Source organism: Phoca vitulina, unplaced genomic scaffold (genome assembly GCF_004348235.1).
Source record: "Phoca vitulina isolate PV1807 unplaced genomic scaffold, GSC_HSeal_1.0 scaffold25, whole genome shotgun sequence".
Taxonomy (NCBI): Eukaryota; Metazoa; Chordata; class Mammalia; order Carnivora; family Phocidae; genus Phoca; species Phoca vitulina.
Window position 1 is genome coordinate 41621861 of NW_022589728.1, and position 72089 is coordinate 41693949.

The 72089-nt window shown below is 41.9% G+C and overlaps 2 protein-coding genes and 1 non-coding gene across 5 annotated transcripts; all 3 read right to left on the bottom strand.

Moving 5' to 3' along the window:
- Positions 1-19260: 19260 nt before the first annotated feature.
- Positions 19261-45765, bottom strand: CUNH8orf37 (chromosome unknown C8orf37 homolog). Of its 3 annotated transcripts, none has more exons than XM_032421801.1 (6): positions 40906-41015; positions 39983-40070; positions 36925-36989; positions 36314-36379; positions 26515-26610; positions 19261-22969 (listed from the first exon to the last, which is right to left on the bottom strand). In XM_032421801.1, the coding sequence occupies exons 1-6, from the start codon at positions 40956-40958 to the stop codon at positions 22816-22818; spliced, it is 522 nt and encodes a 173-aa protein (XP_032277692.1). In that variant the 5' UTR covers positions 40959-41015; the 3' UTR covers positions 19261-22815. The 3 variants fall into 3 exon arrangements, with proteins under 3 accessions (XP_032277692.1, XP_032277691.1, XP_032277690.1); XM_032421799.1 differs by lacking the exon at positions 40906-41015 and adding an exon at positions 45548-45763 and having other exon boundaries at positions 19268-22969; XM_032421800.1 differs by lacking the exons at positions 26515-26610; positions 40906-41015 and adding an exon at positions 45548-45765 and having other exon boundaries at positions 19263-22969.
- A 435-nt stretch (positions 45766-46200) lies between these two features.
- Positions 46201-46282, bottom strand: TRNAS-AGA. Its single transcript has one exon. It is a non-coding gene; the product is annotated as a tRNA-Ser (tRNA).
- Positions 46283-54697: 8415 nt separating this feature from the next.
- Positions 54698-55100, bottom strand: LOC116643172 (barrier-to-autointegration factor-like). Its single transcript, XM_032421963.1, has one exon. It carries the CDS (start codon positions 55021-55023, stop codon positions 54754-54756), a length of 270 nt encoding a protein of 89 aa, XP_032277854.1. The 5' UTR covers positions 55024-55100; the 3' UTR covers positions 54698-54753.
- Between the last annotated feature and the right edge of the window lie 16989 nt (positions 55101-72089).

Below are 72089 nucleotides of genomic sequence, written 5' to 3' on the forward strand. Positions count from 1 at the left end.
GCACCACATGGATGGGGTTAGGTTCTTTTTTTCTCCCCTGAAGCAGATTGATGGTTCCAACATCAGTCATTGTGGAAAGATGCTAATCCTGGGGCAGGAAGGCAGGCAGGCTTGGCCTGGGGTCAGGGTGTGGAGATGCTAGGGACATTCCTGGTGATGGTGGTGGTGGTCTTGGTGTTGGCAGCAGTGTGGGCCCTGTGAGCTAGCCCCGACCTGGGCGGGCTTGGCCTGCTAAGGGAGTAGGGTATAGCTGGGTTCTGTTGGTTTTCAGAGAAACCACTTCTCATCTAGGTCATGCCTCATTTGCTTGTTGCACATTTGCTCTTTTCAATGCAGACATGAGTGCCCTTGCTGGCGGGTACTGGCCCCAGTGGGTCAGGGCTGGTGTCATGGCTGTTGGAGGGCCCCAGGCATGGCTGAGCCCAGGGGGCCCACAGTGAGCAGAACGGGGAGGGGGAAACCATGGATACCATGTGGCAGCAGAGGTCTAGTTCATGAAGTAAGTTCATGTAGGTACCCCCCCCCCACACACCCCCACCCAGGGGATTTCCCTGGGATGTGTGTGAGAGGCGCTGGAGTTTCCTAGGAGCAGGAGGAGATCCAGGCAGAGAAAGATCATCCTGGGTGACTCACTGTCATGCTATTTTCCACACCAGGCTCCTGTTGTCTGGGAAATGTGCCTTCTCCTAGTTGGCTGACTCCTGGTCTCTCCCTCCAAGCTAGCTTTCCCTCCTGATATCCATACCTCCTGGGCATCTTCTGATATTCAAGATTGCAAGCCCAACACGTCCCCACAGTGAGCTCTTCTTCCCCTGCCAACCTCTCTCCCTCCTCTCAGCCTCCAGAACAATACCATCACCCAGCCAGCTGCTGGCCAGAACCCTGCAGTGAAACTTGACTCCCTCTTTCCTTTTGTCTGTCACACCCACTTAATCATCTGGCTCAATGTGCCACCTCCCAAACACCTCTTGATTCCTTTTTTCCATCCTTGCTGCCCAGGCAGAGTTCTGGGGTGACCCCTTGCAGGTTACCCTCCCATCCTCTTCACCCCCACAGCTCCCAGAGTGGCCTTCCTGGTGCTATCACCATCCTGCTCACCAGTCTTCAGTGGCTCCCCATCACCTTCAGGAAGAAAGCCCCCCCCGCTGCACAGCATGGAGACCTTGAGTGTGGCTGGTGTGTGCCCACCCGTTCAGCCTTAGGCACCCCGCTCTGTAGCACTTCCTGGGGCAGCCACTCCGAGCGCTGTGGGGCTGGGGTGGGCTGGGGTGGGCTGGGGTGGGGGGCAGTTATTCCCAAGGTCTTCTGTTTCTTTAGACTGGAAGGAATTTCAGACTCCCCAGGGGGAAGAGTATAGAGGAAAAAGCTCCTCCCTCTGCTCCCCTGGGGCTGGGGTGGGCTATTTGTTGACTTGGGAGAAAAAACCAGCACTTTCAGCCAGGTATCTTCCTCTTCCTGTCCTGCAGAAAGATGCATATGGGCCTGTTTTCCAATGTTTGTTGACTGGGGTGGGCTTTGCTCTGGGAAGGGAGAGGTCTGTGGTTTTGGGTGAGAGGAATTCAATTTATGGGGGACTCTTCGAAAGCCCACTCCCTCCAGAGTGCTATTTATTATTCCCCTAAAACTCTTGCAAAACGGGGCCTCTTTCAAACCCTCATGCTTCAGCTTCTGCTCTTTCATCCCTGAAAGGTCGTAGCCATTGTAGTGAATTTCTTTCTTGTGTCCAATCTCAGGTTCTGCATGAGCTGTGGTGGTCACACCAACCCCTTTCTCCAGGCCGACTCCTGGGCTCCTTCCTCGTGTCTCCACCATACTTTGTTAATCCTTCCATCTTTCCAAGTCCCTAATTCTACTGCAATGTCAGTATGTTTAATGCAGGGTTTTTTTGTTTGTTTTGTTTTCTTTGTTACCTGTTTTTCATCTTTGTAGCTCTTGTTCTTAACACCAGGTCTGACACATAGTATTTTGCTTGGTAAAAGTCTGCTGAATAATTTAGTTCAGCATAGTGTATTCAGCATAGATTACGTACTGGGCACTCTAAGCACTGAGATACAAGAATGAATAAGATGGGGACCCCTGGATGTGTATGGTCTAGTGGAAAAGGCATGCACAGTTGCAATTAAATAATTATCAAATAATATGCTAAATTCTACAACTAGATCTACGAAAGATGCAGCTCTTAGGTGGTTAAGTCCTGGATCTGGAGTTAGGACCCAGGTGTAAATCCTAGCTCCGCAACCCACTGGCCTCATTTTCACAGCTGTGAAATGGGAGGAGCAGTACCTGTCTCAATAGGTTAAGGATAAAAGGAGATGAAGTATGCAAAAGCATCTGGCGTGGTTACTGGGCACATAATATATGCCTGATTCAAGTTTGCAGAACTGTCTGTGCTGCATCGTGTGGGAGCCTAGGGCCTTTGATTTTTGCCTGGGGCAGTTGGGCAGATTACATGGAGGAGGGACACTAGCTCGAGATTCAGAGACAGGGGCTCTAAATGGCATTTCTGGAGAGAAGTCTCTCTGTGGGGGGTCTGTAACCCTGTGATGCCTCAGGCAAGGCAGCATCCAGGGGAGAAGTGAGCTCACAGGAACAGCAATGAGATCTAGGGTAATGTGTCCCCAACCTGCCTCTGAAGCTGCTGAGTCAGACCGAGGCCCAAAAGGCTCTGTTTTGTTCCGAAGGAGCTTGTGGCTGAAGGACAGGCCTGGACAGGGCCTGGGTGCTGGAACTTTGTGCCCAGTTATTTCATGGGAGCAGCTCAAAGCCCTGCCCTGCTGGGCCCCTCCCATTTCCTCCACCCCTGCAGGCAGGCCCCAGGAGCCTCAGCCCAGATTCCTGAAGTGGGTTCCAGCCTGGATTTACAGAGGGGATGTTTTTGGCTTGGGGCTTTGTTCTAGATGCAGCCCCCAAAGCAAAGAATTCCTGCCTCAAGAGGCAAGTTTCAGCCTGGGGTGAAATCCCAGCTCTTGGAGTCCGTAGCCTTGAGCAAAGTGGTCTCACTTCCTTAAACCTAGACCGTTCGTTCGTCTGTAAAATGGACAGAGCATCACCAAGCTCCCGCGATTGTTACCAGAATGAAGTAGGAAAAGGTGTGTTTTCTTTCTTTGCATCAAGACCTTCATACCTAATGTGTATTATTCTCAGGGGTCGTGCGGGAGAGGGAAAGAAATGAACTAGAGACTCACCTCTGATTTAATCAGTCTTGGAGTTGCCCGGAAATCAGTGCTTCCCAAACGTTTGCATTGCCCAGGGATCTGCAGGATAGATTCTGACCCAGCAGGCCTGGGGTGGTGGCTGCGAGTCCGCATTCCCTACAAACCCCGAGCTGAGCTGACGCCTGCACCATCCTGTTACCACCACACATGGGCCGCGCGGCTGCAGGTGCTTCTCCTCCTCGCCTCCCTCAGGGTTCCCCGCCCTGAGGGGAAAAGTTTCTCGGGTGGGAAAAGTCTTAGCAGGTGCCTGGAATCGCCGGCCGACTGGCAGTGAGGAGCACCTGCTCTGGGAAGGAGGCCAGATGAAAGGCCCAGAGCCAATCCTTTTTGCCCCCTCTCTGCTCAGCTCCAGTGTCTGGGGGGAAGAGGGGAAGGCTTGGTTTAGTCTGTCAGCCTTTTAGGAACATATGCACAGGGATTCACACACAATTTTGGGAGGGAGCCATAGAAAATGCAACTTCTTCAGGGTCACATGTATGGGAAGGTGGAGAAAACAGATCCCTGTGCATATGTTCAATTCCTTCTTGAAAGAGCTGGTGGCCATCTCCCTCATGTGCTTGGAGATACTCTGGAGAAAAGGGGAAAGTGGGCAGACGGGTGCTGGGGGATAGGGTAGGTGTCCCAGTTGAGTGGCTCCCAGCATCGCCAGGGGCTGGACCCCACACGAATCTTCCCCTCAGTGGAGAAGACTTCCCTCGTTCTCTGACAGCCGTAGTGTCCGCCAACAAGAATCGTGCTGTCTTCACGTGGTTCTAATGTCAAGAAATAGAAAATTGAGATTTAGTAAATTGGACAAGACTGAAGGAGTTGCTGTTTGTGCGCCTGGGGGAGTCTGGAGTTGTAGCCAAAGATTCTGCCCCCAGGGGTTGGAGGGGTTGATCTGTAAGGTCAGATTCTAAGAGCAGATCCGGAGAAACGCAATTTTCTAGCTGACGAATGAGAAAATGCAGTTGGCAATTATGGTACATAAGCCGCATTCAGGACATTGGGGCCCCCTTGAGGCTTTATGCACGTTTTTGGTCTCCTTGCATACAAGAGATGATTGGCGTGAGCCTGGCGGGTGTGTTAGCTAAACACAGATGGGCGCTTGCAGCTGCAGCTAGACTTGTCCGGCCGGCAGGAAGAAATTGTGTGCTGTGCAGGGGTGAGCGACGGACCGAACAGGGGAAGCTGGCCGCCCACCACTATGATGGCCTAGACATACGTTAAGGAAATGCTTTCAAACATGGGAGGGCCCAGAGTTAATCTAGCAAATTACTTGAAACCTATGGTGACTCTGTGGAATTAAAAAAAAAAAAACAACACTTTCCCAATATTCTTCTTTCATTTATTTATTAATCTACTTCCAGAGCCTGGGTGGCTCAGTTGTTAAGCGTCTGCCTTCGGCTCGGGTCACGGTCCCAGGGTCCTGGGATCGAGCCCCGAATCAGGCTCCCTGCTCAGCGGGAAGCCTGCTTCTCCCTCTCCCGCTCCCCCTGCTTGTGTTCCCTCTCTCTCTGTCAAATAAATAAATAAAATCTTAAAAAAAAAAAACTACTTCCAGAAAGTAATGGAGGCAACTTACAATTAAAAACACATATATAAACTGGGCAGCTTAGATATAAGTCAGAAAGGTCAAAAGCCGGAGAGGAAGCAGGGAGAAAATTCTGCCCAGAACTTAAGGTAAGAGGTATTAGGCATTAAATGTAATCCTGACCCTCCCTTGTCTTGTTTTCTCCACCTTCCCGTACATGTGACCCTGAAGAAGTTGCATTTTCTATGGCTCCCTCCCGAAAGAAGTTAACGAAAAATTTCTCAAGGAGTTCAAAGCTGGAGTCTGGATCAGCTCTCAGCAGCTTTCAGAGCCCGGGAACCACCCTTTTTGAGCCTGTGGCCCCCTGCTATGTGCTCCTTGCCCTGAGAGGTCACTGCTCAGCCCCCATGTTTGTTCTTGACCCCAGACCCTGTGAAAGCCTCTGTCCTGGCCTCAGCTCACAAGGTGGGTGTCCAGTGGATAGACAGCTGTGGTGAGTACGGGGAGGCCAGGTGCTGCCCCCACAGCAGGGGCCGAGGTCTTTGGCTGGTGTCAGCACATGGACCCATTCCCCTCCGAATGCTCATCTGAGTGGGGGGTGTGGCACCAGCAGTGCAGGGACAAGCCAAGGGTGGGAGAGACAGGAGGCTGGAGAGTGGACAGGGCTCTGAAGGCCATGTTGAAACTGGGACTCTGTGTTTTAAGCAGGGAAGGGACCTGGTCAGATTTGATCCTCGTCCTCACCTAGCGCTCAGTCCCCAGCTACTGTGGCAGGTGATACTCAACACTCCCTTGGTCTCTGCCATTCCTCAGGCCTGCTCTCTGAGCTCCAGTCACACTGCAGATCTTTAAGTTCCTCCAAAGGGCTGGTTCTCTCCCGTCTCTGGGCCTTCCCGTGAGTTTTCCCTTCTAGGATTATGAACCCACAACCTCCACTTGGCTGATGCCTGCTCCTTCCTTAGGGAGCACGTCCCTGCTGCCTCCCCCTGGGGCAGGTGACTGATGGCCCCTTGTAGTTCCCCTTTGAAATATTCTCCTTACTTGTAATTACATGGATGGGGCGGATAGTCCCTATTTTTGTGGCCTAGGAGCCTATTTTGTATGTATAGCTACTGTACCTATGTTTTATTTGGGGTACAACCCCTCCTTCACTCTCAACCTATGTGCTGTGGGTAAAGTTGACCCCTATCCTGGAGGAGCATGTGACCTAGTCTACACTAATCACTAGAGTCTATCTCCCTTGGCTTCAGTAATTGGCTCAGGAATGGGCAGGTGGTCTAAATAAGCCAATCAGGGCTAAGGGCACTCAATCTGTGAATATTTGTTTGAGTTTTTGGGATCATTGACTCACTCACTTTTAATGGCCTAAGTTGGTAATGATATGAACTGCAGGCTGCCTGGGTCACCATGACTTGCCTGAAAATTGAACCAAGAGGGAGCAAAGGAAGAGATGGTTCCTAGTGACAGCATTTGAGCTTTGAATCAAGCTGTTCCTAAAGCCAACTCTATCCTTGCAGGCTGCAGTTATAGGAGCCAGTCAATTCTCTTTTTATTTTTTATTTATTTAAAGACTTTATTTATTATTTGATGGGGGGGGGCATGCACAAGCAGGGGGAGCTGCCCGATTCCAGACTCCATCCCAGGACCCTGGGATCTTGACCTGAGCTGAAGGCAGACGCTCAACTGACTGAGCCACCCAGGCACCCTCAATTCTCTTTTTTAAAAAAATTTTTTATTGTTATGTTAATCACCATACATTACATCATTAGTTTTTGATGTAGTGTTCCATGATTCATTGTTTGTGCATTCAATTCTCTTTTTACACATAGACCTGTTTGGGTTGGATTTGCTGTCAGTTGCAGTTGCAATAATATAAATGATAACCTTGGTCTATGTTGTCTTCCTTTTGCCATGAAGGCAGGGACTATGTCTGTGTCCCCAGAGCCTGGTTCAGTGCCTGGCCCATAGGAGTGTTTAACAAATGAATCAAGACATGAAGAAAGGGGTCTCAGAGCTTCTCCAATCCCACCCCTTCGTCCTTTCAGACTTGAAAATGAAGCAGTGGGTTGCAGTTCTTTGTGGGTGATGATCTTGTTACAGAGTCCCATTGGAACTAATTTTCATTAGAGCAGGGAACCCAGACTACAAGAAACCAGCCCCTTACAAGTCATTGCCAAAAGGGGCTCTGGGAAAGACCTGTTGCCCAGTGAGATTTTTAGAGTGCCTGAGTTCTACTGTCAAGATTTCTTGGGTGCCTGGGTGGCTCAGTTGGTTAAGCGACTGCCTTTGGCTCAGGTCATGATCCTGGAGTCCCGGGGTCAAGTCCCGCATTGGGCTCCCTGCTCAGTGGGGAGTCTGCTTCTCCCTCTGACCCTACCACCTCTTGTGCTCCCTCTCTCAAATAAATAAAAAAATTTTTTTTTAAAAAAAGATTTCTTTGGCTTACAGTTCTGAGAACTCTTAAGAATTCTCTGTGAATATATATATCTGTATCTGCTTATGTGAGTATAAAGAAACTCTAAAAAGATAGACAAGAAACTAATAAAAATGATTACCTGTGGAGTTGGGATGGGGATTGGTTCAATGAAAGGCAGGTGGAGGAATGAGGATTTTTATATTGTTTGAATTTTGAGCCATATGAATTGAGCCTTTTCAAAAATTAAGTTAAAAAAAGAATATCCATGAGTGCAGAACCACTAGGAACCATTATCAGCTTTTAACAGCTGGGGTGGGGGAGGATTATTTATCAGCTTGTTTTTCAACTTGGGGAGCTGGTTTCAGTGGGGGAGTCCATGAGAGTGTGGACAGGAGTGGTTTGTCTTGGTTGAGGGAGGGGAGGTGGAAAGAGGGGACCATCTGGAGAGTTCCGGCCTGGGCAGGTCACACATCTGACAAGGTGAGAGTTAAGAGAATTAGGCCAAAGGCAGGGGTAGGGCATGGAAGATACTCTTTCGATGTATCTTCGAAGTATCTTTGATGCTCTTTCGATGTATCATCGAAGTATCTTCGATGCTCTTTCCTAGGGGCCCATCTGCCTCTGGCTGGACTTGATAATTTCCAAGACTCCTCTCATCTAAAAAAGTTCCTGAAACCATTATCTGTGTGTCTGTAGGCATGTCAACTTTCTGAGCCTGTTGACTTATCTATAAAATGAAGGGGCTGGATTAATGATCTTGTCTGACGTTCTTTCCAATTCGGATGCTCTCATTTTAAGATGCTGTCTTCTCTCCTTGCAACCTGTCCTAAAGCCCTGCCCCTGTCCAGAAAAGACACAGGTTATAATAACCAGGGAACAATACATGTACCTTCAGGACATTAACCACTGAAGAGAGCTTGGGATTTAGAGTATCTAGCAAGGACAGTCACAGGTCCTTCCTGTGTGTCGCTGTTGCTCATGGAGGTTAAGTGGACGAGCCAGCACGTGACGATTTAGCTAACTGTGCTGTGACATGCTTCCTGCCACGCTCACTCTGCACTTCTGGGGCTCCCTGGCAGACCCTCTCATGCCCTCCCGATGCAGCAGAGTCCTTCATGGCCGGTGGACACCTGCAGAGCTGAAAACCTGTGCTGGTGACCATGACCCTAGGGAGGCTGCAGTCCTTCACCTCTGAGAGAACAGGGAAGGCCCTCACCTTAGAAGCATAGTCGTGGTAGTTTCTGTGGTTATGTCAGTGGCCAGGGGCAGCAAAGGGGGTACAGGTAGCATTTGGGGATGACTGGAAGAACCTAGGCTAATGTGTGGGGCTGGATGATGGACGTGGACCCTTGGGCACAGGGTCTGCTAAGGAATGGGAAGACAGGAAGCCCGGGGGAACATTCACCAAGGGCTCAGGTTTAGATTTTGATATTATAGCAATAAATATAGGCACAGGGATACAGGGACAGGACTGAAAGGCGCCCTGTCCCTTAAAACTGGCAGCTCCTGGCCTGCAGTTCTTATGGTAGGTCAAAAACAGCGGCAGCAGCTCACAGGTAGAACAGCACGGGGCTGAAGATGCTCTTCAAGCCCTGTAGAACCTACTGCTTTTAATGCCCTGTTTAAAAAAATATATATACATATGTATGTATATATATATACATACAATTTATAGAACCTACAGTGCTTATAATACACTGTAAAAATATACACATATATACATACAATATATATATTACACATTACATATATGTATTACATATCATATGTATGTAATTAAATTCTGTAATCTCATGTGGCTTATACTTTTCTGTTCATATAGTAATTTGCTCAATGTAATAGTTTAAATGCTATGAGAATTTTGGTGATCATGTTTTGAGCGTTCATTTTCTGACTCACTGTGAGGCACAGCCCATGGGGATGGAGGCCGGGCTGGCTCTTCTTTGCCAGCAGGCCCTGTGAGGAGATCGCTGGCCCCTCGGAGCCCTCCTCTGCAGATGCTGGGCTTGAGGTTGCCCAGGCAGCCGGCAGGACTCCATCTTTTTCTTTGTTAAGAAAAAAAAAAAATTCAGTAAATGTCTCATTCACCCATCCCGAAGGGTGGGCGCCAAATGAACAGTGTTTGCCTCTTGGGATAGTGGAAGGACTTCTGCCTTTTTATAGATCGTGGTGTTTCAATGCACAAAAAAATGAGAGTTATGAAATGATTTTTTTCTTTTGTGTCTTTCTGCACCTTTAAATAAACAAAATTAAAAATAAAACCCAATCACTGTATTCTGGGAATATTTGTGCTGACTAATCATGCTCGAAGGTCATGGAGATACGGTTTCCCGGTCTCAGAAAGCCTGTCAGCACAAACTCACTCACCCCTGTGGCTTCCCCAATTGCCTCTGCCAAGCCCGGCACCCTGATTTCCCATCTTTTGTAGGAGGTGAGGAGTCCTTTCATGGCTTTAGGTCCACTTAGATTCCCTGAAGTACTTGAGGAGTCAATTTTTGGAAGGGAGTTATTGAACTTGCTCCGATTTTCTTCCAGAGGCGGGGCCACAAGCTCCAGATGACAAGGGCCTCCGTGTGGAGAGGGTTGTTCCGCATCCCTGGTAAACCGGATCTAGTGCTTGGTGCCTCTCCTTTTCTCCTAAAAACAGACAGATGGTTTAGACTACGGAGGGTTTCTATTTTTGGCCGGAGAAGAAACACGGAATTCCACCACTGCAGGATGTCGTTAACAACAGGAGGCGGACTGACGGAAAATGGAAACGGATGATGTTTTACAACAGTGTTATGCGTGCTGTTCCCAGACCACAGCCCAACAAAGACATTTTATCCGGTCCTCAGTGCGGGTCTGCCCCCTATGGGCCAGATTCTCAATTTATTAGTTTCATCAAGTCTGGTAGGGCTCAGAATGATGGTCTTTTTTTTGTTTATTTTTATTTTATTTTAGTTAGTTAGTTTATTTATTTATTTTTGAAAATGGGCCTTTTTAAATCCCTAAGTCCTCAGGGCAATTCTTCTCCACTCTAATTAGCTGTAGCTCTGTGAAGAGTTCTTCAGGCCTCAGGGATGGTGGAGTTGGGCTCAGAATGACTCAACAGCTGACCTGAAATTACAGTAAGAATTTTTAAACTGTAAAAGGGGAAGTTAAGGCAAAATCCTTTCCTGACTCTCTGTCTGGGAGAAGTATGTTTCTAGCGCAAGTACCGACACATAAGATGAGCAGTTTCCATTTTGGTCACGTTATAACCAAAGATGAGCAAATGCAGGGTGTCCTGTGTTGAATTTCACTGGGTTGTGAAGAGCCTAAATGTACTGATTCTGCCTGTAGATGTCTGTATTTTGACGTTTGGTATTCACCAGAGTCAGACACGTCATGTAAAAGACTGATTATTATTATAGTTCCTTAAGAAATAACCCACGTTTTATCAACTCTACTCCTGTGTGATGACCAGCGACTCTGCGCCTGCTGGCCACACACAGAGCAAGGCCAGGCAGGCACTTTAAGTGAAATACACCTGAGATTTGAAGCGCCCTTTAAATGGCTCATTTTGGGTCTGCATATAACATGAAGCTTAGTGGTGGTGAAATACGTTTACGGCAAAACAGGAAGAATGCCAAAGGAGAAAACCAATCTAGGATTGTGGCAGGAAGTTGTCTTTAAGGTATGCACTTTTATATTGACAGAACTTAGCAGAGAATTCACACTTCCTAAGTAGGTACTATGAGCCAGGTATCATGCTAAATGCTTTCCACGGATTATTTCATTCGTTTCCTCCCACCAATTCTGTGAAGTAGGCGTTCTTACAATCTCTGTTCCACTGGTGGGCGAGAAGAGGCTCAGGTAAGAGAAGTGACCTGTGGAACATCACGTGCCCTCAAGTTGTAGGGTCAGGATTCAAATCCAGGCAGTCTGACTCCAGGTCTGTGCTCCTAACCTCACCTACGATAGCAGCTTATTTAGGGCTCAATCTTGCTGATCATCAGGGGCAAAAGCAATGAGGGGCTTGGGGCTCCTTCCCTGAGGACACGGTGCTGAGCTTCATTAGTGTACACATCTATGCCTTTGCAGGTGGGGTCATGAAAATCCCTTCCTTCTTAGTCCCTGGGTTTATCACTAGAGCTGGTAATTTGATTAAATATCCAATGTTCTTCCATAAAAGCTGAGTGCAGAGAAGCCCCAGTAGTCTTGAGTGCATAGTATGCAGCGGAAGGAAACCTAGGCCAGATAGAAGGGACTTGGAAGGTGTTGCTGGGTCCTTCCAGGCACCAGATGTTGAGGGGGAAGACGATTGTAATATGATATGCCTCAATCTGCTGGGGAAAAATCTTGTTTAATCTCCCATCCCTCAATAAAAAATGTAAAAAAAAAAAAAAGCATTAAATTCTTTGAGAGTAAATCTTTTATAATTTTCCCTACACATCTTGTGGATGTCAATTAAAAACAATCTTTGTGGTGCCTAGGGGGCTCAGTCGGTTAAGCGTCTGACTCTTGGTTTTGGCGCAGGTCATGATCTCATGGGTTGTGAGATTGAGCGCCACGTCAAGCTCCCCGCTCAGAGGGGCATCTGCTTGAAGATTCTCTCCCTCTGCTGCCCCCCCTTAAATAAATAAATCTTTAGAAAAATCTTTAATATAAGAACTTACAATGGCTCCTAAGTAATGTACAATATCTCTATTGACTTAAAATTGTTTTCAATCTACTTTCTGGAGTCCTGATTTCTACTTGATATTATTAGTAAGTGCTTCTCTTTGCAGTGGAAGATGGTGCCAGTACTTTGTGGAGAGCCACATGCTCTGAGATGCTTCTCCTAGTGGGAAGGATTTGCATCGTTTACATTTGGAGGTTGCAATTCTTTCCCATGTAAGGTGAGTAGGTTATGATGGGACTCAAACCTTAACACCAGCATCGACACTAAGAGAAACACTAATGATGATATATTCTGAACCCTAAATGAAATACTCATTTTAGAATGATTACATCATGAAAAAGACTCATGAAAGTGTTTAATCCTAGAAGGGACATTAAACATCACCAATTGTAAGCTCATATTTTTATACTGGCAGTAAGAGCTTTTAACAAATAACTATTTCTTTTTTGAAACAGATGAGGACAATAAGCCCAAAGAGGAATGTGATGTGCCCAAGATCCTATTGCTACTAGTAGATATCGATCCTGACTGCACACTGGAATAACTGAGGTTTTTTTTGTTTTGTTTTATTTTTTATTTTTTTAATTTTATTATGTTATGTTAGTAACCATACAATACATCATTAGTTTTTGATATAGTGTTCCATGATTCATTGTTTTCCTATAACACCCAGTGCTCCATGCAGTACGTGCCCTCCTTAATACCCATCACCAGGCTAACCCATCCCCCCTCCCCTCTAAAATCCTGTTTGTTTGGAATAACTGAGTTTTTAAAAAATATTGATGCTCGGGCCACATCGCAGACGGACTAATCAGAATTTCTGGCCTTGGGCCTGGGTACTAGCACTTTTTAAAGCTCCCAGGTAACTCGCTCTGAAGCCAGAGTTGAGAACCACTGAGTTAGATATCTTGTCTTGGGTCATCAAATCCACCGTAGTCTCTCATTCCTCATCCCTGAGCCCATGGCAGACTTGACTAGTAGATTATGGAATGCTTTCCTGTTGTGCCTAACCTGGCCTCCTCCTCATATTGTTCCTGGAAGCTACCACCTGTCCATCAGCATTGGGTGACAACCTGAAACTTAGCTATACCTGGGCACTCACTGTACCTTGCTTCCTCTAAACAAAATTATAGAAAATATCTGTAAGTATTATTCTGGTAAAACTGGGATCATACATTCTCATAGTCTGGGGTTTTCATCTCTTAGTCCATTAGGGCTCTACTGGGGAATACTGGGGTGAAAGCCCTGGATTACTCAACTGAGGTTCTGCTCTAGCTCATCCTGCGGAAAGCAACTTCTCCTTTCCCTCTACACAGATGCAGTTGGGCTGATCTAAGTTTGCATCCTAATCTGCTATTTACAACCTATGTGACTTTGGACAAGTTCTTTGTGCCTCAGTTTCCTTAGCCGTAAGTAAGAATAATGATGAAACTATCTCATGTGTTCATTCTTCTTGCCTTTCTTCTGGTATTGATCTCTAGCAAACTGAAGCCTTCTTTATCCGAATCCTCTTGGCTCTCTGATAACAACTTGTTCTAATGAACAAATTCTTTTTTTTTTTCTTTTTTAAAGATTTTATTTGACACAGAGAGAGAACATGTGCACAAGCAGGGGGAAAGGCAGGCAGAGGGAGAGGGAGAGGCAGGCTCCCCGCTGAGCAGGGAGCCCCATGCAGGGCTCGATCCCAGAACCCTGGGATCATGACCTGAGCCAAACGCAGACGCCCAACCAACTGAGCCACCCAGGTGCCCTAATGAACAAATTCTTTTTTTTTTTTTTTTTAAAGATTTTATTTATTTATTCGAGAGAGAGAGAATGAGAGAGAGCACATGAGAGGGGGGAGGGTCAGAGGGAGAAGCAGACTCCCCGCCGAGCAGGGAGCCTGATGCGGGACTCGATCCAGGGACTCCAGGATCATGACCTGAGCCGAAGGCAGTCGCTTAACCAACTGAGCCACCCAGGCGCCCCATGAACAAATTCTTGATAGAAAGGGTTGGTCCTTAGGTCTTACTCACTAGTATTCAGAGGGCCTATAATGGCCTTCTGAAGACAATGACTACATTTCAACACATTTTTTTCTTGGGTACTTTGTACTTCCCTAGCCAGAGATAAGCTTTGAAGTTTCCTAACAATCTGGATTTTATTAGAATCAATTCTATTCAAAACTGAGAGCAAAGGGTGTAGACTGCTGACCCAGATGCAGCAAAGAGTCCAACAGCCTGGGTCACCACTCAGGGCCATGAGACTATGTCATGCATGGAAACCACCTTGTTTCTAGTTGGAACCAGAGTTTCAGTTAGATCCAATCCCCCAGAGCTCTGATCCCTATTGTTTTTTGGTTGAAATGTAAGTTCCTTCCAAGCTCTCATCTCAATACTGCTCCATTCTTCTTAGCCATCTCTTGCCATCTCCTGCTTCCCCATCTTCTCTCTTGGCCAACTTTGTTCACCATGCCTTCTGGAATACCTGTTCTATGGTGAACTCCACATGCCCTCCCTCTGCCTTAACTGAACATGGCTTTCTTGGGAATGCCTCCTTGAGGTCCTTTCATTCTCAGAGTGTGGGATGTCATTCTTAATCCCCTGAGTTCAACAGGTGAGGATATTCGGTCCTCCTGGAGGTAGGAGAAAGTAATTGTGAACAGTAGCACCACACACATTCATGTCACTCAGAGAAAGTGTTTGTCAGTCTTCTCTCTCAACTGCTTCTTCCTGTTTGCTCAATTTCTATTCTAAGGGATATATGGGACGGGTTTCCTAATTCAACCCTACTTGCCTGGGCATCCTCATATCTTACCACTCCATTCCTCCACATTCACTATAGAAAAGCAAGCCCCATCAATTTACTTGTCATTCTTCTAAAACATTAAGACAACTTAAGAATCATCTTCTACAAGGAGGAAGAACCCTCTTCTCTCCCAACCTGATTTAGATGCCTGTCCCCTGTAAGGACCTTGTTTACTTCTGAGAGCACTCATGGTCGCAGTAGTAAGTGTTTCACTTCTTTCCCCCACTGACTGAAAGCTCTAAGAGGATGCAGATGTTGTCTTTTTGAAACCCAGGTCTCTCTGACCCCAAAATCTGGGCTCTTCCCCATGACAAGTACCTTACCTCTCAGTGTATGGATGTACAACACTGGGTCCACAAGTTCTTTTAAGAGGAACAGTATTCAATACCATTTCTGGGGCGCTTGGGTGGCTCAGTTGTTAAGTGTCTGCCTTCGGCTCAGGTCATGGTCCCAGGGTCCTGGGATCAAGCCCCACACTGAGCCCCACATCGGGCTCCCTGCTCAGTGGGAAGCCTGCTTCTCCCTCTTCCTCTGCTTGTGTTCCCTCTCTTGCTGTGTCTATGTCAAATAAATGATAAAATCTTAAAAAAAAAATACCATATCCTAGTTAGAGGGAAACATGTGATTAAATCCAACTCTCATTTTATACATGGGCCCAAAGACACAGTGGCTTACCCATAGTGCCTGAGGAAGTTAGTGGCACAGCTGTCCCAGACAGTTCCCCCTAAACCACTGAGAGATCAGTCAAGACTTTAGAGCTTGAAATCTAAGCTTCAAGATGAATATACTAAACACACAAATAATTGTAATACAAGGTATTCTATGAGAAGTAGAAAGTTTGAAATCAGATGAAAGGGGGAAAATCACATCTTCAGGCCAGGGTGGCATGTGTGTAGGGAAGGTACCAAGGATTTGCATAACAGTTCTCGACCTTTGTGGTCTCAAGACCCTTTTACACTCTTAAAAATTATGTGAACCCCAAAGAGCTTGGTTTTTGCAGTTCTATCTATTGATATTTATCATATTAGAAATTAAAACAGAGAACATTATTTAAGACTATTAAAAATAATAAACCCATTACATGTTGTCACATTTTTATAAAAATGATTATTTTCCAAAACAAAGGTAGTGGGAAGAGTGGCATTTTATGGTTCTGCCAATCTCTTTAATCTCTGACTTAACAGAAGATATCTAGATTCTTATACTACTGCTGTATTCGCTCTTCAGATCTTGTTTTGGGTGAAGCCTTAGAAGAAAATTCAGCCTCATGCAGACATGTAGTTGGGAAAGGGAAGAGTATTTTAATAGTCTTTGCAGATACCTGTGGCTCTTCTTCAATACTACATCAAAACTTGGAAAGTGCTAGTTTCTTAAAAGTTAGTTGCACTGTGGAAACTGAAATCATATCAATGAACATTAGTATTCTGTTTCATTAAAATCCATTGGTCTATCTTGCATTTTAAATGCATAGTTTTGTAATATCATGCATTGGTCATTTAGCAATGCTGATCTGTTGAATTATACAGATCTTCCAAATATTTTCACATTTCATTATATAATAGAATGGAAAAAAAATCACTGGTTCATATCACCACTAGTCTCGTCAGGGAAGTCTTTTAAGTACTGGGGAGGATGTCATACTCAAAGTGGTTGATACATTTTCCAGAATTCTTATTTTTGCTTGAAGACTTGAATTTTTATCATTGGCAAAAACACTGTCAGTTATTTTCCTGGATGTGACTCACTTAATTTTCGAGAAAATGGATGCCAAATATTCAAGTCTGAATATGTATAGTTTGTTCTTCTTTCATGCAAAAATGAATTCCATGAAAAAAGTGGTTTGTTCAGCTCACAACTCCATTGCACAAGTGCTTTTTGTGTAGTCCCCATTTAGTCACACAGCATACGAGAAAGATATGTTCTTGAAGGCCCTGATTAATAGTAATTTTTACTATCTTTTTCAAGGATATTCTTAAGTAAAAGTGGCTTTTTCTACTGCCAAGTGCCCGTGCCACTACTTTGAATCAAGTTCAGTAAGGTGCCAGCAGGTGGATCCACATTTGCACTGTCAGAATCAATGTCAACACAGTGAAAAAGGAAGTTGATGTCTTAGCGTTATGCAAATAGGTTTGACCATGTGGACCCTCTTTTGTGGGGACTCCCCTGAGAGTGGACAATGCTCTGACAACTATCCAAGGTACAGGCTTTGAAAAATGAGTCAGATTTTGATAGGCTAAGATGAGGGAGAGTAGGAACATCAAGAAGGCAGTAAAACGTGAGGCGTATCTAAGGAACAATGGGTAGGATATACATCTGGTTGGAAGAGGAGGGAAGCAGAGGCAGATAAGCTGAGAAGATACCTGGAAAGGCCCAGATGCCGTCATGACCATCAATTAGGTTTAAACCAGACAGGAAGAGGAAGCTAGGGTGAGTGGTTTTTTGTCTTGTTTTCAGTTTTTGAAAGCTTTAGTTTCAAGTTATAAAAAATAAAGCTGGCCATGTTTACATTTACTAGTTATAAAATAAAAATGAGAGCATAGCTGCTTTCCTCATAAGTAATGTTTAGGGAATGAAAAAATAAACACGTTGTCAAATGCTTTGTTGTACCAAATATGCTGCACTATTTGATTTAGACAGTATTATTTTCAGAAGGAAGAAGAATGAGAACATTTATTAAGCACTTATTGTGAACTAAACACTATGATAGTCACTTTTCATATAATGTAATGCTTACACAAGCTTATAAAAGAGATATCACCATTCATACAAATGAGGCAAATGAAGCCCAAAAAGTTAAGTAACTTTCCAAGGGACGTGACTGAACTCTGATTTGGTAACATTTCATATTGTCACCTATTATCTCAAGGCATTTGGGGGGAAGTCTGAAAACAAATTTAATTATCAACCGCATATATATCTATATATCCATATATCCTAGCAACCTTTTAAAATAGGGCACAAAATATTGCCACAAACCCAAATAAATATATCAAATCTCTAAAAAGAGACTGCATATTTTGATTTGTTTCCTTCAAGGACTATTTTAAACAATATGTAAAGCTGATTACTAGTAGTAAGTTGACTGACAGAATTTTGTTAAAATATAACAACTGAAGGATGCCTGGCTGGCTCAGTTGGTAGAGCATGCGACTCTTGATCTCTGGGTTGTGAGTTTGAGCTCCACGTTGGATGCAGAGATTACTTAAAAATAAAATCTTAAAAAAAAAAAAATGTAACAACTGAGAAAAGTCAGCATTTGAATGTTACTGCTAAGCTCATTGCAGTACTTATTGGATATAAACACCTTTTTACTGCATATTTTAAAATACCAGATCATGAAGAAAAGGAGGGAAAGCAATTCAAAATCATAGTCTGATGGCATCTTCTCTGACCCAAGAGAAACAAGGTGCCAAGTTTACTGACATCAATATACAGGGTCTGGATGTAAACCGCCATATCTCCAGGGCTCATTCTTCCTGCACTTGGACTTGCTCCTTTGAACAGCAATGCTCCAGAAGCTCCCCGCACAGTGTGCTTGTGTTTGCAGGCTGCGTGAGGAGGCACTTTGGAACTAGTCCCCTGGTAAGCCGCACGCAGAAACCTGGAACCAGTGGAGCCCACTCATAACCCGGAGCCCAGAAGCTGAGAAGACGGTACCATTGCCTCGGTGGCAGACTGCTGCCTATGAATGTCTTTCCTCCCTCATTTGAAGCCCTCTCCCACGGGAATCCCAGCACTCCCATCAGGGATCTGACCCCCATGGTTTCCTGACTCGCCTCCACCTGTGCCTGTAGGGGCCTCAGCGACTCCTGTACCAAGGAGCATTACGGCTGCCGCTCCACCCGTCTTAGCAGCCACTGTGTCTATGGTTGGAAAGCATCTGGGAACAAGAAAGAATCATCCAGCCTTAAAGACTAAGGAAAATGATGAAAATTGTTGTCCTAACACTACTTTTGTCGGTGACATTTCTGAGAAAGCTTCAGACATGCTTATAAGATAACTCCTTGCTAAATGTGGCTTGGTTTTGAGCTGGAAGAGTACAAGGTGCATCTGGAAAACTTCAAGCCTTCGGATTCTATGGGTACAAGGAGCCTGAATTTACCCCTGTGCACTCAGGTTATGGCACGACCTGAAGATTGGAGAGCAGAAGCTACTTGTTAAAGTTGATGCAAGGACAAAGGCACAACTGGGTGAATTTGGAAAGAAAAGAAGAAAGCTTCTAATGGGAATGCCAGGCCAGGAACTGTCACTAATGATAAGAAGCCTCAGAAGAAGAAACAAAAGAGATCAGATGATCAAAGGAGCCTTTGAAATTTTAATACATGAATACTCCAGTGGACTCAATGCCCCCCTCACAAGAATCTGACTCTCACCCCAGGAAGAAGGAGAAAAGAAGGAGGACAGTTTCCACACACTTCTAGTGGCTCCACTGATCAATTATCCACTTACCACTAAGGAGGATATAATGGCTATAGAAATGGAAGAACACAAAAGAGACCTGATATCCCGAGAAATCAGGAAATTCAGAGACACACACAAGAAACTGGGAGAAAGGCAACAAGGAAATGGAAAAAGAGACAGGATATTGATTAAGGACAGAGAGGAAGAGAGAAGGGATGGAAATGGGAACAAGAAAGGTGAGAATGGGAATGGGAAAGGGAGAGAACATGAACCAAAGAAGGAATGGGAGCAAGAAGGGCAATGGGACAGGGATCATGACTGCTATTGGGAAAGGAGCTCAAATCGGAATAAGGATGGCAGTTGATTGAGAGGAAAGAGCAGAGATCATGAAAGGGAATGAGGACAAGAAAGAATGTGAATGGGGGGCAGAGAAGACAAGAAGCAGGACTATGAAGAGGATGAAGAAGATACAGATGAACAAAGAAAACCTGAACGAAAACTCTGAGAGAAAGAAGCTTCTTACCAAGAGTGCCTTCAGAACTGGGAAAGCAGAGACCAGAAGAAAACTTGGGAGTATGAGAAAGAGGCTGAAAGAGAAGAGAGAAGAGAAATGGCAAAAGAAGCTAAATGACTAAAATAATTCTTAGATTATGAAGACATAGATGACCCCAAATATCACAGAGGAAGTGTTCTTCAGCAAAGGGGGCATGATAGGGAAAAGGAAATGGAAGCAGATGAATGGGACTGAGGAGAGAGAAGGAAGAACTAGAGATCAGGTAGCACTTCTGGATCCAGATGCAGAGCTCCAGAGGCTGGAACAAGAGGCTGAGAGGATGCAGACAAGTACATGTAAAGCAAGAACCAGAACCAGAGGATGAGGAAGAAGAAAAGCAAGAAAAATGAGAGGAACCCATGGAAGAGGAAGAGCCAGAGCGAAGGCCTGTCTCAAACCAACTCTGAGGCCATCGGCTCTGCCCCATCCGTGTCCTCTGCCGGTGGCAATGCAACCCCCAACGCTCTTGGGGAAGAGTCTCCCTGTGGTATTATTATTCCTCATGAAAATTCTCCAGACCAACAACAACCTGAAGCACAGATACCAAAAATAGCACTAAGTCTTAAATGGGGTGCTTCCAACAGTCCTGGTCAGCCTCATTCTGTGAAGGGAAAGAAACTTCCGGTAGATAGTGTTTTTAACAAATGTGAGGATGAAGCAGTGATGATACACCATGAAAGAGGAAACTGATTCCCCTGGATTACTGTGAGGATGATAAAAACGCTGCCAAAGGCACTGTAAACACTGAAGAGAAGCATAAACACGTTAAGAGTCTCATTGAGAAAATCCCTACAGCCAAACCCAAGCTCTTTGCTTATCTCTTGCATTGGTCTATTGACAGAATGATGGACTAGAACATGGATTAATAAGAAAATCAGAGAATACACAGGTGAAAAAGGAGGTACATTCATTCATTTCATGTGTTCTAAGGTTATGGCTCACAGTTCACTTCAAATAATTTTAGATGATGTTGCCATGGTACTTGATAAAGAAGCAGAAGTTCTTATAGTCAAAATGTGGAGATTATTGACATATGAAACAGAAGAAAATTGGTCTTGTGAAATAAAACTCTTTATACATTTGGAAAAAAACACCAATGCTCTTTTATACATGCATGTACACGCACATTTAAACTTACGGCATGTTTCTCCTCTCCAATGTAAATAAATAAATTCTCTGTTCAACTGGATGGTCTGAAACTCTTTTGTTGACATTTTAAAAGAAATTACCAAAATTATTTCAAACTAATCCCCATAAGAATATTTTACTATAAAAATAAAAAAGTAACTAAATACAGAATAAAGCTATTTATTACTTATTCATTTCTAGGCAGGATAAGGGTCTGAGAGTATAATACAGTTCAAAGAAAGTAGCTACCTGGCTTGACAAAAAATAGATAATTGCTAAAGTAGAAAATTATTATAAATATTAAAAACAAATAGGCAAAACCTCTTGAAAGTTTTATAGACTTTACATTTTAAAATTATAGTTCATCAGAAACTATGATTTTCTTCTGCATTGTTACTAAAATAGTTTCATTTTGGCTTAAATTTCCACTGGTAATAATTTATCCATTTGTATATAAACATAATATTCTTTCTACATTTTAGATTAAAAATTATACAATATTAAAAAGCTTATAAAGTAAATTGCTAACAAAAATGTGAACTCATATGTACATTTCTGACACTGGGGAATTATGTTATGGAATGCCAAACATGAGCAATGTATCCAAGATATAGGATAGTAATGAAATAATAAAAGAGAAAAACATATTTTCAAATTAATGATTTAGTAAATTTGCTCATTTGAATAAAGAGAAAACATCACCATTGTGCCTAATGGTCTCTCAATCAAATCCCCTTGTTTCTCATACAATTACACAGAGATAAAATTTTAGGGAGTAAAAAATTTTTATTCAAAGATAAAATCTGTAAACATTGTCAATACAAAAATGTAAGCATCTGCCACTGTGAGTTCACTATGGGTTTTGTTGCAATGCTAGACTTACTAGAGTCAGTTTTACAGGTAAGCAAATGTGTCACGCCTAGGAAAAGGATTTTAATGGCCGGTCTTTCTTCTTACTTAAGTGGTGTGACTGGAATGGATTCAGCATAAGACTAAGCAATCACAACTTCACTTCAATTACTCCCTTTCAGCATGCCTTGTGTCATACATTTGAACTATATCTTAGACACATGCAATAAAGAGCTTATGGCAGATTGGAAAGCCCCCAGAATTTTTCCATGGTGCTGGGAACTGATAATTTTGAGGTAACTGATTTCCTGAATGTGCTGCTATTGTAGGGTTCCTCCAGCCTCAGAGATGTCAAGGAGGAGCACAACAGATTACCTGTTGGTTCCACTATGCTTTATTTCTTTTCTCATGCACTCGTCTAACAATCAACATGTCAACCTGATCCTACCAGAAAATCAACAGGCTGCCTGAGAAAATATTTTACTTGCTGTTCACTTGATGGGATTTTAGCCACTGAAGGCTAGAGAACTACTTGGAAAAAATCCAATAATGATCTATCTATATTAGGATTTTTCCTTATGATTATAGGTACACCAACAAATTTTTTTATATATAAATGAATACTTACTAAACTAGCAAACTAACTTTTGATATCTAAATGAACATAAGGAGAAGAAATAAGCTAAAACTAGAATATATACTTATCATTATTGTGCATAATATCATTTGGAGTTACTGAGGTAAGGTCAATACAGGCAGTGTTTTCATTTACAATAAACCTGTGCTCCCCAAATCCTTCAGTTAGCCACTGCTCACATGGTTTCTGCCATGTCTAAATTCTGATCTTTGGCAACAACAGATCTGACCAGAGGAGATGCAGGAGTGACCTCTCTGCACTGGCTGGCTTTATCCCCTTTAAATGTTGTAAATGAGGAATATTTAGCTAAGTGTATTAGCAGTGACTAATATTGCAGTTGCTAATGAATGGCTATATATTTGTATGAAACTCCATAATAAAACTTCCATTTAACAGGAGATAGGCTAGCAAAGAATTAGGATAACTTGCTACCTTACTTACTAAGTGAAATGCCCATACATCAAAAAGAGATAATTCCAAAATGTTAAAGCACATTATCTTCTCAAGTCCATTAGGTCTTTGAAAATCTATACTATATAGTCATTAAATGAAATTTCCTGTCTTTTTCCAAAGGGCATGATACTGCTTCGTACCTCTTTCTAAATATGTTGATAATTACTGGAGACTGCTCTCATTGTATACATTTGTCTGAATACGAAAAGTCTGCATTCTTAATGTTTACCACAAACCCAACGAAGCTGATGATCGGTCTGAAGGTCAGTCAGATCTTCAATAGTTCTCCAGCTACACTGGCAGGCATATGCCCGTGTTCCTTTCTTCTTTACCAACTTTGTTCTTAACTTGTGGAACTCTGGCATGTTGTTCCTGTTAATAAAAAATGAAGAGTGGCTTTGCTCAGAGCTGAATGACTTAAAAAAAAAAAGTTCTCATTGCTTTATTTTCCTATCTTTACAACATCTGAACACTAAACAACCTTGGTTTTCTCACCCAAACAACAGAAGATAGGCTTCTGTGTTCTTTCTGATGGTATTTCCTTGGTATCCAGTGCTTTTGAATGGCAATCCTCTAGGCCTGTTTATTAAAGCTGTCGTAATAGAACACAATGAACTAAAAGGCTGAATGAAGAATTACTGATTTGTCCTGTCAGAGATGACACGATATGAGAAGAGAGTGAGAGGTATGGTGGTACATTTCCTACCTCAGATACTCACCTATACCATATTCTAAAAGCCCGCAATATGGCCAATGGAGGGCGTATAAGAGGCATAAATAGGCTTCTGATGGGTTAACTATAGCATTTTTCATTAGAGAAAAAGTGCCTGTTATTTCTATTTGTTGAACTAATATTGTATCTTTCATTTGTTTCAATGATATACTTATTGGCAAGATATACTATTAGCAACAGAATAAACGTCTATCCTGCGTTAAATGTCAATAATGTTAAAATAATTAAATCAATGGGCAGGACATCATAAAAAATGATAACCATCTGACTTGATGCTACTACAAAAAAAGACTACAGAAGTTAATTTAAGTTTAATGAACTGAAAATCAATTATGATTTTCATGATAATCCATGAACTGAATTTATGTAACTATTCTGTGACAGGAAAAAAAGTGAAAAATTCAAAATGAAATGATGAATAAATACAACGCAAAATGATGAAATACAGTATGAATATTAAAAAAAGAGACACAAAGTGCTGTCACTGCAACAGAAGGCAGGCTACAAAGTGCCCTCTGGTGGCTGATGGGCACCACACTCAGTACTGTATTGTACAAAATAAGGCATAATTTAGGTTTGAGCCTAACAAAACCTAGATTTTCCAGGCCAACTGTTTGATTTCAGTAAACCAGGGGAAGAGATGGATCATCTAAGCTTTATCAGAAAGAAAAAAACCCCACAAAATGAATACTAAATGTTCTTTATTCAATCTGCAATATATCGTGACAGATTTAACATTTGATACTTGACTGAATCCTTAGAGATTTTATGAGTAGGAATCATGAATAGCCAGGAAACTAATTAATGCATTTCGAATTGTTTTTAGGAAGCACATATCTTAAAAGCTTAGAAAAATAATTTTCCATAAACAAAATGATTTAGTAGGAAAATAAAAGCAACTTATTTAGCTACTATGGCAGGATGATCAAGTATAGCTTATACTTCTTTTTGAAAATTCTAGAACTTGTCAAAGCTAGGATACACATTTCCCTCATTTATAAGATAAGGACAATAAAACAAGCCTATGTGCAGACTGATACCACTAAAAATAAATGGCTCCCCATGTTCTGCCAGGCAATTAATGGCACCCTGCAAGTCTTTTGACTTGCCTTCTTTGGTGACCACCTACTTGTACTTTCCTTCGGCTATTACTCCCCACCCTCCTCAAGTGTTTCATCTTCTCCCCACTCCTTTACTTTCAGCAGCTCACAACCTAATTCACACAGCCATGCTATCAGATGTGAAAATCTTCCATTTCCTAGCTTTCCCCTGAATACATCACTATTTTACCTCCTTCAACCCAGTCACAGAGAGCTCACTACAGCATTGACATTACATGCATTCTATAGAAAACTATACTAGTTTTCTAAAAATTGATGGTTCATATTGGTGACATAGGGGGTTACTGACCACTCATTACATTAACCAGAGCAGAGGACTGAGAAAAGTCAGAAATGGCAAAACATACCTGAAATTAAAAGTTAACTTTTCCAACTCTGGGATTAAAAGTGGGCTAACCTGATCAGGGATTTTGGGACTGCACTAGGCTTAATTTGGGTTGGGAAACGTGAAACCTCTCAAATTGTAATTTTTCTCTGAATTTGCGTATTTGAATTTTTGTGTACGTGCAGAGAGGATTCAAAGTTTTCATAAGATTTTCACACTGGTTTGATGTGGAAGAGTTTAAAAAACAATTCAAGTAAAGGAGACTCCTATGGATTTACAGGAGAATGGCTGCCAGAAGAGGTGTGGAAGAAAGACTCTCACCTTTTTCTTTATTAGAGAGAGATAGAATATATTCTGATTACTTGTGTCAGAAAATATAATTCTTGTTTAGGCCCAGGTTTGGGGTGGCGGATAAAAATGCATGATGTATGCACTTCATTAATTTTTAGTGCTTAATTTTTATTTGAAAATGTAATGTATAATTCACAGCCTAATTTTATTTATTTATTTATTTATTTATTTATTTATTTATTTATTTATTTAGTTTGTTAAGCAGGCTCCACGCCCAGCACAGAGCCCAACGCGGGGCTTGAACTTAGGACCCTGAGATCAAGATCTGAGCTGAAATCAAGGGTCAGATGCTTAACCAACTGAGCCACCCAGGTGCCCCACGTGATGTATAATTCAGATACATTTTTATAACTTACAATATCTTAAAAACAGTAGTTATGGCTTAAGTGTATAAGAATGTATAAACTGCAGAAACATGAGTCAGACACTATCCTGACCCCAAGGAGGGAGGCAGACGTATACCAACCGAAGATTTTCAATCTTCTATTCCAGGGAGTGCTAGAATAGGTACAAAGTGCTGTGGACACATAGGAAAAGATGGATTTACTTCCAAGTTGATGGAGTGGTGAGGGAATCATGAAGGATGTGCAATGAACTGTACCCTTAGGGACAGGTCAGGTTTAGGTAAATAAAGGGTGGGATGGTGGGAAGGCTGCACCAGGAAGGGAAGAGCCTGCATTATCACAGGGAATGGCGGCAGTACTGAGTACTCGGATGCAGCTATAATCTTGTGAAGATGAATGAAGGGGGGGAATCGGAGGGGGAGACGAACTATGAGAGACTATGCACTCTGAGAAACAAACTGAGGGCTCTAGAGGGGAGGGGGGTGGGGGGATGGGTTAGCCTGCTGATGGGTATTAAAGAGGGCACGTACTGCATGGAGCACTGGGTGTTATATGCAAATAATGAATCATGGAACCCTACATCAAAAACTAATGATGTAATGCATGGTGACTAACTACATTAAAAAAAAAAGTAAACTGCAGAAGGACACGCTGGGTGACAGACAGATGGGGGCTGGATGGTGAAGGGTCTTGAATGCTGCACTAAGGAACTTGGACACGACTCCACATGCAGAAGAGTTTTGGGCAAGAGCACGGCACACACAGAGTTATGCGTTAATTCTCAGCAAGGAAAGGGTGGTCTGAAAGAAGTGACTGTAGGCTGAAAAATCAGTGAGAAGGCTATTACTATACTCCTGTCTGGAAGTCACATATCCTCACAGGCTGACAGCAGACAGATGGAGAAGAGGAGATGACAGAAATATGCAAGAGGTGGAGGCCACATGATCTTGCCAAGTCCACCAAGAGACGTTATAGCAAAATAAGAAATATAAAGTTATTGCTTGGTACGTTTTTTCATAGGGTGAAGTTCTTTGGAAACATACCTGAAAAACAGATAATCACATGATTTGTCCCACATATAGTCGTCGTAGCTTACTACCCAGAAATCACATGCTATACAACGCAGATGATCACATGCTCTGTTCAGAGAAAAACAACAGTACATTAAAGATTACTGGTATGTTTAAATATGGAAATCTGGTGATGTATTCATAGGATACACCACATAGTACAGATTACTGAATAAACGACAGAAAAGTAAAGGTTAATGTGATTAAACATTTTTGTATGAAAGGATTATATATCTTTAGGTAAAAATTTTCAGGTTAAATTTCTGCACAAACTTTCAGGTTAAATTTTTGTATAAAGCTTCCTATTTTACTAAGATTTTACACACTGATATGTATATATACACATATGCACACATGCATATCGTATAGATATAAAACAAAGGGATGTGCAGATCTTTTAGTTCAATGGTTTTCAAATTGGGTCTGAGGGAGATGTTCACTTAAGATAACTTTTTTTTTTTTTTAAAGATTTTATTTATTTATTTGACAGAGACACAGCGAGAGAGGGAACACAAGCAGGGGGAGTGGGAGAGGGAGAAGCAGGCTTCCCGCCGAGCAGGGAGCCCGATGCGGGGCTCGATCCCAGGACCCCGGGATCAGGACCTGAGCCGAAGGCAGACGCTTAACAACTGAGGCACCCAGGCGCCCCAAGATAACTTCTTTAAGTTGCTTCCCTTCCTATTGAAAATTTCAGGGGTGCCTCTATCACAGAATTTGCCACATCATATGGAAATCAAACTGTTTCCGCATAAGCTACTTAAATACTGGGACAATATCTTATTTGCTTCTGCTTCCCCAGTATATGGCATTAATGCATTCATTCACTCACTTAAAAGATATTTCCTGAAAGCATACTATGTGCTGGTGAGTTTCTGTCCTCATGGAGCTTATACTCTAGTGAGAGAAGAAATAATCCTCATAATAACTAAATTATATAGTTTGTTAGAAGGTGAAAAGTGTGGGGCGCCTGGGTGGCTCAGGTGTTAAGCATCTGCCTTTGGCTCAGGTCATGATCCCAGGGTCCTGGGATCGGGCCTGCATTGGGCTCCCTGCTCAGCGGGAGGCCTGCTTCTCCCTCTCCCACTCCCCCTGCTTGTGTTCCTCTCTCACTGTGTCTTTCTCTGTCAAATAAATAAATAAAATCTTTAAAAAAAAAAAAAGAAGGTGAAAAGTGGGGCGCCTGGGTGGCTCAGTTGGTTAAGCGTCTGCCTTCAGCTCAGGTCATGATCCCAGGATCCTGGGATCGAGTCCCACATGGGGCTCCCTGCTCAGCGGGGAGCCTGCTTCTTCCTCTCCCTCGGCCTGCTGCTCCCCCTCCTTGTGCTCACTCTCTCTCTCTCAAATAAATAAATAAAATCTTTAAAAAAAAGAAGGTGGGGGTGCTTGGGTGGCTCAGTCGTTAAGCGTCTGCCTTCGGCTCAGGTCATGATCCCAGGGTTCTGGGATCCAGCCCCGCATCGGGCTCCCTGCTCCGCGGGAAGCCTGCTTCTTCCTCTCCTGCTCCCCCTGCTTGTGTTCCCTCTCTCGCTGTCTCTCTCTCTGTCAAATAAATAAAATCTTTAAAAAAAAAAAAAAAATAAATAAAAAAAGAAGCTGAAAAGTGCTTCCAATTTTTGAAATGATAAGTAGAGTAAATAAAATCGGGAGTATCGGGAAAGAGTGGATTGCAATTCATTAGGTAGAGTAGTCTGCACAGGCCTCACTGAGAAGGTACGTACATCTGAGCAGGTTCTTTAAATGGAGTGAGAGGTGGTTAAGAACAGGGGTTAGGAGAAGATTATATTTAAGAAGGGAGGGAAAAAAAGCATATTTTTATGTTGATGGCAAAGCTGCAGTGAAAAGCAAAACACTGATGATACAGGAGAAAGGGGTAGAAGTACTGGAATGACACTTAGCACGTAATAGGTCCTTATTGAATATGTGAGGAAATGAAATGCCACGCAATTCTCAAAACTCATATGCTACATAGTAAATTTAGGAGTAAAATAACAATATATGGAAATACTTACGAACTGCTGTTGCAAACAATTTGATTTATATAATAATTGTGATTTACTTTAAAAAGAAGAAACTTCTTCCATTGTCTGAAGTATTTAAAAACTAGAATCAATATAGATACACATCTGACTATCTAAAAATTAAAAGGAAGAAGGGACTTTTTTTTAAAGATTTATTTCAGAGAGAGTGTGCACCTGTGCACACGCATGTAGGGGTAGTAGGGGCAGAAAACCTTCAAGCAGATTCCCCACTGAGTGCACAGCCTGATGTGGCGCTCAATTTCACGAACCATGAAATCATGACCTGAGCTGAAACGAGGAGTCAGATGCTTAACTGAGCCACCCAGCGGCCCCAATAAGAGATTTTAAGATACTGGGGCGCCTGGGTGGCTCAGTCGTTAAGGGTCTGCCTTCGGCTCAGGTCATGGTCCCAGGGTCCTGGGATCAAGCCCCGCACTGGGCTCCCTGCTCTGCAGGAAGCCTGCTTCTCCCTCTCCCACTCCCCTGCTTGTGTTCCCTCTCTTGCTGTGTCTCTCTCTGTCAAATAAATAAATAAAATCTTAAAAAAAAAAAAAAGAGATTTTAAGATACCAAAAATAAAGAGAAATGACCAGTCAGTGATAGAGTGGAAGAAAATGTTTTCAACACACGGTCAAATACTTACACTATACAAGGAGTGCTTACAAATAACAACAAAACTTAAAAATATATTAGATCTCTCTAATACAGGCATCACAGAATAGTAGTTAAGAGCACATACTGTGGAGACAGATTGCCTAGGTTCAAATGTATTCCAACTATTTACCAGCTGTGTAACTATAGTCAAATAACTTCGCTGTGACTCATTTTCCCCATCTGTAAAATGGGTAATAATAATACTTATATACCTCATAGAATTGTTATGCAGAACTAATAAGTTAACGTTGGTAAAGTGCTTGTAACAGTGCCTGGCACAGGGTTTGTTAGTTAAAATAAAACATAATTAAAATTTAAAGCAACCACGAAATAAATGTTTTAACCAATTAAGTTAGCAAAAATTAGCACTCTCAGACATTCCTGGTGGGTATGTGAATTCCTATAACCTTTTGGGAAAAACCTTAGCACTATTTTAAAATTAAAATTATCCTTAGCTGTTGCTCTAGCAACCCCATTTTTGGGAACCTATTACATATAAATGAAAACATCAGGGCACCTGGGTGGCTCAGATGGTTAAGCGTCTGCCTTCGGCTCAGGTCATGATCCCAGGATCCTGGGATCGAGTCCTGCATCGGGCTCCCTGCTCCTTGGGAGCCTGCTTCTCCCTCTGTCTGTCTCTTTCTCTCTGTGTCTCTCATGAATAAATAAATAAAATCTTAAAAAAACCCAAACACATCAGTCTATAAGCCATTTATCTCAAGAATTTTTACTGCACTGCAAAATTGCTAAAGTGGCAAAAACCAGGATACCACTTGGATACCTATTATAAAGGGAAAAGACTGAATAATATGCAATATATATGGAATATTAGGTAGCCAATAAAGAGAATTAGATTTATCTACTGACCTAGAGGGATGTCCAAAGCAAGGTACAGTTAACATATATAGCAGGAGCCTATTTTTGTTAAAAACAACCAAAAAAATTTCCTGTATAGGTGTTTGTAAGTTTGTAAGAACATGGGGAAAAATGTGGAAGGCTATATACTATACAGTTAACACTGGCTGCCTCAGGGGTAGTGGGAATGGAGGAGAGAAGATTATTATCTTTTTCTTTATACATTTTTAAATTGTTTTATTTTTAAAATAAGCATTCAATACTTCTGCAATAAAAAATAATTTAAAAACCCCATCATTAGATGGTTTTCCACTTATTTCCCTCTAAAATTCAGATATGGTAACTTCAAAATTGCAAGTATTTTTTGGCCTGAAAATTTCTTTGAAAATAAATGCTTTTTATTTTAAAAATTATTATTAATCATAAAAATAACTAAGCACTCAAAATCTATACCAGTTTCATAAACAATTCCATATTTTCTTTCAAACTGTTAGCAATTTATAGAGTTGTATTTGTACATATGGCAATTCAACACAATTACATTTGTACACATTTGAACTTGGATTTTGAATGTACAAGTCAGGAAATGCAAAATGATGGTTCCCAAAGCTGCCATAACTTGCTTTCTTATGCATATGTAGTTTATTACATGATTGCACAGAGTGTTAACTTTAATGCCTTAATACATATGTGCAATTTGGCTAAATTATTGCTGTTGTGGGAACTATAATTTAGAATTTCCTGACGTTGTGTATGTGTAAAATCTCAACCGTAATGTTAAATACAGCTTTTTAATTTAATTTAAAATTTAGTAGTTTATTCAAATCTATTCACACTACCACATTTTCCTACAAACACTGCCCTGTGAGAAAAATAAAACTAACTTGCAGCTAAGAAATCATTCTGCTGCTACGATTCACTCTATTGGATCATAATTAGTAGCAGTCTATGGAATAATCCAGTCTTACAAGTAGTTTAAAAAATAGGAGAGTAAAATTCGATTTGGCTTGAAAATAATGCCTTGATTTTATCTATACTTATCAATGCCACCATGCTTCCTGCTACTACTCTTTCTCCTTTCCACCAACTGGGTAAAAGACTCAAATCTTTACACTCTAAAATCATTCAGCAGTACTCCCAAACCAGAGCTTTATCTAGAAATCAAACAAATAAAACACATGGAAAATAGGCAGAATAGACTCAATTTCCTTTACGCCCTGGGCATGTAAATTAGTGCTTATTTTCAGGGCTTAAATATATTTCTCTTCCATAACTATATACATATAAGAGGATGTCTAAAAAAGGGCATGATTCTAATGAAAGATAAATTGTCAGGATTCTTCTTCCAAGATGTGGAGGAATACAAATATAAACGTGTCACCAACAGCTCTGTCCTTTTGTCCAGCTAATACATAACAACTTTTTACCATTTTTAAGGTGTTCCTGATGGGAATGCCCAAAATACAGCCCAATATAGTCTTCTGCCCAGACTCTGGTTCTCAGTTAAATCCTGTCAGATCTACACAGTGGCCTAGGAAGCCTTGCTGTTTGGACAGTTGGAAAATAACAGTAGCCACAATAGCAAAAACAGCTAAGTTTCTTCCCTCTTGCATATGTTACATGGCCTTCTGTAAATTGGTATACTAGAAAGGATAATGGACCAGGAACAAGTTACATATTTGAGTCCTTGGTTTGTAATAACTTCTGTGATTTTGGCAAGGCACATTACTTGGAAGTCATTCTTGAGAACATTCTCTTTTACTTCCCATAGCCATTTAAACACTGAGTTCTGTCAATTCTAGATTCTAAATGGCACAAATATGACACCTTTTCCCTACAGCTACTGTCACTACTCAGGTCACAGCTACCATCCCCGTCTCTTTCCTGGAGCACTGTAACTACTACCTGCTGACTGTTCTCCCTGTGTCCTCTCCTGTCTTGCCCCTCCAACTTCCAAACCATTTTCCATTCAGCAGCCAAAATGACTTTCTTTAGAAACACAAATACGACTGTCACCCCATCTGCCAAAAACAAAAACCAAAACACCCGCCCAAAACAACTACAGGCTTCCACTGCATATGACACACTTTTCCTAAAATCCTCCAGAGGACTACAGGACCCCAAACCAAATGTGCCTCTACTACCTCTCCGGCCCCATCAAGAGCCATTCGTTCCCCCACTCACTATGCTGCAGCTCATCTGGCTGCCCTCTGCTACTCCAGCTCAGGGATCATCTAACACTGTGTGCCCTCTGGCTCTAATGGTCTCCTCTCTTTGCTAACTCATTTTTCATACTGTAATCTGATTAAATGTTATTTGGTTGGGAAAGCATTCTCTAGCCCTTCATATTAGCTGGGGTGCTAATTATCTATGCTTATCGTACCCTGCACTTTCCCTTCACATTATGTATTATGTAGGACCTAGCAAGCAGGTGGTTAATTAATATGTGTTCAGTGAATTTAACACCAGTGTCTCAATTTCCTCATTTATAAAATGGGGTTAAAAAGTCTTGCTCCAAGGGGCACCTGGGTGGCTCAGTCATTAAGCGTCTGCCTTCGGCTCAGGTCATGATCCCAGAGTCCTGGGATCAAGCCCCACATCGGGCTCCCTGCTCAGTGGGAGGCCTGCTTCTCCCTCTCCCACTCCCCCTGCTTGTATTCCCTCTCTCGCTGTCTCTCGCTCTATCAAATAAATAAATAAAATCTTAAAAAAAAAAAGTCTTGCTCTATTTGCATCTTTTTTTTTTTTTTTTTCCTGTGGAGCTAAACCGATAAGCATATATAAAAAAGTGCTCTGGACAGTATAAAGTACTTCACACATAAAATGTTTTACGTGCACGTGAACAAGTATAGGCTTATCTTTCTGTGAGTGCAGATCTGTGTTAGGAAGAGGTTGGTCCATAAGGGTATCTTTGTAATGGGGTGGAAGAAAAGACCTGTGAATATACACAGTTACCTATGCATATATATGCAAACAGTATGTGTTTCTTCATCTTGTAGCTGTGCAGAAAGTAGGAAGGAGTTTGATGGATACTGGCATGCTCATGGATCAATATTGTGTGAAAGGACCCTCAAGCTATAAAAATAGGTCATTTTTGGGTGCCTGGGTGGCTCAGATGGTTAAGCGTCTGCCTTCGGCTCAGGTCATGATCCCAGGGTCCTGGGATCGAGTCCCGCATCGGGCTCCCTGCTCAGTGGGGAGCCTGCTTCTCCCTCTGCCTCTCTCTCTGTCTCTGATGAATAAATAAAATCTTAAAAAAGCAAAAACAAAAACAAAAATAGGCCATTCTTCTGTCCACTTAAATTCCATCTGGAGCAAGATTCTTCTGTGCTAGAACCAAATCAAAGTACATGTAAAAAATACTATATAAAAGAAAATCCTCATGAAATATTTACTCTTTGAAAGTAAACCAGAATGGATCGTCTTAGAGACCATTTTTATTTATTTATTATTTTTATTTTTTGAGAGAGAGACTGAGAGAGAGTGAGCACACGTGGGGGGTGGGGAGCAGAGGGAGAGGGAGAGATCTTAAGCAGGCTCCTTGGCCCAGCATGGAGCCCAATGCAGGGCTCGATCTCACGACCCTGAGATCATGACCTAAGCAGAAATCAAGAGTCAGATGCTTACCTGACTGCGCCACCCAGGCGCCCTGAGACCATTTTAAAAATTAGAAGACCCGTGTAAGTAAACACTGATACATATTTCCTGAGATAAAATGGAAAAGTAGTAGGAGAATATAGGATTCCGGGCACTGAAAGAGAACACAGTGAGAAGGCAGCACTGACAGATGAGAAAAGACAAATGAATAACTGCAAACTATTACTCAAACTATCTTCGCTGTCTTTTGCACCACAGGCATACTATAATGTATTATTCCATTTAATCCTCCCAGTATCTCCGTGGAGTGTGTTCAGTTTTTACGGGTGAGGAAACCAGTTTCAGAAGACACATACCTTCTCTAAAGGTTTCACATCTCCTCATAAGGGGCACAATGAAAGATCTGAACTTGGGCATTCTGCCATCAGAACTCTTTCTCTTCATGCTCTAGGGTGTCATCATTCACCTCTTTACCACCTCCTCTCCTGGCTAGGGTTTTATTTATTCATTTATTTATTTTTGGTATCTAGTATTTAGCGCAGGGCCTACGACATGCCGGGCATTCAATGAATATTATAAAAAGAAAAGAAAAAAGAAGCAGAAACAGAATGACAAAATAAATTTGTAGATAAGCAGATAAGACAGTGAGGACACACATTAGAGAGGAGGGTCATTCCAGACAGGGAATAAATGTAAAAATACTCAGAAGCAGAAAGATGTAAGTGGAAAGCAGGGGATAGCAAATGTTCTAGTTGGAAGTGGACTATCTGACCTGGGTTCTCACTGGAGGTGAAGGGACCAAGAAGAGAAAGAACGCAATTTGGTAAAGCAAATAACCCTAGAGTTAATGTGAGACAAATAGCAACTCTCATTTTCCCTCTGAATAGGGGAGATGTGCTCAGAAGAATAAGTTAGGGATATTATCCTTCATGCTGTATGTGAGTGAAGCGAGAGAGGAAGTGGATGGTAACAGGGAAACTGGTGCAGTTCCTAGGTGATTGGAAAGAACCTGGGACTGGAGGGGGTATGGTCTGGAAACATGGAGACAAGTCCCAGTGACTCCACCCGGTAAGTCAGGATTGACAGCAACCTGACTATACTCTTCTCTAAGGGCCAGTTTGTGTCTCTGATTCTTTGTTTTTTTTTTTTTTTTTTTATTTATTTATTCATGAGAGTCAGAGAGAGAGAGAGAGAGAGGCAGAGGCAGAGGGAGAAGCAGGCTCCCCGCCTAGCAGGGAGCCCGATGCGGGACTCGATCCCGGGACCCCGGGATCATGACCTGAGCCAAAGGCAGACGCCCAACCATCTGAGCCACCCAGGCGCCCAGTGTCTCTGATTCTTTGTATAGCTAGCCCTCAACACACAACGATTCAAGTGCCGTCAATTGTTACTTAGGGCCCTTACAGCAGGCAGCACCCCAGTGGGCTTCTGTTAGCCTGTCTGCTGCCTGCTGTTCCCGATACAGGCTTCCCCAGACTCTCAGCTTTCCTTTGGCCCCATAGTCTTTCTTCCTAGGCTTCCTAGGATCTAGGCCAGCACCACCACAACCCTCCAACAATGTCTTTTCAGATCCTACTTCTATTATTCAATATAACCGTTATTCCTCCTAAAACATGGTCAACATGCAATCATGTATCTCATTCTTCTCTTTCTTAAAAAATTAACAGAAAATATAAAAGTGTTTTAGAAATAACTAGACAAAATATAATAATTTAGGCAAACAGGCCTCTGCAAAAATAGAATCAACAGCATCAGGACAACAGAAAGGTATGCTTAAAACCAATCTGCTTCCCCACATTAAGACAATGATAATGGAATATGCTAGCAGTATGGAGTAGGTGGTATCGTGACCACAAGACTGCCCTGAAAGGGGTGAGGAGTTAGATAGTGGGTGTATGGGATGGGGAAGCGACAAAGAAAGGAGGATTTCCACATTTTAAATACGTAAAATCAAGCGACTATGCTTGAGAACTTTCTGAGTACTGAAGACCCAGCTTTCTCATACTGGCGGAGATGGTGGGTAATGCATCACATGTCTGCATGGCCACATTGCTTCGCCTGTCTTCTCCACTGGCTTCTACTGCCCAGAAGGCAAAAATGGCGAGGCAGAAGCTCACTCTCTTGGCGTCCTGTGGAAAGCAGGCTGGCACTGGAGTGACCCAGGCATTTCAAGTGGGGCTTAGAAATGGGCATCAACACAATGAACACCATATACCCAATATCACAGCTTTCAAAAGCTATTGCCCAGAATAACAAACATTTCAGTACAGTGTTCTTAGACTGGCTAATAAAACACACGTCTGATTTTGACATAGATGGATGCCAAGAACTACATTTTAACAACAGGGTTATCAACTGCGAAAAACCTAATAAGAAATATAATCTATTTCTTTTTTTTTTAAAGATTTATTTATCTGAGAGAGAAAGAGAGAGTGTATATGCGCACACACACAAGCAGGGGGAGGGGCAGAGGGAGAGGAAGAGAGAGAGAGAGAGAATCCCAAGCAGAACCCCTGCTGAGAGCGGGGCCTGCCATGGGGCTCAGATCTCACAACCCTGAGATCATGGCCTGAGCCGAAAATCAAGTTGGACACTTAACTAATTGAGCTGGCCAGGAGCCTCAAGAAAATCTATTTCTGACATCCTACCTCTGTGAAGTACGTGTCCCGATTCCGCACGGAGCAGTGCTTCCACCGAGGTACACTGGGCTGCAACTAGACAGGTTCAATAGATGGAAGGAAAAAATTACAACAGAAAAATATGAGAAGTTAATTTGGCCTCATTGACTCTATATTCTTGTAATCAAATTGTATATTTTCCTGAGCAGGCCAATTATTTCAAAGAAGAGGCATTTATTCCAGGATCCCTGCATTATTGGATATAACCTATACATTCAGGAACACTCAAGGAGTTAAAATGAGTCACCAAAAAATGTGTTTGCCAAACAATATAAGGGACAAAGTAAAGACTGAAGAGTATAACAGAACATTAATTTTGAGAAACTGTTCACACTTATTTTTTTTTAATACGGCAGAAAATTATTTACAACAGCAATAATCTTCCATTCAAGTTCTTTTACACCAAGGGGTCACAGACCATAAGAACACTGAAGATATTGCTATTGGTCTTTCTCCTGAAAGCCAACCAGTGCTTTGTTGTTCAATGTCACTGTTGTTTAAATGGTAACAAAATCTATAAGGCTTTGCTCATGGTGTTTGCTCACTAGTGTGTGTAATTCACTAAAGCCATCTCAACTTACCTTTTACCAAGGCCTTGAATGGAAGCTCTGACAGATGTGTTACCTGAAGATTTAGATTTTAATTTCTGTTAAAAAACAAAACAAAACAATAAAAGGCCAAGGGTAACTTAGAGAATTCTAACATAAAAACTAATATTCTTTATTTTATAACAAGAATATTTTTTAAATGACTTAAATAAAAATTCTGTATCATTTTAAAGTTTCTGAAATAAAAACAATGATCAAAACCTTTTAAAGGCAAAAGGGAAGTAGACCTCCCTGAGGAATTAGTAAATTACTCGGCTAACTTTTAGTCTAGGAAATTGATATACTGCCATTATTAGCATGCTAAGGTTTAGAGTCACTTTATAACTCTTCAGTTAATACCAAGTTCAGTGATTTAATATGAAGGATCTGCTATTTAAAACTTCATCCTGGAAAAATTCAATTGAGGAAAAAAACCTCAGACTCATTTTTAAAGGCTGTGAATGGTACTCACCTGAACTAAAAATAAACTAACCAAACTGCTGGGTAACTTCAGGAATATTAATTTTGATCAAATAAAATGATATCAACCAACAGACATTCAAGGAAATTGTAGAACTACCTAGTCACAACTATACAGTAGTTCCTATATGGTTACATAACATCATCATCATTAGTAAGCATTTATTAAGTGTTAACTGGTATATGGTACCAAACAGCAGAAACCAACCACATACTAGGACCACCGCCAAGGAAAGGAAGTTGGAGAAAAGGCAATTTAAACTATGCAGAGACATGCCTTCATCTTACCTTGTAGGTGAGGAAATTTAATGGAGGCAAAAATATTTCATTTTACAATTTCTCTTAACTTTCTTATTTGATGTTAAACAGAACTGGAAAAATTTTTGGTGCATGTCTGAAAAAATAACGTGCATCTTTTTTTTTGAGAAAAGTATTTCATGTACCATCCACTTATGGCTTGAAGCTGGCACACTGTGGCATTTGTTGTCCTTCTTGGGCTCTCTTGTGTGGGTCTGAGAGCAGTTCAGAAACTCAACAGAATGAATGCGTGAGTGATGGGGGAGGAAGCAGTACTCTCAAGAGCATAATCTGGTCTGGACAAGGTGGGCATGCACACCTCTTCACAGACACCTCTTTTCCTCACCCAGTCCATGTTTGAAACAGACCTGCTGTTCTTCAGAAATTTATTCAGGTTGTTTTTTCCCTTGCAGTCTGGAGAATGGATATAGTAACTAAAAAAAGGGAGCATACAGAAGTACATAGACGTTTACCTCTTCATGATTGTAGGAGTTATTCTTATTTCAAATTGGTGTATTTTAAAGCTAAAGCAGAGAAATATTTCCTTCTCCTTCTGAAATGTCTTGAACTAAAGAGACAGTGCCTCATATATAGATACACACCCTGTAGTACTTAATAATGAATTGTTCAGATGATCCATGAATAACAAGAACATCATGTAGTCTTCTCTATTAATTAAATTAGCATTGCTATTTAGCATTTATGATGCATTCTTGTTTGCAGAGTATTCAACACCATTATTACTATGTTGATGTGTTAATCAACTAGGCCATCAGCTTATTAATTTACCACCTGCTTATGAACTGAAAATGTTAAATTTAGAGAAATAAAGACCTTAAGCTCTGTATCAGTCATTTGATTTTTAGTCTGGCTGACAAAAATAAAAGTGGCTCATATGCATATCCTTACCACCATCACCGCCTAGTGATTTTTAGTCTATCTAGCTTTAATCTTCCCCCTTCAAAAAAAACCTCTTTGGTATTATATTTATTCTTAGATTTTTTTTTTCTTCTTTGTGGTCTCTGTAATATAGACTTCCATTTGGTCTCTTCTTAAATCTCACAAATATATTTTACACCCACCACACTGGTAAAAATTAAAGTATACAGATTTTCATCTACTGCTGGTGAGAAGAATAGAAATGATACAGTCACTCTGGAAAACATTTTGGCAATGGATAGAAAAGTGGAAGATAAAGCACACTTAATGACCTAGCAATTCCTCCCCTAGGTTTGCACATCCTAGAGAAACTCCTGTATGTAGGTAAAAGAACACATGTGAAAATATCTGATGAAACACTGTTTTAAAAGTAACAACTGGGGGGCATCTAGGTGGCTCAGTTCATTAAGCGACTGCCTTTTGCTCAGGTCATGATCCTGGGGGTCCTGGGATCGAGTCCCACATTGGGCCTCCCTTGCTCTGTGGGGAGCCTGCTTCTCCCTCTCCCTCTGCCTGCCACTCTCCCTGTTTGTGCTCTCTGTCAAATAAATAAATAAAATCTAAAAAAAAAAAAAAAAAATAAAAGCAACAACTGGGTACAATCTAAATGTCTATTACCAGGGAAGTGGATAAATAAACTGTGGTAAGTCACATAATGGACTATTGTCAGTTAAAATGGTTTATGATTATAAAAGTATAATTAAAAAATAAAAGGGATGGAAAGGACAGGTTACCTCTGGGAATGAAGGCAGTAGAGTAGGATTTGGAGAGTTCTTAAACTATATCTATAATTTCTATTTCTTTAAAAGAAAAATCCAGAGAAGCAAATACGACAAAACATTAAGATATGTTCACTATGGGTGGTAAATATATAGTTGGCTGTTACACTCTTTTATGAGCTTTTTATAAAGTTGATAGATACAAAAGCATTTAAACATTAAAATACTAACAATTTACTCACTGGTTCATGGGTAACAGCAATGGCATTGCATCTGAGATATCAAGCATATTCCTATAATAAAAGCTGTTTTTGGTCTTTTAGAAAAGTGTTCTTAGAATATACAAATAAAATAACCAACTTCATCTGTGAGCTGACTTCTGCTCTAACAGCTTTTCTAATTTTTCATTCTTGCTAAGAAACGAACAGCAAAACACATGAGAGTTTTTAATATTTTATTTCTTCTACAACTCTAAGTGGAATAATTCCCTTAAAACAACTGTATTTTTCAGAATTCAAAGGACTAGATACTTGTGTATTCTATACATTTGCAGACTATTTTAAACTTGTTTTGAAATAATAAAAAGAATTACTGCACACTTACAATACTTAACTTACAAAGGTTTTTTTGTCAAAGTTGGGTTCTTCAAATATCTCATTAATAAGACTGTCAAGATCATCTTCTTTCTCAAATGTTTCTGCTGATCTGAAAACAAAACAGCTGAAGCTTAAGTACAGATAAAGTCAGTATCAGAAGAATTTTGCTTAAATAGCTTATTATTACAGTTGATAACAGAAGGATAAATGTGATGTTAATTATTTTCCCTCTATGGACATAGTTGAAGACTGTTGAGACAAAGATGTAGTTTATCAGGTACAAATTCACATACATACGTTACTATTTCACACTTAAAATAAGACATTTAAGGGGGCACCTGGGTGGCTCAGCGGTTAAGCGTCTGCCTTCGGCTCAGGTCACGATCCCAGGGTCCTGGGATCGAGCCCCGCATCGGGCCCCCTGCTCAGCCAGGAGCCTGCTTCTCCCTCTCCTGCTCCCCCTGCTTGTATTCCCTCTCTAGCTGTCTCTCTCTCTGTGTCAAATAAATAAAATCTTTAAAAAAAAAGACATTTAAAGCTATACATTATATTCAAGAGAAAGCTGGGCATGCACTTTATAAATTATGGACTTATTTATTTATTTTTTTTATTTTTATTTTTTTTTGGACTTATTTAAAGAACACAAAATATGTACCATTATAAGTAGAACCTGAGAATTATAAACAAAGATAATTTTAATGAGTTTTTTCTAATTTTTTCCCTAAGAGTTCCACTGTAAGTCAAATAATTGTACCTTTTTACTACAGGAGCTGGAGGTTATATAATCAAATGATCAATATAAAAAAAAAAAGAGCAATATTCACCTGACAGAGTATCTCAACTACCTTTCTATTTTGTGCAGGGAAAGCCATCACAGAATTATTGATACAAACCGTTACTCCACAAAACCTCTATTTAATAGCTAACATTTACTGAATACTTACAATATAGGTGAAGAAGCAGGGACTGAGAGATTCAGAAACTCGCCCAAGGTCATACAACTAGTGGGAGGAGAGGCTTGGAATTGAATCTAGGGCAGTCCGGACACCTAACACTAAACAAGATGAACTCTTTTTAGAGTTTATATGTTACAGATGCTTCACATCAACTTTATAACTTCATTAGACCATTAAAATATTTGTTTTAGAAGACAAGTTTTTTAGTCAGATTCTAACTTTAGAAATGTATTTACTCTGAAAATTCTTGCGGATTATACTCCTTCTTTGTTACTGCTTGGAGTAATTAACCCAATGTAAGAAAAACAAGATAGTGCTGCTTAATACCGAATGTCTGATTCCATCTACCTCCAGGCTTTGCCTCTTCATTTGCTCCCTCCCTAACTTTTATCCTTAAAGTCTTCCACCCAGTACTGGCTTGTTCTCTTGTCTTACAAGTATGCACAAGACTTACTCCTTTAAGAAACACTCCAGGGGTGCCTGGGTGGCTCAGTTGGTTAAGCGACTGCCTTCGGCTCAGGTCATGATCCTGGAGTCCCTGGATCGAGTCCCTGGATTGAGTCCCGCATCGGGCTTCCTGCTCAGCAGGGAGTCTGCTTCTTCCTCTGACCCTCTTCCCTTTCGTGCTCTCATTCTATCTCAAATAAATAAATAAAATCTTTAAAAAAAAAAAAAAAAGAAACACTCCAAAAAACTCTATTGAGCTGCTCCCTCTTACTCACTACTGAAGTCGATCTACTGCCTTACAAGTGTATTGGATGGTGATCTGGATGAGGGTTTCTCAACCACTGACATTTGGGGCCACATCATTCTTTAGTGTGTGTATGGTGGAAGAAGTAGGGCTGTTGTGCATTGTACGATGTTTTCCAGTATCCCTAACTTCTACCCACTAGATGCCAGTAGCATGCATATATACCCTTTCCCGGTTGTGACAATTAAAAATGCCAAGACATTGCCAAATGCCCCTTGAGTGGTAAAATCCTCACTGGTTGAGAACTACTGACCTACTTTAAACTCTTTAATCTCTCTGAACCTCAGATATTTTAAATGTAAAAAGGAGATCTAGACAACTATTTATAACTTCTTCCAGGTGTAATATTCTATCTCTGGCCCCTATAACCCTCAACTACAGTAAAACTCTTCTCTCAAAGGTCAATACTGCCCACATCACTAAATTCAATGGCCCTTTTCAGTTCCAATCCTCTTTAACCTTTCAGAAATACCTGACACTGTTAGGTACCAATTCCTTCAATTTCTTTTATGACAGCAGGTTGCTAAGTTGTCCTCTAGAAATTCTCCCCTCCTTTAGTTTTCACAACATACTCTTTGGGTTCTAGTCCCTCACGCAGTTTCACAATTTCAAGAATCAGATACACTCAAACTTTATCAAACCAATAAATACTATTAGGGATCCAAACTTATTAAGATTCTGGTCTGTTATACAATTTCATGATGCATACAACTGCCTATGCTTTATTGTAGAAATGCCATCATTTCAATGAGACCGCATACAAATTTTATTTTATTTTATTTTTTTAAAGATTTTATTTATTTGACAGAGAGGTACATAGTGAGAGGGGAACACAAGCAGGGGGAGTGGGAGAGGGAGAAGCAGGCTTCCCGCCAAGCAGGGAGCCCGATGTGGGGCTCGATCCCAGGACCCTGGGATCAGGACCTGAGCCGAAGGCAGACGCTAAACGACTGAGCCACCCAGCCGCCCCCTGCATACAAATTTTAAAGGACTGTATAATACTTTCTTTTAATCTTTTTTAAAAAGATTTTATTTATTTATTTGAGAGAGACAGCGAGAGAGGGAACACAAGCAGGGGGAGGAGGAGAGGGAGAAGCAGGCTTCCCACTAAGCAGAGAGCCTGATGCGGGCTCAATCCCAGGACCCTGGGATCATGACCTGAGCCGAAGGCAGACGCTTAACGACTGAGCCACCCAGGCGTCCCTCTTTTAATCTTTTGATGCTATAATACAGTAATCTTTTTTTAAAGTTTATTTTTTTAGTAATCTCTACACCAAACGTGGGGCTCAAACTCATGACCTCGAGATCAAGAGTCACATGCTTTTCCAACTAAGCCAGCCAGGTGTCCTTACAATACAGTAACCTTAACCAAAGGTTAATAAACATTTATTGGTTTCCCCCTCAACTTCGCTTCTTTTATTGTAATCTTGATTAAAAATATAGTTTTTGTCAAAAATAAAAGGTATACTCTAAATAAAAAAAATTAAACAGTTGAAACCTACAATTAAATGTGAAAGGTATATATAAAAGCTTAAATCTAGATCTACAATATCCTAGTAGACTTGGAAATATGACCTTGGGCAAGTAACTCTTTTACTAAGTCTTAGTTTGGTCAGTGAAAGGGGGATAATATGATTCACGTCATAGGGTTGGGGACAGTAAATGAAATAACACATACAGAGCACTTAGCATATAGAAAGGACTCAATAAATGTTGGCTATTATTATAACTATTATCTAGGAGGTTATGATATTATCTGTAAATATTCCCATCTGTATCATCCTGAACCACTTTAGTCCTATTGCAGTTCAACTCACAGCATTTTTTTTTAAACTAATCATGTACTTCTCTTTATCATTTTGAACACTTCAACAACTTGTATATGTTTTGATCTCTTACATTAGCAGTTGTTCCTGGTATCCAGATGTTGCATGGTCATTTATTTTATTATTTGCAGACCTATCATTTAATAGACAACTTCAGTATTTTAACTCTTATAAGGGAAAGAGATAACAGCTGCATTGCTATACAATTGGTAGATAGTCTCCTGTTGATAAATTCATAATATAAATCGATTCCTAATTTTTAAATATCAATTTTGGCTCACGATAAAATTTTTATATTTGACATTATATACCATGTAGGGATTGTATTTGGGTATTAGGTTTAGGGCCCTTGCTGCTGTTTTTTTGCATAATTTACAACTACATTACCAAATGAAAAGTTTTAACACACGAATAACAACAGTACTGGCTTGCTACCGCTTTTATAAATGTATTACTGAAAAATCTGATGTAGTAAGGTGAGGTGAGATGCTAGAAACATTATGGATGGATTTCAGTAGTGCAATAAGTGGCTATGGAGAGAGGCATAAAAGGACCTGTTCTTGAAAAGGATCCACCTTAGCAGCCGTTTCCATTTTGAGGAGCCTGCTCCAAGACATCCTATCCCTCTGCACACTAGTTCTCCTAAGATGAACAGGCTTTGGAAGGCTCTTAGATAAATTCTCTCCATCCCGAAAGGAATGAATAAAAAGAACAAAAGAAATTGCAAAGTAACACTGCTGTGGGATGGGGATGGTGGATGTACTGGGAATGAGTACATAAGGACCTCCAGCATACCAGACAATAACATACAAATTAATGAGAGTGATATTTGCATAAACATTCAGTCAAGAAAGCATTAGCCCCTTCAAAGTAGTCATTTTAGTTGGCTCTACACTTGATTTTTAGAATGCTGCCCAGTACTCAACTAATTTTTAGAACTTCCGTTTCTGAACTTCAGAATCTTCTCAATGTTTTTATCTTCCAAGGGTTAATTTTTATAAACAAATGCCATTAGAGGTTAAGTCTGATAAACTGGGTACCAATGTTGTTGGTAAATACTTCTGGGAAATCATGCCCACGAACACCAAGACCAAACAAAACCAAACCACAGATGCAGGCATAAATTGACAAGAATGACTTTCTTGGGTTGTTCCAAAGCTGCCTTTGTGTAATTCCACAAACATTTCCAACAGAGTTACTGCAGAGGCTCCCAAGTCATCACTTTGAAGGACAATATTCATTCTGATGCAACAATTTTGACCTTTTGGGATTGAGGAGAAAATGAGAGGAAAAAGGAAGTCCTTTTATGATTATACGGAATCAAAGAGATTAACAAATTTGAAAGGTAGTTTTTTGGATCAAAACCCAGAATATTTAAGAAATCTCCTCAAATTTCAATTTGGATGCGAGATTCCCTGGGACCTTAACTGGGGGTCACGGGGAGAAGGTAGGTGGTTGGATTAATACAGTGTTCACAATAATTAACCATTTATCATAAATGTAATCTTATTCAATTCTCTGAGTTAAAAAAAAAAAACAATAGCTAATGATGACACAGAAGAGAACGGAATCGTTTTCTCCAACAACCGGCCCAAGGATTATTCTGCTTGGGAATTGGGTCAGAGGCGATAGGCTGAGTTTCTCTTTGGGAACGAACACCTCACGGGGGTGGGGGGGCTGGGATGAGAACCGCCCGGGTTGACAGAGCTGATCAGAGAGGCCCTCTCGGGGCTCAGGGGAGGGCCCCTAAGCTGCACCTCTCTCTCCCCACCTCCATTAGGTCCCCCGGGGCTCCGTCTGGGTGAAAGAGACTGGGTGAGGTCTCTCACGGGCGGGGCTAGCTCACTGGGGCTTGCCCGGGTTGCCGAATTGGGCCTTGGTAAGAGATGCTCAAATCCGCCTGGACAGGGAGTTGAGGTGTGCGCTACCCCGGGGGTGGGGAGCTGAGGATCTGGGCCCGACTAGGGACAGAAGCTGGAGATCGTGGGCAGAGGGCGGCTTCAGGGCGTGGAGCAAGCTTTACCAGGACAGCTCACCCTTCCCGCCTGTTAACCTGAGATTCTCTTTCGCCTCGGCTCGGTTCCGGTCGTTGCTGAGGATGCCGCCGCTGCAGCCTCTGGGCCGCTGCACTATGCCCAGTCTCGGTGGGTCGGGTCTGCAAAATTTGGACTCGACCTCATCCAAGAGCTCGTCCAAGTCCTTCGCCATCTTGAAACGTTACGTCTTTCCCTCGTTCCCGTCGCGACAGCGCCGGTTGGTTTCCAGGGGCAACGCGAGGACCCGCCGAGCGTGCCCGCGCCCGCGCCCGCGCCCGCGCATGCGTTCGCCGTCCCAAGACGGCCCAGGGGTCCGCGAGGCTTTGGGGTTAACGCGCTCGAGCAAAAGGACGCCGTAGGTCCGCGACTTCTGGTGGCGCTGGGCTACCCCCGGGGCCAGAGGTCGGAGCTGTCCCTTTCTGCGTGACCTCGCGACGCTTTGCTTTTTTTCGTCGCAGATTGGCGTGTTTTGTCCCATCTCCCCCTCCTGGGCCCAGGTTGTAACCACAATCACACGACACCGTAGCTCCCTCATGCGCTCCTTTTACGGCCCCCTTGGGGTCCCCGTTGTATTCCAAGCGTTCATAAATTCTTTAAGTAATCTGCGGGAAAAGCTGGGGAGAGCTTTCCAAAAGGAAAGCAAGTATCGGCTGCAAAAAGCTGACCTTTCCGTAGTCGGCAGGATTCGAACCTGCGCGGGGAGACCCCAATGGATTTCTAGTCCATCGCCTTAACCACTCGGCCACGACTACTGCTGCTGTTAATTTTGGCAGTGAGATCTATGTAGACTCTTCACACAAGTGTCTACGGTGTAACAGGTATGTTTTGACGAGGAGAAAAACATTATAAAGCTGTTCGGTCAGTTAAGACCATATTTGAATGTTACGACTCTAATAATTTTAGCTATTCCAGATACTCTCTGAGCATATACCGTCCAAGCCAATCCTTTTCTTTTCTATCAGGAAAAACAGTTCTAGTCAGATTTCTAGTTAGAGTCAGAAAACAGGAGGGAGGAAGGAAAGCCTGGTACTACCGCACACTTGCTTTCTCAGTAATGGAGCCATTTCCAGGAGGGAATCTGGAACGTAGGGGTGTCTGGCCAGCTCTAGGCTTCCTTGCCTGGCTCTTAGTTCCATCCCTCCGCCTCTCTCTTGCACAAACAGCTCCCAGGACTCTCTTTTCATGGACAAGGCACTAAAATGCTATTATTACCCACCGATTTAAATTGACTAGGCAGGATCGGACTGTCCCATCGTGCTCTAAAGCCCTACTTTGAAAAGTGTAATGTTGTGATACAAATGCAAGGTGTTGTTATTTGATGATATTCCTGTAAATACCACAAACCGTGTAACCTGAACTTTGAGTATTTCTAAAGTGGGGTAGTGAAGAGGTTGGCCGCCCTGGAAACCCTGAAAATAGTTCGATCCAAGTGATTTAGTAGCTTCGTTTATTTGGTTTGTTGCGTGTTCAAAATGTTTTTAATGTCCCTGAAGAGCAAAGTGCAGTGGTGTGCTGGAACCAATGATACCTGCTCACTAGAGCCCACCTTTACATTTTTATGCATTTTGGAAGTCAATTGTTAAATGCAACCATTAATTAAGACTAAATTATATAAACTTACAATTAAACTAATGACATTAAAAAAAGTAATACTCAAAATTCACCGTAGTCTAGTGATTTCCCCACATTTTATTATAATTTATGCAGTCGAGATTAGTTATAATCTATTGTGTCTGAAATACTATAGAATGGGTTGTTACTGTGAATCTCTTCTTAACTTCCCATTCAGGGATGTCACTTGGGTAGTTTGAAGTCAGCCTTCCTGGGTGTATTTACACCAGGGACATTGCAAATGCTACAAAACATGGTTTTTTCTCCATATGAGCTGGTTGTCAAGCATCTACCAGCAACCGCTAATGTTACTATTAGACCAACCTTGAATATTCTCAGGAAGGCAACACTCCTCTTATCTGTAGGGCTGTTCTGTTTTAGCCTGCAGCTTCGTTTTAGCCATATGAATCCTGACATACTGTCTGATTTGCTACTCAATTTTTAAAAGATATTATTATTATTTTTCCCCTCCAAGTTGCCTTGCTGGGTGATTGTACTTTGAACTGACCTCCAGCAGAAAGACAGGAATAAGCCATTTGATATTGAAGTTGCCCTTGCAACATCGGTTCCGGGGGGAGTAATGCATAGTTACCATCCAGTTTAACAGGCTTAAATTAATAATTTGATTTTTCTCTAGAAATGGTGAAATCTGAGGTGGTATGGCTAGTAGTTGAGAGAATCTATTCGCATGTAGAGGATTTGCATGAAGGACTGAAAAGATAAAAGCAGAAATGCTTGTAGTTGTGTGTTTTGTTTGTATGATTATAAGAAAATATTGGAGCTTGTTTCCTTCTTCTTCCACTCCATCCTCATTTTAATAAAATACCATGTATAGATAGATCATCCAGGGGTTGGTGCTTTGAGAATTTTGCTTACAGCTCATTCAACTCTTCATTGGGCCTCTTGACATTGGTGGTGGTGTCTTTCTGGTTTGCCTTAGAGAGAGAAAACAAGTTCAGTGTCTACAAGGAGAAATGTCACATATCACATATGTACATGATGACTGTGTATACATTCCTGCAGATCACAGAAGATTTAAAAAAAATTCTATTATATATTCCTTTGGTATTTTCTTTTTGTTTTCCAAGGTGAGGAATCTTATTTATTATCTCTATAGTTGCGAATATGTGTAGACAGTGTAGTAAGTTCCTTGTCCCCCTAAGTCTTTCACAGTTTTGGAAAGCATGCCTCGTGTCAGTTGTTTCATAAAGGAGAATAGCCAAGTGTTTTCAGATGAGACAATTATTATTATTATTATTTTTAAAGATTTTATTTATTTATTTGAGAGAGGATGAGAGGAGAGAGAGAGCACATGAGAGGGGGGAGGGTCAGAGGGAGAAGCAGACTCCCTGCTGAGCAGGGAGCCTGATGCAGGACTCGATCCCGGGACTCCAGGATCATGACCTGAGCTGAAGGCAGTTGCTCAACCAACTGAGCCACCCAGGCACCCACAGATGAGACAATTATTAAACATGGTAAAAGGAGCATGCTGTGTATTATTATGTTACTTCGTATTCTAAGGAAGTATTTTAGGAAAAAGTGTCCAGAATAAGAAAATAAAGCCCTGTTGGCTTTTCCAAGTAACTGCAGAAAGCTCCGAGCCTGCCTTCTTGCTAGCACCATTCTAAATGAGTTAGGGGTGGTGATACAGCTGGTTCTGTTGTCCCGCACAGCTCCAGGCCAACCCCTTCAGTTACAAGGTGTTTTATAATCCTCCTGGCTATTCACATAATGAATTGCAAGGCCTCTTTAAATTCCCATGTACTTGGGTTCAATTTTCCCAGCCCTGCTTTACTCCCACGCATCCCAGACCTTCTAAAATGAACATCCACTGCTGGGCAGTGATGGTGGTGTGAGGGGAGGCATCCTTCCAGAAAAATTGCCAGCCCCCCAGCAGCTGATGCTGTGGCAGAAACAGAATAGCACTGAGGCAGCTCCGGTTCTTTTAAGTGGTCCCTCAGTTAGGCCTCGATGTCATGTAGGTAAATTCAGTCCAGAACATGCAGAATCTTTATTGGAATTTGTGCGTTCATCTCTCACAGCTGTGGAGAGTTTAGACTAATCACAACCCTCCCTGGGATACTATCATCTTTGTAATTTGAAAAAGGATCAGGAGCCTGCAGGCTTGGAACGTCTTGAGAAAACTCTGGCCCCGAAATACATCATCACACGTGGGGGACACCACTTGCAGCATCATTGCAGAGAGCTTAAGAATGCTGAAATCAAGTATTTCTCTGGCGTGATTTCAAATGGCCTGAGAAATCTGAGAACTGCTTTTTTTTAAAAAATCTTTTTTTTTTTTACTGCAAAACAGATTCTTTCCTCTTCCATCAACCCCGTTGCTGTCAATGTGTCCGATGTTAGGTGCCAGAAATGAGCATAACCTTTTAATGATAACAATGCCTAGGTTAACATGGCCGCCAGGGGCTCTCCAAGAATCTGTTAGGGTGTATTTTGATCCACAGACACGTTCCGAAGGCATCCACCTCCTTAGTCTTTCCAGTCTCAGTACATTTCTCTTCAGCAGCCTGGATAAAACCTGTCACTTTTTGCCAGACCTTCTCATGCTTGGAGGCCCCTTGGACACTATTTTTCATTGACCCCCCTGTGTCCATATGGAAGAGCTAGGTTCAAAGTTGGGATTTGGGAAGCAGCCTCTGACAGCACAGAAGCCTAGTGAACTATGGTCATTTGTTCAGGAGGTCAGTATTCACAGATGTGCTCTAAGAGTGTAATACAATTTTTGGCCCCACCCAACTAGGTATTTTATTACCATCCATATAGCAACTAACAAACAGATCGGCCTGAGGAGGCAAGTGCTAATGTATGTGGTTCAAACCCGTCAAGCCTCTGAAGAGTCAGTAGTCCAGCTTTTCTTTTGAGGCTTGAGCATTAAAATGTGCCTTTCAATTCTACAGTTCTGGGAATACAGCTCCCTCGTCCCTCCTTGTTTCATATTAGTTTTTGCTTTATGATTTTCAACCTTCAGAAAGTTAATCTTGATTCAGGAGAAAGAAAAAAGGATCGATAATGAGAACTCTGTGGGACGGGGAGTAGGAATTGCAGCTAGGTGTTAGAATGAAAGCAAAGGTAGCATTGACATCTTCACAATATTTGTTCTTCCAATCCATGAGCATGGAACGTTTTTCCATTTCTTTGTGTCTTCCTCAATTTCTTTCATGAGTATTTTATAGTTTTCTGAGTACAGATCCTTTGCCTCTTTGGTTAGATTTATTCCTAGGTATCTTATGGTTTTGGGTGCAGTTGTAAACGGGATCGACTCCTTAATTCCTCTTTCTTCTGTCTTGTTGTTGGTGTATAGGAATGCCACTGATTTCTGTGCATTGATTTTATATCCTGCCACTTTACTGAATTCCTGTATGAGTTCTAGCAGTTTTGGGGTGGAGTCCTTTGGGTTTTCCACATAAAGTATCATATGGTCTGCAAAGAGTGAGAGTTTGACTTTTTCTTTGCCGATTTGGATGCCTTTTATTTCTTTTTGTTGTCTGATTGCTGTGGCTAGGACTTCTAGTACTATGTTGAATAGCAGTGGTGAGAGTGGACATCCCTGCCGCATTCCTAACCTTAGGGGGAAAGCTCTCAGTTTTTCCCCATTGAGAATGATATTCACTGTGGGTTTTTCATAGATGGCTTTTATGATATTGAGGTATGTACCCTCTATCCCTATACTCTGAAGAGTTTTGATCAAGAAAGGATGCTCTAGTTTGTCAAATGCCTTTTCTGCATCTATTGAGAGGATCATATGGTTCTTGTTCTTTCTTTTATTAATGTATTGTATCACATTGATTTGCGGATGTTGAACCAACCTTGCAGCCCAGGGATAAATCCCACTTGGTCGTGGTGGATAATCCTTTTAATGTACTGTTGGATCCTATTGGCTAGTATTTTGGTGAGAATTTTTGCATCCATGTTCATCAAGGATATTGGTCTGTAATTCTCCTTTTTGATGGGGTCTTTGTCTGGTTTTGGGATCAAGGTAATGGTGGCCTCATAAAATGAGTTTGGAAATTTTCCTTCCATTTCTATTTTTTGGAACAGTTTCCGAAGAATAGGTATTAATTCTTCTTGAAATGTTTGGTAGAATTCCCCTGGGAAGCCATCTGGCCCTGGGCTTTTGTTTGTTGGGAGATTTTTGATGACTGCTTCAATTTCCTTAGTGGTTATAGGTCTGTTCAGGTTTTGTATTTCTTTCTGATTCAGTTTTGGTAGTTTATACAGCTCTAGGAATGCATCCATTTCTTCCAGATTATCTAATTTGCTGGCATCTAGTTGCTCATAATATGTTCTTATAATTGTTTATATTTCTTTGGTGTTGGTTATGATCTCTCCTCTTTCATTCATGATTTTATTTATTTGGGTCATTTCTCTTTTCTTTTTAATAAGTCTGGCCAGGGGTTTATCAATCTTATTAATTCCTTCAAAGAACCAGCTCCATAAGATACCTAGGAATAAATCTAACCAAAGAGGCAAAGAATCTGTACTCCGAAAACTGTAAAATAGTCATGAAAGAAATTGAGGAAGACACAAGGAAATGGAAAAACGTTCCATGCTCATGGATTGGAAGAACAAATATTGTGAAGATGTCAATGCTACCTAGAGCAGTCTACACATTTATTTATTTATTTATTTTTAAAGATTTTATTTATTTGACAGAGAGAGACACATTTAATGCAATCCCTATCAAAATACCATCAACTTTTTTCAAAGAAATGGAACAAATAATCCTAAAATTTGTATGGAACCAGAAAAGACCCCGAATAGCCAGAGGAATGTTGAAAAAGAAAAGCAAAGCTGGTGGCATCACAATTCCAGACTTCAAGCTCTATTGCAAAGCTGTCATCATCAAGACAGTATGGTACTGGCACAAAAACAGACACATAGATTAATGGAACAGAATAGAGAGCCCAGAAATGGACCCTCAACTCTATGATCAACTAATCTTCGACCAAGCAGGAAAGAATGTCCAATGGAAAAAAGACAGTCTCTTCAACAAATGGTGTTGGGAAAATTGGACAGCCATATGCAGAAGAATGAAACTGGACCATTTCCTTACACCACACACAAAAATAGACTCAAAATGGTTGAAAGACCTAAATGTGGGACAGGAATCCATCAAAATCCTAAAGGAGAACACAGGCAGCAACCTCTTCGACCTCAGCCGCAGCAACTTCTTCCTAGAAACATCACCAAAGGCAAGGGAAGCAAGGGCAAAAATGAACTATTGGGACTTCATCAAGATAAAAAGCTTTTGCACAGCAAAAGAAACAGTCCACAAAACCAAAAGACAACCGACAGAATGGGAGAAGATATTTGCAAATGACATATCAGATAAAGGGCTAGTATCCAAAATCTATAAAGAACTTATCAAACTCAACACCCAAAGAACAAATGATCCAATCAAGAAATGGGCAGAAGACATGAACAGACATTTTTCCAAAGAAGACATCCAAATGGCCAACAGACACATGAAAAAGTGCTCAACATTGCTCGGCATCAGGGAAATCCAAATCAAAACCTCAATGAGATACCACCTCACACCAGTCAGAATGGCTAAAATTAACAACTCAGGAAACGACAGATGTTGGCGGGGATGCTTAGAAAGGGGAACCCTCCTACACTGTTGGTGGGAAGGCAAGCTGGTACAGCCACTCTGGAAAACAGTACGGAGGTTCCTCAAAAAGTTGAAAATAGAGCTACCCTACGACCCAGCAATTGCACTACTGGGTGTTTACCCCAAAGATACAAATGTAGGGATCCGAAGGGGTATGCATACCCCGATGTTTATAGCAGCAATGTCCACAATAGCCAAACTATGGAAAGAGCCAAGATGTCCATCGACAGATGAATGGATAAAGAAGATACGGTATACACACACACACACACACACACACACACACACACACACACACACAGAAATATTATGCAGCCATCAAAAGGAATGAAATCTTGCCATTTGCAATGATGTGGATGGAACTGGAGGGTATTATGCTGAGCGAAATAAGTCAGTCAGAGAAAGACATGTATCATATAATCTCACTGATATGAGGAATTCTTAATCTCAGGAAACAAACTGAGGGTTGCTGGAGTGGTGGGGGGTGGTAGGGATGGGGTGGCTGGGTGATAGACATTGGGGAGGATATGTGCAATGGTGAGCGCTGTGAATTGTGTGAGACTGATGAATCACAGACTGTACCTCTGAAACAAATAATACATTACATGTTAAAAAAAAAAAAAGAAGATAGCAGGAAGGGGAAAATGAAGAGGGGGAAATCGGAGGGGAAGACGAACCATGAGAGACTATGGACTCTGAGAAACAAACTGAGGGTTCTAGAGGGGAGGGGGGTGTGGGGATGGATTAGCCTGGTGATGGGTATTAAAGAGGGCACGTAGTAAATGGAGCACTGGGTGTTATATGCAAACAATGAATCTTGGAACACTACATCAAAAACTAATGATGTAATGTATGGTTATTAACATAACATAATAAAAAAACTTAAAAAAATAGTACATGGTGAATAAAAAGTGCTTAATGCATGTCAGATATTATTATTATTTGCCAGAAAGGCTAGGTTTTGAGTGCTGGCTTTGTGGTCATTGAGACTAAGGAGTCTTTTAAATTTTCCCTTTCTAAAGCAATAAACAGAAATCATGACACTTGCCTTGAGGAGATGTTAAATGCTATTGAGAACTGGTGAGATGAGATTTTTAAAATGGTACCAGCCTCTTTAACATCCAGCAGCAGCCTTGGAGCAGATTTTTATTATAATAGGAAAAGTCACGTGAATGCCTCCCTGAGTTGTAAAAATGTAAGGCCAGTAGACACCTCTTGCCCCTGGGTAATATTATTAAGGGATTTTTGTTTATGGTTTGACAAAGGAAGCCCCTTGACCATAGCCCTTGGTATATATAGAACTGGTCTTGAGTAGAAGTCGGTAATTTTGCCAGTGTTTGCTATGCCCATGAGGTAACCACCAAAGCAATGGTACTGGTGAGCTGATAAAACTTTCTCGTTACTTCTCTCATCTGGCATTTGGAAGTATGATTGACCCGTTAGAACTGAAAAAGGCTCTAGGATGTCGGACTGTATAGGGATGGAGGAATGGGAAAGGCCTTAAGGAAGGCTTTCCAGACTTCCTGCTGGTAAGGTCTTTGGGTCTCAAGCAATTCACTAGAATAATAAAATAAATGAAACACTGTTTGTATTTTTTTTTTTTTTGAAGGCCACTGACTTTATTGATTTAAAAAACTTTACAAGGACAGTGACTATTCTGCCAAAAAAGGAGCCAAATAGCATAAAACAGACCAGTGGGGGCAGGGGGTGGAGGAAGGGCCAGTAATCCACTCGGAAAAGCTGATAATTGTTGACACGAAACTGGGAGGGGAAGAAGGGAGATACATGCAAGAGCGAGAATTTCAAAAAAGTTGAAATGGTGAGGGGAGAGAACTCCCAAAAGACCTTGAAGTACATCAGAAGTGAGTACAACAACAGCAGTCTCTTCCTTTGTAGAGGACAGGGGAGGAGTCCCCGTGCGGCTGCAAACTCTGGAGACTCAATGCTGGGGCTAGGGACTGGGGGCTCCCCAAGAGAGCCTCACAAGAAGGCGTCGCACCACTCTTGAAGGCACCCAAAGCAGTCCCGGGACTGCTTGGCATTGGCACCACATGTGTCCTTCAGCCATTCCCGGAAGAGATCTTCATTTTTCTTTAGCACCAGAAACTGGCCAAGGACCACATAGGCCTTGCCAAAGCCCCTTTCCTCCAGCTTCTTGCCCAAGACTTCACCAATCCTGGCCAGGCTCCCCACTGGCTTTTCCCCCATGGGCTCTGCCACGAAGTCTCGGTGCTTTTGGGAAGTTGTCATCTTGATCAGCTTAATCGGCAGCTCCGGCTCCTGTAACGGCTCCTCCCGCCACCCGGCTGCTCCCACCGATACCTCAACCCACTAGAACTTTCTTCCACTTCCGCTCTGAAACACTGTTTGTATTCTAAGCTAGTAAACATACATCCTGGTTAATGATAATAGCTGTAATAATAGCTGTCATTTATTGGGCACTTACTATGTGTCCAGCATGGAGACTTATCTTTGTTCACCAAAACTTGTCCTCTTCTCCTTCCTAGACATGTAAGTAGACTAGATTTCTCAACATCCTTTGAGTTAGATGTGATCCTGTGACTAATTTCAGAGCAGCAATATTGCATAGTACTGGTGTTAGACCTCAGGGCAATCAAAGGTTCTCCTCCAGCGCTCTCTTCCCCTGCTGCCGTTTGGACCCGTAGTAATCCAGGCAGTAGTTAGCAATGTCCTAGGGAGGACAGAGCAACATAAAAGAAAGAACCTGGGTCACTGAATGACTCTGTGGAGTTAGGCTTCCCTGCTACTCTGCACTGTTAGCACCGGAACTGTTATGAGAGTAAAAATAAGCTTCCTTGTTTTTTGAACTTGCATTTCTCAGCTTTAATGGGCACAAGAATCACTTGGGGATCTTGTTGAGATGCAAATCCTGATTCAGTGGGTCTTGAATGGGGCTTGAGTGGAGCTTGAAATTCTGCATTTCTAATGAGTTCCTAGGTGATATTAGTGATATTGATGTTGGTATTCCCCCAGGAATTTTGATTTAATTAGCTGGGGTAGGGTTCAGGGACATATGGTACTAATCACCCCCCAAAAAACCTCTCCCCATGTGATTCTAATCTACAGACAGGATTAAAATCCACTGGATGGGAGGAATATTTTCTGAGGGTGCAGGAATCCTGAGATTATTCCTTCTAGCTCTTCTAAAGAACCTTGTCATTCTGTCTTCTTATTAACCACTTATTGGGTAATGCTTCTGGTTACTTGTCTGCACTGCTGGGAGTACTTGTCTTCCTAAACTTCATTTCAGCCAGAAACTTCTTTTTTTTGACATCTTCTTGTTTGACATCTTGTTTTGGATGCTGAGCTTTGTCTTTGAACAAAATTATTCAAGATGATGATGTACAGAGAAGCTGATTGTTAGCTTTTCCCAAAACCTGCCTTTAGGAACCTCATATTGAGCACGAAGTCTTAAACCCTGCAGCAACAGTCTAACCTGAGATCTCAGTGCTGAGACAGACAGACACTCTCCATTACTGAGATGGATAATGTAATAATTAAACTACTATTTTGCGCAATCATTTTCACCTGAAGGTTCCAAAGCCTTAAGAACATCTGCTGGCAATTTGTAGTTAACACAACATTATTTTGCATTTATTAAGTGTTGATAATGCACTAGGTGTTGTTACAGAATACAGTCCCTGTTCAGAGGTCAAGACAGAGGGCAAATATATCCCAAAAGAAAGGAGGTGAGGCTTATAGTAGTTAAGGACTTTTCCTAAAAAACCCTCTATCTAGGTTAGTTGAAACTTTATAATTTTGAGAAAGGCTGCCATTTGTATACATTTTCTGCAGTTTATAACATGTTTTTACATAGATATCTAATTTAATCTCCACTCTAGCCTTACCACATCATGGTTTAGTCAGCAGCAAGCAACTGAAAGCCTGACTCAAACTGCATTAAAACAATAAGGAAAGTTATAATTGTCTCAACTGTAAATCCAGAGGTGTGGTGATCTCATGGTTGTTACCCCATCAGGTTGGTGAGGATTCATTTAATTCTCTCTTTCCACTCTCTCATCCAGGGCATTAGCTCCAGCCAAGGCTACTTTTCCTCATGGTAATAAGAACTCTGTCAGTAGCAACTGGAGTTACCCATTTCGTTATTCATGTCTAGCTGAAAAGAAGAAAAATCTCTCACCCAACCATGGAAGAGAAGTCATTCTCTTCTGATTAGCCAGCGTAGGTAATGTGTCCATTGCATAAGACAGTAGGGGAATGGAGGGATGACCTACAGCGACTGGCTTGGGTGCCTGAACCAATTACTGGCAAGGAAGGGTGGGATTACTATGATTGGCATAGACCAGTCAGGATCCAGTCTTGGAGCTGGATGTGGAGTCCATTACCCTTGGGTCACATAGAGGAAGGAGGTGAACAAAGTCCGGTTACTGTTAGGAAATAAGCAGAAGGAAACGGATGGTGGTAGCACTCAGTGGGGTTTAGTTCAAGTATTTGGTGCCAATTTACAGAGGAAAAATACTGGGGGTTATGGAAGTTGAGTGACTGTCCAAGTTAGGTGGGTGGCAGAACAGAGTCTTGTCATTACAAATCTGTTGTCCACCTTAGTGGTCGAGCCAACCCAAGGTAGTCCTCAAAGCAGAGGTTTGTCTGCAGTGCCTCCCTTTCCTCCTTCGCCTCCTCTCTCAACCTGTTTCCCTTACAGTTTAGGGGAAAAAAAGCATTTACTGGCATTGTTGTGTCGTCCCAGCCTATACAGTGATGCTCTCAGCTAAAAATGCTTGTGGCACCTGCCAGGCCCAGCTGGTATTATTTGTAGGGAGCCCCTGCAGACGTTTCCCCAGCCTGGGCCAATGTCGCGGCTGCACTGGCCCTTGTAGTTTTTATTCTGATCGCGGGACCCACTTTAGCAAAACCGTCAGGGAATTTTGAGGATCAGGGTTTATTACTCATGAATCCTGAAGGGTATACGGCACACCCAAAGCCCACACAGTGAAGTCAAAATCAAGAGGGTGAGGTGGAGAGAGAGAGAAGGAGAGGGAGGGAGGGAGGGAGAGAATGAACCTGGAATTCTGCTTTCATTAGGGACTGAGGGTAGGATGTCTAAGGTTTCCAAGTTTACTCTTTATTGGCTAATTTAAAGCATAAGAGCAGGAATTAGGGTGTGGGAAGGGAGAAGCAGGGTCACTCAGGTGGTCAGTTATTTGGGTTACCCAGGGCTTTCTGAAGCCGGGCGGGGAGGGGGGGAAGCCTAATTCCTTATCTCGCTGTTTTGCTGGTAGCTTTGTCACACAGCTGAAAATATGTTTATTTAAGATGGATGCCTTTTGAAATGGATGCCTTGGCAATCAAAAACTTAATGTTAGGCACTTACAAATACTGGCATGAAGATACCAGTTTCTGCATTGTTATGAACCCTGAACTTTGGGCACATTATTTTGTTTCTTTGGGCTTCCATTCTTCAAGGAGGGCATTAGAACTATTGTGGCATTTGCAGAGAATTCTAATTTTTATGAATTTTACAATTCTTTCCTCCCCTCTCCCCCATTTCCCCTGAAGCCTCTACTTACCAGTGGTTTCAAAGTTTTTTGGTAAATATACATGGTAAGATGTGGTATTTTATATAAAGACCCAGTGCATGTGTGCACACACACATACACACAAACACCCCTGAATTAAAAATTTCATTGCACAATATTTATTCTTAGTACAGAATGTAATTCACTCTTATAGTTTATTTTATATCTTATCCTATCTTAGCCTGTTCTGTTCTATCCTGTTTTATTTTTTTTTTTAATTCTGGAGAAAAATGGACTACATTGATTTCATGAATCCTTCCATGGATCTCAACCCTTAGTAAATCTTTCAGGGTCAAAACCTTTGACTCCTTGGGCCTTAAACTTGACAAGTCTGTATTCCCTCAATTTCCCCATCCAGTACCTGACACCTGACACCAAATTTCTCAATCTTACATTTTATTTCCTTGCCATCCTGGCTCCCACTTTGCGCTGTGGACAATTCATTAGTTAGATACACTGGCATTTAACACACCAGTGGGCTAACAATCTTTATTCTGCCCAACTCTCTCTGACCCAAACTATTATGGAAGCTACTGGTTAGATCTAGTTGGGTCTCTCTTGACTTCTGATACCTCGAAGTCATAAATGAGACAGAAACTATTCTTTTCTAGAACAGAGAAAAAGACTAGACCAGAGCATTCAAAAAAAAAAGGGAGCCCTTCTTTCCTCAGATTTCTGTATAATCAGCCTCTCTTTCTACTTCTCTCTTTCCACTTCTCCCTCCCCTCCATCTCCTCCTCTCCTGAGAGTGAGGTGCTCAGGTCTGAGACTTAGTAGTGGTTGGTCCCACATAAATCCTGAAGCTCATCACCACGAAAGTCTGATGTTCGGTCTGCCTGTAGAACTGTGGCTCTGCCCAGAATTCCTACAGAAATGCTGGATTCGTGCAGGTTCACCTGCAACTTTCACCCCCAGAAATCAAGTCCAGTCTAGCAGCTATTCATAAGTACATAAATCATTTTAGGGGAGGTGAAAGTTCATCTGGCCCAATATTTCTCCTCTGTTTTTGGTTTATCTTAATCCCGTTTTGCTATTTTTTCACCACGCCCTCAATCTTCTCTGTCTCCAAAAGAAGCATAGCCGCCTCTCCTCAACTTTTAGAAACTCTGTTCGAGCCACTTTCTTCAATAACTTATTCCATATGTTGCATACATGAGTTCCATCAGGATCCTCCCTGCCCCCCTCTGCTTCTTCATTTTTGTATGGCATCCCTCAGTGTTTGAATCATTACAAGGAAGAGGAGAAAATACTCTCCAATCCCACAGCAATGGGACCTTTCTCTTTGGTGTGTTCAGTGTGTTCTGTCATTTAAAAGGTTTTGTGGAAGTTTTTCTAACCCAGTGAGAAACAGCTGGTTTGCCGTCACTGTCCTCCTTCTTCCATTAAAAGCCCCATGTGGCTTGGGTGGTGCTGCCCTTCCCTGCTCGGGACACTCTGCTTCCGAGGATAAAGGACAGAATAGGCCTCCATCTTCCTTACAGGGGTCCAATGAGAACTCTGAGCAGACACCTCTCTGGTTTTCCAGTCAATAGCTTTTGCAAATACACTTTCACATTTCAGCTGTTTTAAAATGCAACTGGGTATAGGTCTGATGGTTTTTTAAAATAGATTTTTTTTCCTCTTTCTAAATAACTGCACTTATCTCCATTTTGGTTCTTTTTTGACTGTTCCTGAGGGACATACTCATTGTTTCTCTGCTCCCAGAGTATTCCATTATTCGCTAATACTAATTACTTTTCCCTTTCAGGTGGACATAGCTTTTCCTTGTGATGAGATCTTTTCCATGCACAACAGGCTTTATCACCCTTTACCTCCTTCCAAAAATCTCTCTGAAATCGGAGAGGGGGCCTTGCCCGCCTCGCCCTGGGCCCCACAGGTGCTAGGAGCTGCAAACAGTTCACAGGGCCTGGCAGGGCTGCAGGCGGGCAGTTGCCCTTCATTATTGTTGATTTGTAAGTCTGACCTTCCTTCTACGCTGCCAGGAAGCTACTTTACAATCTCTGCCATGCCTCAGAGGCATGGAACCCTGTGGATGTGGTCAGCCTGTGGGGGCTGTGCCAAGGTTTATGAAAGGGAGAGTGATGTGTGGTGTTTTTTCACAATACCAACTTCTTCCTAACTTTCCCCCTTCCCAGTCTTTTAAAGATGTCATTGGGTTTGCTCCAGTGGTCCAAATGACTGCCTCTTTGCAAACGCTGGCCTCCTTGTTGGAGGCACTTCAAAGGCAAAGGGGACTTGATAGATTCCTTTGTTTCTCATTTGACCCCATAGTGCATTATTTAAGGGGGTTCTTTTGTTTGGCCCTATAATATAGTATTCAAGTAAATACACTCCGACGCCATACTGCCTAGATAAAATATCCCAGCTCTCCTACTTATTCACTGGGGATCTTGGGGAAGTTACTTAATCTTTCCATACCTCAGTTTCCTCATCTGTAAAGTGGAGCTGATTACACTACTCTCCTGAGAAATAAAGCAGTTAATGTCTAAGAGTGCCTGGCACGTAGTAAGCACCCAGCATATCTTGGCTGTTATTTGGCACTTCTGTGTTCTAGCTCCATTCTCTAACCTACCCCTCAAACCCCCGACACATTCATGAATGGACAGTTAGGATGAGTTCTATTAGGTCACATTGATCCCTGGAAATGTATTCTTTTTTTCTATCTCTGGTTTTCTTTTGCCAACTTCTGAGGTTCTAGATCTGGACATAGGACTTTTGCATTTGTGACTCCCAGTGGGGAAAACAGAAGAGATTTTCAGCCATGTCTGTGTCACTCCACGGAGGCAGCTGTACCACTTTCCCAGTTGCCTTAAGGGAATCAGTCCCATCCAGGTGTCCCTGCCTAATTACCCTATTATCTGCTCTGACTCAGCTGTTACTTTGGTATTTATTAATTATGCTGTGACTGGCCTCTAAGGTATGTCTTTTGTTTATGCAACTTAGCCAGAATCACATTTTGGGGCAATAATGATATGGCAGCTGCTATAACTTGACTTGGCTTTCTAAGCTCTTTCCATACCTAATTTTTGTTTGTATTGGTAATTTTATGAAATGATGTAATCACTGAACCTTTGTATCTTTCCCTGGGTGAACTGCCATTTTAATTTTTTTGGCAAGTGAGCAACAGGTAAAATCTGTGATTATAGAAAAATATGTTGAATACTTCTTACTGAATTGAACATGAACTGAATCTTTTACTAAATTGGCAAGTTAACTGGATGAATGATTGATTTATTAGTTTCTTCAGTCAACTTTCTTGAATAGTTGGTCTGTTATCATATAGACAGAGCCTGCAACAGTGTCACTTCCCTTAGCCCCATGTCAACACAAATAGTGATTCACTGTAGTTCTTTCTCAAGCAGTATTTATTCTCAAAACCCTGCTATGGGAGATATTCTCAGATACTATTACATGGATTGTCCTTGGAACTCTTATGTGTGTGAATCAGTTCATCAGAATAACAGATTTGTCTGAACTACCAGATCATTTCTCTGCCTTGAATCACTTGCCAAGTGGTTTTTGACCTTGAAGGGCAAAACTTAGCATTGGTTTGTGTCTTTATCACCAAGCAGACCAACTACCAATTCTATAGGGACTTGGGGGCAAGGGAAGTCTCTGAAGCTGGCTTATTTCTCAGCTTGGGGCTGCTGTTGTATCAGTTTGGGGGTAACTCAGTTCTTATGGTTATAGGGTCTGCCTTCTAGTTTTACGGGCCTCAACATTTATTTTCTTAATTTCCAGGCAGTAATAATAATGGCGACATAACCCTTCCTGTGTGTGGGCACAGCTCTAAGTACTTTAGATGTGTTCCTCTGTTAAATGCTTTTAGTAGCCCTATGAGGTAAATTCTGTTATTATGCCCACTTTACAGATGAGGAAACAAAAAGTGCTTCAGAGAAATGAGATTCTTGCCTGAGGTCCCGTAGCAAGTATGTGGTAATATCCAAGGTCTCCGAGCTGGTGGGAGCAGTGCCAGTATTAAACTCAAGCAGCCTGGCTCTGGGGTCATACGTATTATACTGAGGGACTGACTTAAGTCCTGCTGAAACCAGAATGGAAATTGATGTATTTGCAAAAAGAGATGTAATAACTGTGATAATAAATGGTTATTTTCTCTGGTTACTGCCTTCCAGTGAGAAAATCCACTTGAAAGTCCACGTCATGATCAGTTGTTGGTGGATGAGCATAAAACCAGAACAAAAACATTAAAAAAATGATTTGGATTGGGTGGATAGGGAACAAGTCCTTCTGGACTCCAGGTCACATGGCCTCAGTCTTCTTTTTCAGAAACACATCAGTGTTTGTTGTTGAGAGGTGATGTCTGGGTCTTGTTCCACAAAGTCTTAGGTCAGTACCAAGAGTCTGGGGCACTGTTACCAGCTGCACCCTGGGAAACAAGAGGGAGCCAAGGTGAGAAGCCAAGAGAACTGAGAACCATGTGTGATGTGTGAGAAGGCTCCAAGCAGGCTATGCGGAGGGATTCTGGAAGAATTTCCTGAGGCGGAGTCCAGTGTTTGCCATGGCTTTTTATGTGTGCCACTGGTGTGGGCATCCTGGGAAGAGTTAAAGGAGCTGCCAAGGAGGAGACTTGATTTCTAGGACTCTGAGGAAGCTGCATGGATCACCCTTCCTCCTTCTAGGGATATGCTTAGAAGTCTGATGATTTTCCCAGAATCAGATCACCTTCTATCTTAGGTGGATCAGACTCACAGTAACACTCCTTTTCTCAAATACCTTTTCAAAAAACTTTTTATTTTGAAATAATTTTAGATTCATAGGAAGTTGTAAAAATAGCACAGAGAGGTCCTTCACTCAGTTTTCCCCAGTGGTAACATCTTACCTAACTAGAGTACAATATCAACCAGGAAGTTGACACCGGTACAATCCACAGATCTTTTTCAGATTTTACCAGTTTTCCATGCACTTATTTTTGTGTGCGAGTAATTCTTTACCATGGGAGGCACTCAATAAACATTTCTGAAATGAATTAACTCTGTCCTGATTCTTATTACTAATGCTTTTAGTGAGGGGTCCTCCCTCAACCCTATATAGTTCTGTCCCAGCACCTTGGTTGATTGACCCTGATTTTGGGTCTGATTCAATCCTACAACTTTTACTGCATGCTATTTTAATGGATTCTTTTCTCTTATGGACTACACGTACTTTTAACAAAATTTTAATACATTTTTTATAAAATTAAAGAAATGTTAAATCAAATTGCAGTTGAAAATTGTTAAGCTTAGAGTAAATGTGCTCAACAAATATTAATGGGCGCTGCTCATGCCTGCCCGTCTCCCTCCTCACCTGCCTGCTATCCTGTTTCTTGTCACAGCTCTTCATTTCACTGGGCTAAAACGTGTACCAATTCCATGACACTCATGCTCCTCTACCGTATAAGTCCGGATGAACAATCTCATTAGCAGAGAGGTGGAGCAAATTACATGTTTTTGAGTTCCAACTGTTTGAGTTTCATGATCCGTGCTGCATGGCTCCTGTTAAGGTACACACGTCCAGTCACTGGACACATGGATCAGAACTTGTTTTCATGACTGGACTAGGGTTATTTCATAGTTATTGAGTGTCCCAGGGAGAGTGACTGCTAGTTGCAAAGGTGAAAGGTGGTATGAGGGGAGGTGGAATGAGGAGAGGTGAAAGACCAGAATGGAAAATCACTAAGTTGGAGGGCAAAGATATTCTTTATCTACTGAGATAGATACCTGACTTCTCTCACTGATATTGAAAATTCAGGCAATTTGTTCAGGTGTCAACAAGGTGCAGGCCTGGGATATGCAAATGGACGTTGGCTAAACCTACCCATCAGGCTAGCTTTTCTTTCTGGTGTTCTCAGTTTGGACAGAGGCTTTTTTTTTTTCCTGCTCTGATTTTGATATCTGGTTGAAATTCTCTGTTTTGTATATTAATTCCCATTGGTTTTTCCTCTGACACTGCCTTCATCTAATGTCTGGACTCTTGAAACTGTATGTCTAATGGTATTCTGACTTCAGAAACCCCTCTCTGCTTTCATACCCATAGGTACCGCCATTATTTACAGTTTAACCTTTAAAAAACCCAGCGTTAATCAAGAGCCTATGGCTGCCCATTGAACCAAGTCAAATCAAAACTCCTGTCACTCATTGCTCTCCTCTTTAACCTGACTCCCTACCTTGTGTCCCTGAGGTCTGTATGCTCCTTTGATGGCCCTCTTCACACAATATCTAACTGCTATTAACATACATAACAAGGAGATGCATAATAGGTAGTGGTTAAACATATAGTATTATTTCCTAGGACTGCTATAACAAATCACCCAAACTTGGTGGCTTATAACAAAACAGATGGATTCTTTCACAGTTCTGGAGGCCAGAGGTCCAAAATCAAGGTATCTGGAGGATTGTATTCCCTCTGAAGGCTCTAGGGGAGACTCCTTCCTTCCCTCTTTCAGTTTCTGGTGGCTACATGCTTTCTGTGACTTCTGGCTGCATTACTCTAATCTCTGCCTCCGTCTTCACATGGCCCTCTCTTCTCTCTGTCTCCCCTGGGTGTCTTTTATAAGGACACTTGTCATTAAATATAGAGCCCCCTCCAACCAGGTAATCCATCATGATTTCATCTTGAGATCCTTACAAATTAATTATATCTGCAAAGCCCCCTTTTTTTCAAATAAGGTCACATGCACATGTTCCAGGGGTTAGGATGGGAACATATCTTTTTGGGCACTGCTATTCAACTGGCTACGATAATTAAACACAAAGAGCATTGATTCTGAAGTATCAACCAATGCTATGAAAATATTAGTAATGATTTGGACAACAATATAAAACATGCTTATTAAATTTGTGGTTAAGATGAAGCTGGGGTGGGTAGTTATACACTTGAAAACAGAAGTTTCCCTAGTTACAATTTTTGTAGGTTATAAGAATTAGTCAAAATTAACAAAAAGGACTTTGACTTTGTACTTACCTCTATTACATTATTTCTCACATGGTTTTGCTCACCCACCTGACTGGAAGTTCCTTGACTGTATGTCTCGCACTTAGCATATCTATTAAATAATGAATAAAGGAAGAAATGGGAAGTTTCAAACTGGGCTCAAATAATTAACTGTACAGGTATGGACTAGGGGGAAATCCAGCCTTTTAGGAATTTACATGGAGAATTATTGAGTACACTTCAAGCTTAAAATAAATAATGTGATATGGCTGCTAAAAAATGTCACACAATCTTAGGGTGCATTATTTGAAGTCCAGAGTCCAGCTCATAGAGGTAATAATTATTTAAAATTTACAGACTAGAAGACATGTAAAAAATGTCCAGACCCACAAGTGATAAGGACCCTTTGTAGCTTTTTATAAGCTGATAGTCCCTTTTAGAGAAGGTGAAGATTCTTAATGTCTTCTTATTATGGTGATTTATGAACACCTAGGGAAAGGAAACGCAATGATGAAAGTTGAAGGAGGCAGACTTCATGACTTAGTCACACTGACCCCTATTGTCATCAGTGCTTAGGTAAAGACATGTCGATCTACCGTTTGCTCTGGTTGAACATAAAAGGGAAGGTGCGAGCTCTGGGCTCTATTACTAAGTCAAACAACCTCAGTGGTTGCAGTGGTCAGTTTTACGTGATTTATGTATCAAACTTGAATCTCGGTATTGCTCTGGAGGTGTTTTGTGGATTAAAGCCCATATCAGTTGACTCTAAGGGAGATTATCCCAGATAATCTGAGTGGGCCTGATTTAATCCATTGAAGGGTCTTCAAGGCCAAGCTGAGGCTTCCCTAAGAGAAGAAATTTTGCCTGGGACAGCACCTTCAGCTGTGTAGCCTTCTCTTCCTGATGGCCTGTCCTATGGACTTAGGACTTGCCTAATTAGCCCAACAATCTTGGAAGCCAATTCCTTGCAATACATCTCTTCACATCTTTTTACCAATTTTTGTCTCTGGTTGAAATTGATACAGTGATTTCCAGGATCCCTGGCAATGGGCTGAGCAGCTGGAGAGGAACTGGGAGGCGGTAAAGTGTTTATCCGTCCGTGTTCCTTGAACTTTAAAGCGATATGAATCACCTGGGGATCTTGTGAGTCAATAGGCCTGAGTAGACCCAGGTGATGTTGGTGCTGATGGCGGACTGTGATTTGAGTGGTAAGGGTGTGTCTATAGTTCTCAACCCAGGCTACACATTAGAATCATCTGAAGGGCTTTTGAAAAATACTAATGTCTGGTCTCAACCTCTAATGATTATGATTTAATTGGCCTGTGCTAAATGCAGACAGCAGGAGAGAAGCAAGAGTATAGGTGCATGGTTCTCAGAGTGTGGTCCCAAGACATCAGCATCACTTGGGAACTTGTTAGAAATGCAAACGATCAGCCCTCATGCCAGGCCTGCTCAATCTGAAACTCCGGGATTGGGCCCCAGCAAGCTCATGATTCCCTGCAGGTGATTCTGATGCCCACTATTGTTTGAGAACCACTGGTTCAGGTGATGAGATTCTGGGTTAGATAGTCAGGCTTCCTTCTTGGGCAGGCAGTTCAAGCTCGCTGTACCTGGTTTTCACATCTATAAAACAGGCTCTTCTGTGTTGCTGGAGCTGAGAGATCATGGTTGGGGAGGCTGAGGTTTGAATGCCAGGAGAGCATAGGTAAGTGCTAAACTTGGAGAGGTAGAAGCCAGGGATAGAGGCAAGGTTTACAGTGAGTGAGAGAAAACAGTTTGGGCCTCCTACTGGAGTATAGGGCTGAGGGAAAGAAACCAGGCTCTGGCAGGACAAAGGTGGGAGGACTAGAAAGTGAGCGAGTCTGGGGTTTGCTTTTTGGAACCAACAGGAGGGAAATGCCTGGACCCAGGTTCCAGAACGTGGATGTGGCAGACAAGCCCACCAGCTCAAATTCTGGCCCTTCTGAGGCTTACCTGGTGTCAGAGCTGTTCTGAGGTCCTAAGCAAAGCCAGGGATGGAACTGTTGTCTGTTTTCTGAGGGTCACCGGTGGGAAGGCAGTAGTGGAGGCAACATCAGTGAACCCTGCCTCTCCATTTCCCCCACCCCATGGCATTTTTAAAGTTGCAGATGATTTCTGGGCTCCCCTCTTGGACCAAAAATTGGCTGTAAGCACATTGTGAGTCTTCAGTTCTCTGCTAAGAAGGGGTTGGTGTAAGTAAGAAGGAAGTAGCTGTATCTGGAGTGGTTGCCATGATAAGGGAATAGGTAGGGGTGAGGCTCCGGGCCATGAAGCAAGGGGCTGCCAGGAAGTGAAGGTTAGTTTCTCTTGTGACGTGTGAAGGGCAAGGAGAGAAGCTGCTGTTCCATCCACCTGAGCTTGGTACCCCAGGAGAATGGATGAGTGTTAAACCTCCTTCCTGCCTCGAAATTTTTATCTTTCTGTATTACTGCACTAGGCTGTTTCTACTTTTCTTTCTTTTTTGTCCTTTCCTTCCTCTTCTTCCATCTTTTTGAGGAAAGAGAAGGGGGAGCTGGCCAATAATCTGAATTAATAAAATCTGCCATGCTATTTGAGAAAATGTGAATGCTGTATCCCAGACCTAAGTAATTAAAAATCATTTGTAGCTTTAAAGTATTTGTTATGGAAATAATATGTGTGGGGATTTGTTAGTGTGAAAAAACCCTATTTCAGCTTTGAGGAACAATCAAAGCTTACTGTGGGTTGGGGATGAATACAGCACACTGGAAGTCCTATGTGTCTTTGTAGTGAAGTGATCCGGAGATGGAGAAGCAGGCTCTGAGGAACCGTGATATGATGTAGCGGTCCAGAGCTTGATAAAGTAGAAGGGACCTTCTAATTGTCTGTGAGGAACTAAAGATGATCAAGTCTCAGGAGTGTTTTAAGGAATTCAAGAAGGCACAGGAAAATCAGTAATTTTTTTTTTTAAAGATTTTATTTATTTATTTGATAGAGACAGCCAGAGAGGGAACACAAGCAGGGGGAGTGGGAGAGGGAGAAGCAGTCTTCCCGCCGAGCAGGGAGCCAGACGCGGGGTTTGATCCCAGGTTCCTGGGATCATGACCTGAGCCGAAGGCAGACGCCTAACGACTGAGCCACCCAGGCGCCCTGAAAATCAGTATTTTTATGCTCGTCTTGAAGGGACATTTATTGGCTGGTAGGCTCAGCCTTTAGTATTTAGCCAGTCGATTACATTTATAGATCAGTAGCTAGGGAGTAAAACACCAAATCCTTTGTATCCGCTGAAATTTCCAGAATTTTTCCAGAAAAGCTGAAAGCTGAGTTTTACAAATGGTACCCTGAGTCAGTACCCTGGAATCAGATAGGCTGGGTTCAAATTCACTTCATGGTGTGCTTGCTCCCAGGGTAAGTTATTTCTCAGAACCTTGGTTTTCTCCTCTTTAAAATGGAGAGGATGATGGGAATTAAATGAAGTATTTACGTATGTGAATGTGGTTTGTAAAATGCTATTCAATACTAGTTGTTATCCTTCCCAAGTCTTATTTCTTAGACGAGAAGATTAAATGAGATACCCTGAGGGGTCTCAGGTGTTTGTATGCCTCTAAGTGGAGGGGAAAAAACACAGAATGCATTCCAACTGCAGGGGAACCTCTGGGACCTGAACCTGTGTCTTCCTTATCTATTAATAGCTAAAGGAATAATCGCGATTATTGCAAAGTCCTGTTAAAGCCAAGTTTTTCCTTCCCTCCACCTCAGGCTCTTTGGGTTGGGAGCCTGTGTGGAGAGAAGGGGAGGGCTTGGCTGGCTCCTCTGTTCCTCTCCTTGTTCTTTTACTTCAGCACTTCCTCTACTGCCCTGGGTGGCAGTAGGAGGGAAGGAGAAGGGGCTGGAAGGTCTTATTTGACAGAACAGTGGTAATCTGGCATTGAGGTGCTTGGGTGGGTTGGGTGCTGCAGCGCTAATGCTGACTCTTAGGGAGAGGGAGGCTTTCAGTGAATTTTCGGGGATTCGAGTCATAGCATTTGGTCATCCCTTGCTATGGGCAGTGGCTCATGCAGCTGGATGTTTGTGACTCTCCTCAGCTCTTGACTCGCTGTGATGTCCCTCTGGTGGGATCATCTAGAGGACCTATTTAAGATAACCCAAGTCTTTTCTCTTCCATGCATGTTTAAGGCTGCCCAACAGGAAACCCCTGAACATCTTTGCCACACGGAACTCTAAAAAGGCTGGCTCTTCCCTTTGTTGTCCTTCCTCTTGTCACCGGGCAGGATATTCCAGCTAGTCTCTTACCTTTAACACTTGAGGGACAAGTGAGGTGTCAGGCCTGTAGTCTCCAGGGAACAAATGACAAACTCTAAGTTCTTTTGAAGATTTCCTCACTTGGCATAAGGGAGGGGTCCAGGGGAGGTACCACCTCCTCCTTGTCCATGATGAGGACTCTTGGAGTACCAACTCTCTTAAAAGAAAATCTCTACTACCTCCTAGCTTTATCCGCTCCTAATGAATACATTGCATTTTATATTGTCAAGAGGTGGGTGATGAGCTCCCTTTGGAAAAACCATTTCTTTGGTCACCCCCTTGCAATCCTGTGGGGCTGGCCTTGGTGTCTATTTTCTAAGCTTTGGGGCACAGCCTGCACTTGGAGATGGGAGTAGCCGCATCCGAACACCTTGCTTCACCAGGGTAGGTTTAAGTCTTCACAAAGATGGGGCTGTAAACAGAATTTCTCCAGGGTCCTTCTGCCGCCCCTGGCTACCCAAAGGCTCCCGGACCCCAGGCCTCTGGGCCTTTTCTTGAACATGCTCCAGACTCCTTAATGCAAGTCTTAAAACTCTTCAGTCCCAGTTAACCCCAAACCAAGTTGTTAGTCAAAGCCAATCTGATTCAAGGAGATCACACTAAAGCAAATGTAAAACCAGTGCATTTAAGTTTCCCAGAGTTGTTTGCATGTTGAAAGAGAAAGAAAATTCATGAGGGGAACAAAATCCAAGGAGAATTTCAGTATAGAGTTCTTGGCAGATGAAACCGACATTATGTCCTACTGTGGCCACCCAGTCTGGGTTGGGAGCCAGGATGGGGCAGCTCTTAAGATTTGAGGCACTCTGTAACCCTCACTAGAGGGGTTCTCTTCTACTTTCTCGCTGTAGTTTAAAGTTCCTCTCCTTTCTATTGACACTGGGTCGTCACCAATGTGACCCATAGGTATTTTCTATAAGTTTGTAACCAGGATGGTGTAGGTACTGAAATGATACCCAATTTGTAGGGTATGTTGAGGGGAGAAAAACCCCAACCCTACCACAGGGTCATTCTCTCAGCGACATTTAGAAAGTCACTACCGTTCCCTCTGTTCCCTCAACCTCTTCTTAACATGACCAGTAGGGGGCACTGCAGGGTGAGATTCCCAGCACTTACTCCCATCTTACCCACGAAAAGTTATTGGAACATGAAGTATTGAATACACCTATTTTAAGTGAGAATAGTATGCTTTTAGCTGCTATATTTGCTGAGAGATGATAAATTTTAGATCTCAGTTGCTCTTGGGATGTGATTAACTGAAGGAAGTCTCAGCTTGACCTGGGATACATCCTGACTGGGCATCAGAAGGACATGAAGCACTGGGCCCTAATTATTTTCCCTGGAAGAATGGTTCCTGCATGACCACTGTGGGACCATGATGCATTTGGCTAGGGTACTGAAAGAAGGATCTGGCAGCCTTAGGTTAGAGGATGTGAAGGAGCCAGAGATGTGAAAGCGGAGTGTTTTAAAAGCTCAGGAAGCAGCTATCCTCTCTGCCCGACTTTATTGGATACTGTGAACTCAGGCAGTTGAACTTAAAGCCAGCAGCAAGTTTATCATAAAATCAAATGGAGGGACATATGGTTCTTTTCCTCAAGGAAGGGGGATTTGAGGTACCCACGGAGAGTAAAGAGAAAACAAATCCTAGATTTTTCAGATACTAAAATAAAAATTGAAGGCAGATTTTGAAACTGGGACTCTTTTAAACAAAATCATTTTTCAATCTGGGCATACATTCAGGTGATTCAAATCAAAAGGCACAAAGAGGTTGACAAAGTCTCCCGCCCCTTTCTACCAGGCCCCAATTTCCCCTCTGCATGGCTTTCTAGAGATATTTCATGTATATATACAAATTATGTATTATCCTGGTTTAATGTTTTTAGTAGGACTATAACTTGGAGATAATTCTTTTCCTCATTCGTAAGTACTAAAAATGTTTAATTTCTAATACAGTGCTTCCGGCAACAACTGAAACTAAACTTACAACATAGCTATAGAACATACAATCTTGTTGAGTATGTGGAAACAAAGTTTAACAGTAAAATAAAAGGAATGATTGGTAGCTAGGATGTCCTGGCTACTTATATGCCCTGGTGTCAAGTCCTGTATGTAGGTTCACGAGGTTCATGGTTTTAGAGCAAGGAAACCTTATTTTTATTTTTTATTTTTGTAAGACTCAATTGGGAAATATCAAAACGTAATTTCAGTTAGACACTTATGGCAGTGCTCAGGTTCTTTGCCAGATTCTACACCTTGAACTACAGGTAAACTGAAATTTATTTCAGCAATACGTGTGTCTACATAGATCTACTTGCATACTTGCCTCTTCGTCCAGGGAGGTATTAAGTGTGCAATCAGCATTCCACATATACTGTTGCCATGGCATAGAAGAATATGTATTTGCCTTTCCAGGAAACTTTCTGCTTTTCTGTGCTAGGTTGCCAGCTTGGATAAGCTAGGAGTTACATTCCTTAGAATCTCCTTCCCTCTATAGTTCTGGGTTAAATCATCCCAAAGCAGGGTCTAATTTATCCACTAAAAAGCCAGAAC

Excerpts from the sequence above, each read along its gene's own strand:
- CUNH8orf37 (XM_032421799.1), bottom strand. The coding sequence starts at position 45,702 with ATGGCGAAGGACTTGGACGAGCTCTTGGATGAGGTCGAGTCCAAATTT. Across the intron at positions 36,990-39,982 it reads ACTTTGACAAAAAAACCTTT|AAATTAAAATCTAAATCTTC; the intron begins GTAAGTTAAGTA and ends GTTTTTTAACAG. Across the intron at positions 22,970-26,514 it reads TGTGATTATCTGTTTTTCAG|GAACAACATGCCAGAGTTCC; the intron begins GTATGTTTCCAA and ends TTTTATTAACAG.
- LOC116643172 (XM_032421963.1), bottom strand. The coding sequence starts at position 55,023 with ATGACAACTTCCCAAAAGCACCGAGACTTCGTGGCAGAGCCCATGGGG.